The 72,089-nt window shown below is 42.8% G+C and overlaps 1 protein-coding gene across 1 annotated transcript; it reads right to left on the bottom strand.

The window, feature by feature from the left end:
- Positions 1 to 39,537: 39,537 nt before the first annotated feature.
- Inhba (inhibin subunit beta A) lies at positions 39,538 to 50,755 on the bottom strand. The gene is given in 3 exon segments (XM_042695137.1): positions 39,538 to 40,430; positions 50,367 to 50,388; positions 50,390 to 50,755. Coding segments are annotated over 3 exon segments (1,281 nt in total).
- Between the last annotated feature and the right edge of the window lie 21,334 nt (positions 50,756 to 72,089).

The following is a 72,089-nucleotide window of genomic DNA, read 5'->3' as shown; positions in this document are numbered from 1 at the left end:
ACTACCCAAAATGTCAGAAGTGGGGCAGTAAAAAGCTAAGAGAGACAGAGACAGTGACAGTGACAGGAAAAGAGGTTATTCCATGGGCAGGCCCAGGAAGCCGGCCCTGCAGTACATCCTCAGCCATCCTCAGCTCAGCTGCTTGCAGGGAACAGATCTCGCTTGGTCTCAGCTTAAACGGAGCGAATTGGGGGGTCATCAGAGGTAAGAAAGGCATGCAGAAGGAGTGCACACAGTCACAAATCGCAAGCGTGGCTGACTCAGGCCTGGGGAGCACAAGCAAGCCCCCCCTCGGCCGGAGGAGCTCAGTCCTACACTTGGGCTATCATCTACTTTTAGGGAAGTTCTGAACTTTGACACCGGATGAGACGAAGGGCATTTCTGCCTCTTACCATGGTATCAGCGGTGAATCCTCCTCTGAGAACTCACAGGCCGCACTGAAGCAGGTCGAATGTCACCCCTTCCTCTAAACACTCTACCTTGTCACCAGGAATCCCAGAGACTAGTTATTCCTCGCCACCTTTTCCAGGAAATAGAAGCCTCAAAAAGTGCAGTGACTTAGCAGGGGACACCAAGATGCAGAAAAGTGGGACAGGGCGGGGTGGGCGGGGCCTCGGGAGGGGCGGGGTCTCGGGAGGGGCGGGGCTTTGGGTGGGGCCTTTGGTTGGCAGGGCTCTGGGTGGGGCCTTTGGTGGGCGGGGCTCTGGGTGGAGCCTTTGGTGGGCAGGGCTCTGGGTGGGGCCTTTGGTGGGCAGGGCTCTGGGTGGGGCCTTTGGTGGGCGGGGCTCTGGGTGGGGCCTGTGGCCTCTATTATCCAGGCATGAATTACATTATCACCTTAGCAAAAATCTTCCAGCTGGACTTCACTTTTTTCCACATAGTGCTTTCTTGTCCATGGATACTGCCAATAAAACCATCATTCGGTCCTCCAGGACTCCTGGGGTACTCTTCCTTGAAAGAGAGAGCACCTGAGCCCTTCTGTACCCACAAAACATATACCCTCACCCCCACCCCCACCCGCTTCCTGACATTTGGTTCACCATGGTTTGTTTCTCAGAATGGGTGAGTTTGTGTTGACATAGTGCCATCATCTACAACAGACTGGTTCCATCAGAATCACTCTTGGTGATGGCTATATAAAAGTTTGGGGCAAATGTTTGATGGTCAGTATGTATGATTGTAATAAAAACTATAAAGTGACAACCTGGGCGCATCCTCTCCCATTTTTCCATATCCCAAGAAACCACTCATGAAATTTACCTGAGGATGATGTGTATTTCTCCATACTAAGTATCTACTCTAAGGCAAAAGAAGGCAATACCAGAGTTTGAACTCAGAGCCTTGCATTCATTTGCTTGCCTGGCTGGCACTCTACCACCTGAGCCATACCTCCAGCCATGCTTTTTTGCTGGTTTATTTGGAGATGAAGCCTTAAGGACTTTCTGCCAAGGCTGGCCATCCTCTGGCCCTCAGCCTCCTGAGTAGCTAGTATTGAATATATGAGCTCGTATTATAGATAGTACCAAGGAAGTGTGGCCTTATCAATCTGTTTGCCTTAGAGTTGTAGCTGCTGTTTTACACAACTCCCTGATGAAGTCCACACGAGGATCCTCTCAGACACTTACTCTCTTTTACTTCTGATTATTTAATCCCACTGCCATCCTTTTCTCTTCATGAATTTATCACTAGTTTTAAGATCTAGGAACAATCAATGCCTGTCCTGCTTTACTACTAGTTTGTGTCTTTTTAAATTTTTAGTGTTACTGGGGTTTGAACTCAGGACCTTGTGGTAGTTGGGCATGTACTCTACAACTTTCTCAGCTCTTTTCGTTCTGGGTATTTTTGACATAGTGCCTCACTTTGAATGCAGTTGGCCTGGACCACAGACCTCCTATTTATGTTTCTCACTACAGCTGGAATGATAGGTATGTTATTACCATGTCCAAAATTTTCTATTGATACAGGGGTCTGGTGATTTTTTTTTTATTTCCTGGCTTGGTCTAGTCCAGAAATATGAACCACCTATCAGTGATTCTTATCTCCAATAAAATACTCAGAAAAAGCCAGAAGTGGCACAGTGGCTCAAGTGGTAGAGTGCTAGCCTTGAGCACAAAGAAGTTCAGGGACAGTGTTCAGACCCTGAGATCAAGTCCCAGGACTGTCAATATATATATATATATATATGTGTATATATATATATATATATATATATATATATATATATCCCACCTGATCTCAGCTTCCCATGTAGGAGGGATGACATACTTGAGCTACCAGTCCCAGCTTCCTGTTCTATGTTTTTAATTCATCTTTAGAGTTAGTTTTGGCCTTGGTATCCAATATCTTAACCAAGTTCTCTTCTGGTCAACCATAGTAGAAATTTAAACTTTAGTTTGACTACAAAAGGAATGCACTGTGTGATGTAATAAATAGAGAAGACTCAGGGCATTAGAACAACTAGAAATCCAGATGCTATCTTGAAATATGGTGCAAGTAAGCAATTGGCTTAACAAGAGAAATTCAAGGACACATATTTTTTCCCCTCTGATACAGATATCATAAAACTAAATGCATAAAATTTTGGAACTATGACATTTTAAACTGTAGATAAGCACTATTTAAATTACTGTATTTCTATTAAATAAAAATTTCAAGCATAAGGAAAAACAATTCACATTTTTTTCTCTTATATAATAAAAAAGCAGATAAAGTGGAAAGAAAACTCCTCAGGCAGTTCAAAAGGAATCTGACTTCAAGCTCAAATACAGAGCCATTTTATCCCACCAACATCCCGACAATTGCCACATTCAGCATTTCAGAAGAGACCTATCTTTTGTCAGTGATTGAAGAAGTCATTTTTACTTCATGTCCTGGCCGGGGTTCAGTGACTCACACCTGCTACTCAAGAAGCTGAGATCTGAGAATCCATCTTCAACTAACCAGCAAAAAAAAAAAAAAAAAACAACCCAGAAGTGGAGGCATGGCTCAAATGATATACATCAGCCTTGAACAAATAAGGGAGAACATAAGGTCCAAAGTTCAAGCCCCAATACTAGCAAGGACAAAACCAAAACCTCAATAGCCTTTTCTTCATAACAGTAAAAGCAATGTGACTAAATATTTAATTAAAATACAGAAGCAGCTGCTATCACTGTTTGACTGTCACTATCTTAGTAAAACACTCAATGAAAACCTCCAACATAGCTTGTCTGCTAGATATTTTCTACAAAGATTAAAAGTGCATAACACCTGAATGTTTCCTGTATATTATTGTACTGCTTACATACCTTACCATTTAAATGTATATGACCCATCTTTAATCTCCACTGGCTAAGATATCACATATGTAGAAAAATGAGGGAGAAGTATATAAGAAATGAGGCCCATTGATCAATGATTTCATGGTTTTTGGCAGCTAAGATGACATGTAATAAAGTGACTTGAACGCTGTAAAATTTGATGAGCTTTATTCTCATTTGTTTCCACAGGAAAATGCTTTTCCAGGGAGCCCAAGTTACAGAAAACCAACCTCCAAGCATTGCCTCACACAATTCAACTAATAAACTGAGGTTTGATTGATGGATCTTCCAGAATGACTCCCATCTCCCACCTTTTTAATATAACAGCATTATTGAGACATAATTCACTTCTTATAGTATTCACCCATTCAAAGTCTACAATTCAATGATGTTTAGTATATTCCTGATGTTGTACAACTATTACCACTGTCAATTTTAGAACATTTTCAATACTCCCAAAGAAACTCTATACAGATTAGCAGTCTTCATCTCTCCCCACCCCCACCACCCCACCTCATGGCTGAGCAACCACTAATTTAATTTCTGTCTTGTAGACTTGCCTATTCAAGACACTAAATACACAAAGAATTGTGAAGTCTGTGGCCTTTTGTGTCTAGCTATTTTTCCCTTAGCATAGTGTTTTCAAATGGCATCTATGTTATTGCACATACTAAGACTTCATTTCTCTTTCTAGCCAAGCATTATTCCATTGTATAAAGATGGTGTGCTTTATTATTCATGCATAGGTTGTTTCTACTTTATTGGTTATTATCAAATAATGCTACTATAAACACTCAGGTGGAAGATATTTTTTTTGTCAGTTGTGGGGCCTGAACTCTGGGCCTGGGCTCTGTCCCTCATCTCCTCAGTTCAAGACTAGTGCTCTACCACTTGAGCCACAGCGCCACTTCTGGTTTTTTCTGCTTATGTGGTGCTGAGGAATCAAACCCAGGGCCTCATTCATGCAAGACAAGCACTCTACCACTGAGCCACCTTCCTAGCCCCACAGGTGGAAGATTTTGTACAGATGTTTTCATTTCTCATAGGATAACTATGGCTCAGCTTTTCTGGTTTATGTGCTTGTTCTTAAAAGGGCAATTTGAGTTTCCCCTCTCCTCTCCTACTTCGGTTCTCTTGTTCTGCCTCCTCATAGAGCAGAGTATTTCAAAGCAATTTTCAGATTTGTCCCATAGTTACTTGGATGTGGGTGTTCTATCTAATATTAAGAAAAACAGCTACCTACCCAGCCTGCAGCACAGTACCTAGTATCTGATAAGCACTCAGTAAGTATTGAACGAATGCATGAATGAACACCATTAGGCTCATATTTTATGTAAGCCTGAGGAGTTGATATAATTACACATTTTACATAATAATACAAAGTAATATATAATGTATTATAACATATAATATAGTATATATTATACCCTAATCTCTTATCTGAATTTTTTTCCTTTAGCCCTAATTTTCCTAGTAATAACATTTTATAATTAAATTTCAATAATTCGAGGGTCCATTATCCAGGAGTCATCAAATATACTGAAAACCAGCATGCATGCTGGGTGTGAGATAAAGGCAAAGCCCCAGCCCATGCATACCCTAAGTCCACTGATCTCCCCCTAGGAGCCCTGCCCCCTCTGCATCACTGAGCCCCATGGTGGAGAGCCAGGCAATTAGAGAGCATTTCTTTACATATCATAGCTGCACAAAGCAGATGTTCATTAAATACCAATCAGTCTGAATATTATTTATCTGTGAGCTCTTTCTCTCATTGAAATAAATAGAATGCATTTCCTATTTTTTTCTAGGAGCTAGTATAGTGTTTCTGGATGGACAATTTAAATAAGGATATTCTCCTATAAAACCTCTCTCATTCGCTTTCTCTTTCTCTCTTTCTTTCTCTCCCTTCCTCCCTCCCTCCCTTCCTCCTTCTCTCTTGAGTTAGAACTCTGAACTTTGCACTTGCTAGGCTGGGGGTCTACCACTTAAGCCACATTTCCAGGCCTGAGTTTTGCTAGTTAATTTAGAGATGGAATCTGGTGAACTTTACTGTCTGCACTAACTCAAATTGTGATCCTCCAGATCTCAGCCTCCTGAGTAGCTAAGAATACAGATATGAGCCACTCAATGCCTGGCTTTAAAATACACAGATCTCTTAATTTGACAAACTTGTAGGACTTGATCAGGGATAATAAACCAATATGTTTATGTTTGTGTGTGTTAACTTAAGTTTTCAATTAAAAAAATCACAGCTGAGGGCCTGGGAAAGTGGCTCGGTGGTAGAGTGCTTGCCTTGCATGCAAGAAGCCCTAGGTTCAATTCCTCAGCACCACATAAGCAGAAAAAGCTGGAAGCGGCACCATGGCTCAAGTGGTAGAGCGCTAGCCTTGAACTGAAGAGCTGAGGGACAGCGCCCAGCCCAGAGTTCAGGCCCCACAACTGACAAAATAAAAACAAAAAAAACTCACAGCTGAAAGCCAAGCTCCAATGGTTCATACTCAGTTACTGAGGAGGCTGACATCTGAGGATGACAGTCCAAAGCCAGTCCATGCAGAGAAATCAGTGAGACAGGAAGGGGCGCTGTGGCTCAAGTGGTAGAGCACTCGCCTTGAGCTGAAGAGCTGAGGGACAGCGCCCAGGCCCAGAGTTCAGGCCCCACGATGGCCAAAAAAAGAAAAAGAAATCAGTGAGACTCTTATCTCCACTTAGACACTAAAAAGCTGGAAAGGGAGCTATGGCTCAAGTGATAGAGTGCTATCTTGAGCAAAAAATGCTCAAGGACAGTGTCCAGGCCCTGAGTTCAAGCATCTAGACTGGCATGTGTGTGAGCACATGTCACACACACACACACACACACACACACACAATCATATCTGATTTTATTGAGAAAAATGTAGCCATGACATTCTTTTCTTGACATGGCTGTAGAAATTACATGGTATCGCTAGCAAATGAAATTATGTGGAAAATACGGACACATTGAACTAGAAATACATGTGGTTAAGTAGACAAACTGGCTCTTAAAGCAATTCCACTCTGGATTATATTGGCAAACTTTTATCAATTTTCAGAGATATTTATCTGGCTGCTTCAAAAACCCATCTTTTTTTATTCTGTTGTCTTATTTTGCTATATATATACATATACATATATATATATACATATTGTTCTAGAATATTGAAATCTAAGTGTCTTGTCAAGATAGAAAGAAGGAATTCATGTATTTTGATAATGTTTCAAGTCTCCATTATCCTGAAGGGAAGAGGGGGAATCTAAGTATGTTTTGTAAGTTCTCAGTTGAGATTTTTCTGGCCAAATTGATAGCCACAAGTTGTGACAGCGAATAGAAATCCAACTGTATTGTGGCTCCAACTCCACCTGCCACCTTAGTTTCATGCTTTAGCAAGGTGTGAAGTTATATTGTGTGATTTATATTGCTGGAATGACAACCCCAGAGCTCCCACCTTCCAGTCTATTGGTAGAAAGCAGAGAGATGTACCGTCCAGTTCTTACCTGGAAAGCAGAAAACGGGCTGGAAATAAGGAAATGTGCTTGGACGTTGTTTAAGGGGATCAAAAAAAAAAAACCAAAGAAAGAAACCCTGAATATTTGCATTCTTGGGACTAGTCTAAGTTCTCAGACATACCTGGATTCTATGGCAACTGTCCAAATGTCTTTAAAATAGATCTGGAAAGAGGAAATATACTCTTTGACAGTAGAAAATGGCATTCGGGAACTCACTGATTTGAGATTAAGTTGCCATTAGAATGGACCCTTTGCCCCTAAGATATCAGAACAATGCAGCCAACAAATTTGTCTGAGAGGAGGAAGCAGAGGAAATGTATTGGGTCATTTGAAATAAAATCCCCTGCAGCTGACCCATGAGAGGTTCTGATAGCTTCCAGATGGGGTCTCGTCCAGTTCCCATTGGCCAGATGTTTGGGCCTGCCCGGCAGGATTGTTTTGTATGTAGAGTAGGGAACCATGGAAATAGCATCAAGACAGACTAAGGGTTTACCCCCTGAAATAAGAAAATTCCACTCAGAGGTGTGGCCTATAGCTTAAAGCTTATTCAATGCACTGACAGAATTCTGACTCCAGCTCTGTTTCCTTAGAACTCTGCACCTTTGAACAAATCAATGCAACTCTCTGAGAGTTAGTTACAGCACTTCATCTGGGAGACGAGGATGGTAACTATACAGCTTTTACTGTGGGAAACAGATGTCTTGATTCTTCTCAAAGCTCATCCAATAGTATTTAATAAGTAGTTCCTCTTTGTAAGTCTTCATACCACCACATTTTGCAAATACTAACAGGGCACCTGTTATATTGCTGGAACTGTGTTGGGAATTCCAAAGTCAACAATGGGTAAACCAAAGGTCTGGCCTTACAGAATTTCCATTTTGGGAGGCAGATGAATAACGATTAGTTTCCCAAATTGCTGGTAGGGATAAAGGATATACTCACAGTATTTAAGTGAAGAAGTAAGTGACTTTACTTTCCTCATGATTGCAAATCCCTGGCATCAGATTTGCTGACACCACTTTAAAAGTATGAAATATCTCCATGAAATCACCATTCTTACCCCCACTTCACAGCTAAGAAAACAGATGCAAACAAATTTCCCCCATGCTCACATAGATAGCATATGGCAAAGTTTGATTTTATTACCAGTCATGTCCCTACCCAACCCAGCTGCTTCTAGGCTCCAAGAATATTTGGACGGAGCAAGGGAACAAGAAGTGTTTCAGTCCATTTTGTGTTGCAGTAACAGAATACTACACACTGGGTAATTTATAACAAGCAGAAATGTTTTCAGCTCATTTTGGGAGGCTGAGAAGTGCACTATCCATCAATCTTGGGGCAACATCTGGAAAACTCCCTGCTGTACCTGATGGGATGGGAGACATCCTATAGTGAGAGCAGGCAGGCAAACTCAGCTCTCTCTTTTTCTTATTAGAAAGCCATTAAACTTGAGGGCCTACCCTCCTGACCTCAGGAAACCCCAGATCACCTCCCAGAGATACCAACTCTGAATACCATCAACATATGAATTGGGGGATTAAGTTGCCAATACATCAATTTAGAAAGGAGAAGGGCACATTCAAAACATAATGAGCCATGGGAACATTTTGTTCTAGAATAGATAAGAGTTCTCCAGGGAGAGGACAGGAAAACATCAGGCATTAAGAATGATATGTTTGAAAGTATGAAATAGCACATAGGGAGACACAGTTCCATTCGATTTAGAATGGGTGTGCAGGTGGAGGTCCATGAAAAGCCAGGAGATTGGAAGAAATTGGACTTGGTATATCAGTGGGGCCAGGTCTTACAAAGATGTTGTCCATGTCTGTTATCCCCTATGGCATGACTTTTATCTGTCATTGTCTTAGTATGAGCCATGCATGAGGTGAGTGCTCTGTGAATCTTCTGTGAAGGCCTCATGGGTGTTCAGGAGAAATCAGCTGTTGGAAGAGCTGTACCACCACCAATGACTCAGAGGCAAAGCAGAGACCCCCCCCCCCCCAGCCCCTGCACCGAATAAAAGTGTGTGAATGCTACAAGTCCACCAGCAGGTACAGAACATCCACTATATAGTATGTATGTATGGCTTGAAGGATCACAGTGGATGGACAGCGCAGACAAATCCTTCCCTTTGGGGAGCTTGTGTTTCCATCAACAACATCAGAGACTAAAATGGGGCAGTAAGAAGAATATTCAGGATCATGATCGAGAGCCACAGTAGGTTAAAAAATAATAATAAAATGCAGGACAAAAAAGGAGGGTACACAAGGCTCCGTAGGAGCAGCAATCACAATTTTGAAAGGGGTGACTGAGGGAGCACTTCCTATAAAAGGAGCAAAGTTATTTACCATAGCTAAGACATGGAACCAACCCAGATGCCCCTCAGTAGATGAATGGATCAAGAAAATGTGATATATATATATATATATATATATATATATGCTTCCATCAGAAATAATAGCATTGCTCCATTCATAAGGAAATGGAAAGACCTTAAGCGAAGTAAGCCAGACCCAAAGAAAAGTAGGTCTCATGATCTCCCTCATTTGTAAGAACTAGAATATGTCTATGATACTCTAAAGAGGGGATGTCAATAAGCCAACTGCTTAGTGCATAGGATGATATATAATGAAGTATATTAACATGAACTCCAATATATGGAAACAAGAGGTTCTTATTAGGCCCTGTACATAGGTTTTTTTTAAGTTCTTTTTAAAATTTCTCTTAGTTTTCTGTACCTCATGTCTTGTATATAAGATTATTCAGTATGTGGAAGAGAAAGGGAATCACAGAAACAGCTGGAAAAAGGATGAACCAAATCAACATTGATACTCACTTGACACTATGTTGGATATGAACATCACAACTTGGGGGAGAGGGGAATAGGGAGGGGTAAGTGGGAGATAGTGAGGGAGGGGGTAACAATGATTAAAAACGAGTGTACTCATTACCTACTTATGTAACTGTAACCCTCCTGCTCATCACCTTTTCAATGAAAATAAAAATTAAAAAATTAAAAGTAGAAGAAATACATATCCAAACACTTAAAAAAATTAGAAGGTGAGAAGATAACACAAGTGGGAAAGGACAATTCCAGAAAGGGCTACCAGTACAGCGCTGAGAACCCAAAGACTAGGAGGACCAGAAAGAACTGCCCACATCAGGGTTCAGGAGTCAGGGAGAGTGAATGAAGGGGGTAGTCTAGAAGGGCAGGATGAGAGAGAGTGTGGGAGAGGAGACAGAAACAGAGAGAGGAAGCCATCGGCAGGGAAGCCATTGTTAGATCTTGAGTAGATGAGTGATGTGATGTGATTCAAGTCTTAGTAGGCATCACTCTAGATACAAGTCAAAGTATAAACCAAGAAAACTGATAGCTCACCATCACTACTTCCGTGGCTGAATCAATAGCTGCCAAGCTTTCTAACTACAATCCATGGAGGGAAAAATACATTCCATGTGATGGCCAAGATATGTATGAGTGCATGTGCACACACATGCACACATTTACATACATATCCACATACATAACCAAAGCAAAACTTTGTAATTACCATAGTTACATGCACTACATAGGATGAACGCTGATATTTTTTGTAGTTGTAGTTGCTTTCTATTTGATGTGTGTGTATACACGCATGCGTGCATGTGTGCACACACATGTGTGCACATGCACCAGGCTTTCCAGCCTTTTGGCGGTTAATTGGTGATACGAGCCTTACTAATTTGTCTGCCTGGGCTGGCTTTGAACCATGATCCTCAAATATCAGCCTCCTGGATAGCTAGAATTACAGGTATGAGCCACAGGCACCTAGCTGAGATTTATTAACTTAAATATCTTTGAAGTAGTGTTAAGATTAACACTAGTTAATCTGAAACTGTTTGTGGCCATATTTAGCTTAGATATGTTACAGGCATTGAGTGCCATGCTGCAGATGAGGGATTAAATGAGACAAAGGAATGTGGAAGCATAAATGGGAAACCATGAGATAGTCATTAACATTAGCTATGGCCAGGCCCTGGTGGTTCACTTTTATAATCCTAGCCACAGCTGTGGTGCTTGAATTCAGGGCCTGGGTATTGTCCCTGAGCCTCTTTGTACTCAAGGTTAGTCCTCTATCACTTGAGCCACAGAGCCACTTCCAGTTTTTGAGTGATTATTTGGCCGTAAGACTTTTTTGCCTGGGCTGGCTTCAAACCACGAACCTCAGATCTCAGACTCTTGAGTATGTACCTAGGATTACAGGCATGAACCACTGGCACCCAGCTCTGAGAGTCAATTATCAACAATTAATCAACAAAAAGCTGCATGCAGAGACACGGCTTAGGTGGTAGAGCACCAGCTTGGAACAGGAAAACTAAGCAAGAGTGCAAGATTCCGAGTTCAAACTCCAGTATTGATGCCAAAAGAAAAAAGAAAAGAGGGCTGGGAATGTGGCTTAGTGGTAGAGTGTTTGCCTGGCATGCATGAATCCCTGGGTTTGATGCCTCAGTGCCACATAAACAGAAAAAGCCAGAGGTGGCGCTGTGGCTCAAGTGGTAGAGTGATACCCTTGAGTATAGAGATGCTCAGAGACAGAGCCCAGGCCCTAAGTTCAAGGACTGGCAAAAAGTGAAAGAAAAAGAAAGAAAGAGAGAGAGAGAGAGAGAGAGAGAGAGAGAGAGAGAGAGAGAGAGAGAGAAAGAAAGAAAGAAAGAAAGAAAGAAAGAAAGAAAGAAAGAAAGAAAGAAAGAAAGAAAGAAAGAAAGAAAGAAAGAAAGAAGGAGAGAAAGAGAGAGGGAGGGAGGGAGGGAGGGAGGGAGGAAGGAAGGAACGAAGGAACGAAGGAACGAAGGAAGGAAGGAAAATAAGAGGAAGGAAGGAAGGAAGGAAAATAAGAGGAAGGAAGGAAGGAAGGAAGGAAGGAAGGAAGGAAGGAAGGAAGGAAGGAAGGAAGGAAGGAAGGAAGGAAGGGAGGGAGGGAGGGAGGGAGGGAGGAAGGAAAAAATGGAAAGAATGGATAAAAGGGGGAGAGAAAAGGAAAGAAGAAGAAATCATAAACTAAGTGAAAGGTTGGATTAAATAATAAAAGTTGAGCTTTCTCCTCTCCCCAACTATGTCAGCCATGTATATATATTAAGACTCAACCTATGTACTGCTTGATGGTTTTCTTACTTCCTTTGTCTTTCATCCTAGAAGGGTAATTTGCAGGTACAAGGTGTCATTTCTGCAGTGTCTGAGGCTCCTACAATCCAGCTGCTCCCTGCACCCAGCCTTATGCTCTTAGAGCCAACCAGGCTGAAGGCAAGGGCTCTGTGAGCAGGGCTGGCCATACAATCAGTCACTTTGTCATTTATTCTAGGAGCACATTATTTATGTAAGGTTGAGTGACCCTTTTTCAGGCTCTCAGCCACCCTTTGAACCTCTGCCCATGTATATTATCAACCTTCGGCTGATATGCTGAAATATTTGGGTGCAGAGTTTATAGCAGGGACTGGAGTGGGGGGGGGGGTGTCAAAACACGACAAGAAAGGATTTTTTCTTGTTTGACTTCTGGCAGGGAGCAGAGTGAAAGTGATGGAAGGCTTGGGGCAAAGCCCAATCCTGTCAGTTTTTCCAGCCAATTTGGCACACTCCTTAGGTTTAGAGAGTTCAGATGAGCTTTGTGTCCATAAACCTTTGAATACTTGTCGAGGAACTAATCTCACTGTCTCAGATTTTTTCTGAGATTCAACACATCTAATTGCTCTGGGGCCAAACTTCTAGCTACAAGCAGATCCCTCTCTCTCTCTCTCTAAAACAACAAAACCCTCTCGGCTTTGAACTCTAATTTGCATGTGCCAAACATAAACTCCCAGCAGGAGAGAGAATCTGTACTCACTCCTAATGGAATCTACACTCATCTTACCTAGTCTTTACAACAAACACACCCCCCAAAACCATTTAAGGATTTCTCTGGCTGCTTTGTTCCTGTGTTTTGTGTTTTCATAGCTATTCAAGCTCTAACAAACAAACCAAAGATGTCCCAGACTACAAAGCCCTTTCAAACACAAGCATTTCTACTTCCCCCCACCCCCTGGAAGATTTATATATTGAACAAGTACTTGAAAAGAGCACAATTATTTGTTGATTTTATTTTATAAATGAACTAGGTATTTGGGTCGGTATATTATAACATACAATCGATGCAGATTTTTAAGCTTTTTAGTAATTAAAAAAAGTCACAATCCAATTTCTTCTAGTATCTGTATTATAATTGGTCCTCTATAAATGCTCAAGGAATAGAAAACTATGCTATCTGGTAATTGTGTGCTGCTGGGTATAAAACAAGATGACCTAGGAATGAATAGGAGCTTTCCACTGAATTTGTTATTTTTATGTTAGACAGATCCCTGATATTTATCCTAAGGTTTTGTAGAGGTCTGTGCAAGCCTCCACATAGACCTAAATTATCTCCAATGCACACATTTCCTTGAGAACATTCTTATTGAAACCATATTTCCAACTTGAAGTCCGCTGGTGTTACTATGCCTCTGACGCTGGCTCAAACCCAGGAATATGTCACACATACTACTGCCATATTTCCTGAGCAAATTCAGGTTTCCAGTTGTAACTGAATTTTCTCTGAACTGTAGATACACTTAGAAAAGAACTGGTGTCATAGTCAGGACATGATCACAAAGTCCTGACTATGAAGTGGGTCTTGTGTGTCCAATATGGCCGGAGAGTTCTCTGGGTCTGTCCATCCTGCAGCTGTGTCAGCTGGGCAGTTGGCATTCATTTCATAACACATTCCAAATGCATAAGGAGGTTACTAGAAGTAGTCTCTGATGGAGAAAATCATCAACTATTTGCCGAGAGGAGAATAGTAGAAACTTTGTTGGGGTATCCTTCACCCTGATCTTCTAAACTCAAATACTGGTAGCATAAGAAACTAATTAAAGCACACAGTAGGAATATAATCAACTTCCAACCTCTGTCAGAAATCAAAGAATGAGAGGGCTGGGAAGTTGGCTCCGTGGTAGAGCACTTGCCTTGCATGCCTGAGGCCCTGGGTTCAATTCCTCAACACCACATAAGCAAAACGAAAAAAGCCGGAAGTGGCACTGTGGCTCAAGTGGTAGAGCGCTAGCCTTGAGCTGAAGAGCTGAGGGACAGCACCCAGGCCCAGAGTTCAGGCCCCACAACCGGACCCCCAAAAAAAAAAAAAAAGAAATCAAAGAATGAGAAACACAAGTCTGGTGTTCTTCTTTTTTAACCAATGCATCGTTGACTCAATAGAAAGAGTGCTCCATTATTCCCTACCTCTCCTGTATTTCTGCTTATTTCATGCTGTTTCTGCTTTGTCTGTAGGATTGTTTCATGTGTTTATGAATTTTGGTAAAACTTGGGGCTCTATTAACAGGAGCTCACATATTTTAATTTAAATATGAACTAAAATTAACTTTAGAAAACAAAGTTATGACACATACCCAAGGGACTTTCCCCCAGCCATTTAAGTAAAATGGAATTATATCATGTGCTAGAAAATGAATGGAACTAGAGAACATTGTGTTAAACAAAATAAACCATCCACGAAGACAAGTATGGCATACTCCACAGAAGCTACTGGAAAACAAAACAAAGCAACTAAAATTGTGAATGTAAAAGAAGGATTGTTGGCAGAGGGTGGGAAAAGAGAGATGGGGGAAATAAGCAAGAGCTCTGGAGGGGGTGAATTTGATCAAAGTACTTGGAAATCTTTTACTATTTACAATTTAATATGCACCAAGAAAATACCAAAAAAGTGTGCCAAACTGTAAAAGGAGTCTTAAAATATAAATAACTTCCATAGTTATAATAGATTTTGGTATGCTCCACATGTGTAATGTACTAGATTTTTGGAAGGAATGTAAATGCTTTGTTGTATACCTCTAGACTCTTAAGAGCTGTTCATGAAATTCATGTAACAAGGGTGCCAAGAGAAGGGCAAAATCAATGCCCTTCCTTGTACAGAATTGTATTTTTCAATCTATTCCTCACTTTTTGAAGATAAACTCAGAACAATCAATAGGGAAAAGTGACAAACAAAACCCGGACCTCATCCATAATTTAAGAAACCTAGTTTTATTTCCATAGGTCTTTGTTATCAATGAACTCAATGAAGACAAGAGTATCTACTCTATGGAGTGGGAAGGTAACACAGAGTGTTTGCAAATTAAAAACCTTCAGGCCCCATAGGAATTAAACACCAATGGTGCCATTTCGAAAACTGGGGCAGGCAGTTGGGCGGAGATGCTGGCAGCTGGTACACCTGCCCACTGGAAAGGTCAGCCATGCCTGCTTTCTGGCACTGAGGACTGTGGCTTTTTCTCTCTCCCTATGCCCACACCATGGAATCAGTGCCAGTCCCTAGGAGCATACCAAGCAGTTAATGAACAACTTCATTATTCTTTCAGGAGAACACTAGCCACAAATCTAAGGAGCTTGGGGAAGGATTTTCACTGGGTCAGTTTTAGTAGTTTTTTTTTTCTCCCAGGATTAATTGTAGATTAAAAAAATAAAGATGGTCTTCCATTCAACCATGCACATGTACATCAACCACAGTAGATTCTCAGTGCTCTGCATTCTTGTCTTCCAAAGAACACAGCCTGACAAGAGAGAGCCCTGCAAGCAAGGGCAACCTGTCCAAGGGCTTATCTTCTACATCAGAATCTTTGAGGTAACTAATTTCCCTCCTTTTCAGATTTGACATCCAGTTCTAATTATGCTGGGGGAAGAAATCACTGTGGCAGCTCTGATTCTACACCCTTGTCCATCTATGAGGAAGACAAGGAAGGAAATTGACACTAGGATTCTTTACAAGAGGCAAGCATGTATTTTCTCCATCTGCAGAGACTGAAACAATAACACAAGACAGACCCATAGTAACCCAGGATCCAGCTCCCAGGGAGAACCCACTAGTGATCTGATCCTTCCCACACTACTTTCAGCCACACTAAGCATGAAGAGCTCAGGTGCACAACGAGTACAGGTGCACTAACTCAACAGACTCACACTCCCTGCTCACTAGACACTGTAGACAAAACCTCTATGCTATGATTCCAATCTTCAATTTGATTGGTTAAAAATATGAGGCTGAAAATAATAGGAAAAAGAATAGAAACGCGCTAACACTCAAATGATCTATCTATGGCTTACTTTTGTTTGGGCTAAGGTGTGTCAACCATCCCTCACCTCATTTCCTCTGGTGAGAATTTCAGTCTGGAAAAGGTTTAAGATTTGGTGGTTAAATATTAATCAACAGATTTTTCATGGCAGATTTTGCATCAATCTGTAGGAAAAGACAAAGTAGGTGAGAAAGAAGAAAGAAGAAGGAAGAAGGAAGGAGAAGGAGAAGAAGAAGAAGATGACGACGACGAAGGAAAAGGAGAAGGAGAAGAGAGAGGGAGGAGGAAGAGGAAGAGGAAGAGGAAGGAGAGAGTAGAGACAGGAAAGATGCAGAGAGAGAGACGGGGAGGGATAATGAGAAAGAAGAAGATAGCAAAGAATTATGCATATTCATATGCATAATGAAACAAAGGACAGTCTCTCCATCAACATTCTCTTTCCACAATAGGTGCCTTCCCCATTATGGTGTTATGGAAGAGTCAGGGTGGAGAGATTGTGGACAGCCAGGATCCTGTATTTCATCAAGTACCAGCATTCTGGCAGCTGATCCAATGGGCCCCGCAGATGCACTCACTAATTAGGAATGGAGAGGTGCATGAAAAGCACTCTTCTCACAAGAAGTATAGCTCTTCATAAAAAAAGGGTTCAGGAGAAAAGGTGAGCCCAAAGGCATTCATGTGAAAACAACAACACGTCTGAGTCTCAGTGAAACCATCAAACCAGCCTTACATAATACCCCAAAAGCCATCCCAGACCAGGGCAACCCAGCAAAGGTTTATAGAGGAGAGAGGAGGTGGAAGAGGCCATCATGTCAGATAAGGAAGTTCTCTGAAGATGGGATTGTGTCTTTCTTCCAAGGGCCAGGCTGTACTAACCTTCAGAGAAGACGCATTACAATTGGGTAATTTTTATGGAAATATGATATACCAAACCTTTTAAACAAAAGTGTCCAAAAAATTTTAATAGGAGATAAGAAAAACAGGGGGGGGGGGCATGAAAAGGGATTAAAAGAAAAAAGAACTAAAGATAGGGAGTCACTTACTGGGACTCAGGCAGCATGTTCAGCATCTTTGTGGTAGACGAAGAATTTTTCCAACCCAAACAACGTGTCATCAAGTATAAATGCATGCCTTGGGGAATCCTAGTCAGAGAAGGGTGTACATATACAGAACTGGGGCTCCACTAGATCTCCAAAAACAGCTTCCACTGGATATGCAAATGATACCCACAAAATTTCTATACTTCTGGGGTGCCAAGCAGTGTGAAAATACACTTTTAAGTTCTCATTCTCCATGGCAGGGAGCAGGTTTCTCTCTGTGGCAGGACTTTCATAGCATTCCCTCAAATCAAGTGAAAAAAAAAGAAAAGAAGGGGCTGGGAAGGTGGCTTAGTGGTAGAGCACTTGCTTTGCATGCCTGAGGCCCTGGGTTCGATTCCTCAGCACCACATAAGCAAAAAGAAAAAAAGCTGGAAGTGGCGCCGTGGCTCAAGTGGTAGAGTGCTAGCCTTGAGCTGAAGAGCTGAGGGACAGCACCCAGGCCCAGAGTTCAGGCCCCACTACTGGACTCCCCCCCCCAAAAAAAAGAAAGAAAAGAAAAGAAAATATGTAGAAGGCTTAATTCATCCATCCACCTGTCTCTCTGATCCCCATCATCCCCTACCAAGTACAAGAAAACAGATGAGCCTAGGTAACCAGCACAATGGGAAGTCTGTCGCTTGTTGTACAGAAGCATGAACAACCAGTGAAAACTGTGAGCTATGTCAGCTTTGCTGAGAAAAGTACAAGCCCCAGTGAACCTGAAGCCCTGGAATTCCACAGTTCCCTCAGTCTTTGGTGTGCTTCACCAGGACATGCTCTAAACATCCTTTCTCTACCTCTGGCTCCTGGAGGATCTCTGTTGCCACTACCAACTCCCCACTTTGTTGTTCCTTTGGGAGCTTTCCGCAACACCACAGGACCCTCTTTTGTCATCTAGATTCCAAACACGAGGAAGACTTGCATTTCTCTTTTACATTTTCATGGTAAATTTCAGTCATTGCCATGAGGAGTCAATTACTAAACCTAGTGTAAATAAACATATTTTCCACTGTAACTCGGACCCAGAGTGGCAAAGCCTTATAGAAATGGCCATGATCAATGGATGATACCAGCCAAAACTATTTCATGGGAATAGAAACAGGAGTTCTACAAATCCTCTTGTTTCTTCAGCTTCACAAATTTAGTAAAACATTTCTAATACCTTACATTCAAGGATGTTGGGGATGCACTCAAAGACTATGTGTTCTGCCATTTCCAATTCATAATAGATTTATAACTGGTTTCTGTACCATAATTAGTGCATTATACTTCTAAATCAAAACCATTCATCAATTTTCATGTCCTTGTACCAGAACGTCTACATGTAATAGAATTGCTTAGAAACCCCTAGATCTTTGCTAATCACATTAGTAAAGTCTTCCTTGGTACCCTATCTTATTATGACAACAACATGTGTTTTGCGTTTCAGCCACTCACAAGTTATTTCTTACAGAAGAAGAGGGACACCGCACATGTGTAAACGATGAGCATATGTTAGCACACAGACATACACATGAGCATACTTTAAGTCAAAGTCTCCTGCTGGGACGGCAACCAAGGCAGCCAATGAAAATCACAACCAAGGCAGCCAATGAAAATCTGAAAATCAACCAAGGCAGCCAATGAAAATCACAGTCATGCACTGGAGGACTGACTTCCCTAATTCACATAACTAATAGAGCTTGCTCAAAATGGAAGGCTCATATTCTATATTTATCTGCCATCATATTCATGAATAGATTCACTCGCTGTTCCTGAATCCAAACTGTGGTTCTTCTATCCCTTGCAGATCACAGTCCGAATCAATTGTAGTTGGCAGTCATTATGCCTTTTCAGTCTATTGCTGTCATGTGCCCAGTGTGATCTTTCTTTGAAGTATTGAGCATATCCTACCAGAAGATATTTGCCTTCTACAAAGTTTCATTATTTCTTTCAACACTTGTTACATCTGACAACCTGCTGCACAGCATGGACATTTCAAGTGTTTTCTACTCTTAAAAAATTAGAAAATTTGAAACGGCAACTATCCAAGTCAAACTGGTTCTTAATTGTTTCTGAAGTGAATTAGTTTTGTATGTTTGCATGCATGTGTGCAGGCATGCGTGCGTGCATTCATGCATGTGTTGGAATTGTGCTAGAACTCAGGGTCCTGTGCCCTTAGTTGTTTCTTTTCTTTCTTTTTCCTTTTTGCTTGAGGCTGGTGCTCTACACCTTCTGGCTTTTTTTCTGAGTATTTGGTGATAAGATTCATGGCCTTTCTGCTCAGGCAGGCTTTGAACCATGATGTTCAAATCTCAGTCTTCTAAGGAGCTAGGATTACAGGTATGAGCCTCAAGTGTCCAAGCTAAGTAAAGTCTTTTATTTAGCACATTGTATGGCACTGGTTAATAACTTTACAATGAGAAAGGAAAATTGTGCTTGATGAAGGGTGGCCTGAGTGCAGTAGCTTAATGAAGAACAGACTTGCACCACACCCTCTCACCCTGGAGCTGGGAGGTGTGCTTCCTTTTGAAATTCACCCACACTACATCACTTTGGATACCAACTTTCACAAAGACCACCAAACAGAGGGAATTCCTTACAGTGGACAGGTATTTTGAGTCAAAATGCATTTTTCCAAAAGATATGTTCACATCTTAATCCTTGAAATTGGTGAATATGACCTCATTTGGGAAAAATGACTTTGCACATCTAATTGAGTTAAGAATCTTCAGATGAGTTCATCTAGTATCCTTGTCCAAAGGCAAATATGCTTAAAAGAAAGAGAGAGGACCATGTGAAGCAACTGAATAGGCCATATAAAGATGGAAGCAAATGTTGATGTGATATGTCAAAAAACAAGGAACAGCTAGAAGCCAGTGGTTTACATCTATAATCCTAGCTAAGAGGCTGAGATCTGAGGATAGAGCTTCAAAGCCAGCCTGGGCAGGAAAGTCCATGAGATTCTTATCTCCAATTAACTACCAAAAAAGCCAGAAGCGGAGTTAAGGCTCAAGTGGTAGAGTGCTAGCCTTGAGCACAAAAAGTAAGGGACAACACCTAAGCCCTGAGTTCGAGCCCCAGCACAGATGAAGAAAGAAAGGAAGAGGAAAGATAGCAAGAAAGGAGGGAAGGAAGGAAGGAAGGAAGGAAGGAAGGAAGGAAGAAAAGAGAAAGAAAAGAGAGAAAGAAAGAGAGAGGGAGGGAGGAGAAAAAAGAAGAAGAAAGAGAGAGGAAGAAAGAGAGAGAAAGATAAAAAGAAAGGAGTGAAAAAATAGACGGACAGACAGACAGACAGATAGATAAATAGATAGATAGATAGATAGATAGATAGATAGATAGATAGATAGATAGATAGATAGATAGATAGATAGATGGATGGATGGATGGATGGATGGATGGATGGGTGGGTGGGTGGGTGGGTGGGTGGGTGGGTGGGTGGGTGGGTGGGTGGATGGATAGATAGATAGATAGATAGATAGATAGATAGATAGATAGATAGATAGATAGATAGATAGATAGATAGATAGATAGATGCATGGATGGAATACCCAGAGCCAGAGATTTTCCCATCAGCACTCTGGAGTTGAACACAACCTGATGACAGTTTGCTTTTGGATGTCTGGTCTCTAGAACTCAGAGATACTCCTCTCTGTTTTATAAGGCTCTGGATTTGTGGTGAATTTTAAGAGAGTTATAGGAGACAAATGTATCATGCCTCATTGCTCTTTCTGAAACAGAAGATAAAATACAGGATTGTAATATGTCACTATATGTCACTATTCAATTTCCCAGTTGAAAAAGCCAAGTTGAGTTATAGATGGAAGACTACAAAATAAAAGAATGCTTTGTTGCATCAATGGTCTGGCAGACTGTTCCATCTCAAACCCAAAGGAAATGACATGTAGATGAGTGATGAATAAAGCAAAAAGAAGATAACTGACTTAAAAAGAAGTTCAACTTGGGTGAGGAGGTATAACTCAATGGTAAAGAGCTTGACTAGCATGTGTCAGGTCCAACTCCTGGCACTGCAAAAAAAATATGTTTAACACAGTATGTCAGACACATTTGAGTCATCAGGACCAAATACTTGTAGATTAATTGAGCTGTAACTGAAAATATTTCCTGGGGCAAAGGCTTACAAAATCTCCAGATAGAAGACTGGACAGTTAGCAGGTCTTCAGAAACATGTAAGAAGTCAGGGTCTCACGATATGCTGAGAACTCATCCTGAAGAAGGGTTTCCCAAGATGGACAAAAGTGCCTATAAGGAGCCCGTGTGCATCTGCTCTCAGACTGCATTCTGGGTGGTCTGCCAATACAGCCAGGAAACTCGCGAAGTCATCGTGTATTTGATTGCCTGTATTGTTCCGGTGAATGTTTTGGAATACTGATTTTCTTTTTTTGTTAGTACAACTGCTTGTTGTATTTTTGGTTAGGTACTGCTAATTCTCATTAGTGATGACAAAGGTCAGGTTCATGCCTGACAACCTAGTCTGTGAGAACTCATGCCTAAGGTACAAGAACTCCAGTTCCATCCTCATTCCCTCTGGAAGCACAGGCTTAAGCCAAGCAACTTCCCAGACCCAAGAATGAGCTATGGATCACAGCCTGCTATTACTTCCAACCAAGGGAACATCTTGTTTGGAATACATATTCTTGTCTTCTCTTAAGATGAACATGGAAATTCACTTCTTTATACCTAAAGCCTGATTCATTCTAAGTATTATTATTATTAATTTGCATTACTTTGACTTGAATTTAACAATATGCCCTGCCCCAGGTTCCCTAGTGAAATACTGTTAAAAAAAAAAAATTGAGGTCCAACTTTCCAGAGTACTGGAATTGGGAAAATGTCTGAAAGAGAAAAAGAGTCAACCAATAAATTTGAAGATGATTCAGTACCTGAGTTTGGTCCCAAAACACAGAGGAAAATCTCCTCCCAGACTTTTCTCATCTAGAATTAGCTAGGTACCTCCTCCAAACAGGGGATTTCTTTTGAATTCTGATCTTGAAAAGCAAACTTTGACATAGAAAGAGGACAAACCTAATCAGGCCCTCATAGCCTTCCCCATCCCAGCCTGATTTCTCTGAGCAAAAGGAGAAAACATGTGAGAAGAAAAACATACAGTTGAAAGGGAATCTCACTCTTTGGCAGTTCCTCTATCTTGTCAGATAAGTAGGCCAGAAGTTCTAAGGCTCTTTCTCTCAGAGCCCACATTAGAAGCAATAATAAAGTTTACTCTCAATCATTCATCTTCAGTATATATGCAAGATCTGAACAGCACTTAGAACCACCCTACTTGCTATCGCTCCTAAACAAAGGAAGGGCCTACAAGTCTGTCGCTTTATTTTCCCCTTTCCACCCAGGATATACACTAATTATAGGTAAAGAGAGTAATTTTTTTTTTAACGGTTGAGGTCTGATTATCTGAGAAAGCTCAGACCAACCATAGTACCCAGAGTTCCCCTGTTTTGGGCCCCATGTTGAAACTGATTCACTGTGATTTATATACTTTTTTTTGTTTTGTTTTGGTCTCGATATTAGGGCTTGAACTCAGGGCCTTGTTCTGTCACTTGGTGTTTTTGCTCAAGACTGGAGCTAACACCTAAGACACATCTCCACTACCAGCTTTTGTCTGATTAATTGGAGATAAACAGATTATGTATCTGCCTACGATCAAATCATGATCCCAGGAACCCAGCCTACCAAGTAGCTGGGATTAGAGATACCAACCGCCAGCACCCAGAAAGAGATTTCGATTCTGGACAAAATTTATTTTGTGGCATCAAGCCCAGGAAGCTTTGCTTTGCTCTATATAGGAAACTTTATATCCTTATTCATTTTCACACCTTAAATTCTATCACTACTCATCTGTAAAAGAGTCCAGTCAATAAATAAAAAAAAAAATCCAGGTGAATACTGAGTAGTATTTAATATTCCGTTATATAACTAATTGATACTACTACTATAAAAGGTGTCATGATTATCTTAAATGTCCATGAAGCTTCTGCAATTAATCTTTTAAAAACACTGAGAAGCTAACATCATTCTAATCTCACCCTCATTTTATAGTGGCAATGACTAAAAGCCAGAAGTTCCAGGTACTAGGTTTAAGTTCAAGATAAATGTCTTTTAAAGAACTCCAAATTTTATGCTTCTTTAAAAATTGTAGTGGCTTAGTATGTGTCACCTAAATGACAGGGTTTGGTTCATGCTTCAGACTAAGAGACTACTTCCCTCTTTGTTGTATCCTAGAGTTGGGTACCCAGTGGGTCTTGGGAAAGCTACCCCTTCCCCTTGGGTATCATAACAGACTCTAGCTACTTGCTGAAATTCGTTTATACCATCCATTAGTTATTTCTCACTATGTTTCAAAGAAGGGAAATGAGACAGTCTATAACTAGCAAGGACATCAGAAAGGCCAGAATTTAGAGTAAGTACTGTACTTCACCTAAAACCCTACTGTTAACTCAAGAGTTGATCGTTACTCCTGGAGCTTAACAGTCAGAGACTGATGTAAAAGGAAGATTCTGTGAGACACTTGGCTTGACTTATCCAGCTTGAAACTTAGAAGTTTGAAGCCAGGCACCCATTGCTCAGACCTGTTATCCTAGCTCGTCAGGAGGCTGAATCTGAGTCCCTCAGTTTGAAGCTAGCTGGGACAGACAAATCTGAGAGACTCCCATTTCCAATTAACCAGCAAAAAGCCAGAAGTGGAAGTGTGACTCAAGTGGCAGAGTGCCAGCCTTGATTGGAAGAAGAAAGCAAGAGCAAAGGCCCCAAGTTCAAGCCTCAGTATTGCCCCCTCTATAAAAGAAGTTTGAACTTGGGTTGGGTGGAATGAACTTGCCTCTTCTCAATCAAGCACCTCTCTCCTTATTTTAACAAATAAATCACATGACTTGGCAAGCCCATCTCTAGTCATATTAGATATGATAGAACGTTACAGGGTAAAATAAAAGAGAGTATGAATTAGAGAAAATATTTTCTGTCATAAGAAATATAGAACAAGTAAAATGATATAAATGCAGAAGAGTTGTGACCATTTAAAACTCTTGAGCTGCCCTTAAAGCCTGTGTGCATACATTCTTATTTTAAAATACATGTGAACATTTACTCAAACCTAAATTTAGACACTCTTTTATTTGCTCTGCCTGTCTTCATCCTGATTTAAGCTTCATATTTCATTGTGTGGAAGGCGTATGTGGCAGGCTAATGGCCTAAATACCTAAGTCTCATATTATAAATATTTATTGCCAACTGCTGTGTTCCTATCTTTGAAGTTATGTGTAGATTACTGTGAGTCCCTACTTCCCTCCCCTGCCTGTGGAGAGTAATGTACCCAGCACTCTTGTTTACATCAGCATAGCTTGGACACTAAATGATTTTTTTAATCTACATCTCACAACACTCAACTCTGCATTGTCATAATTTTCTCTCTTTTCTCTTCATCTCCTGCAGTAAAGATCAGAAGTAACAAACCCAGCAACGCAATCTACTCTTCTACTGGCTGAAAGCAGTGCTCAATCTCTGCTGCCATTGACTGTAAGCAGCATAGGATCTGTGCTGCCATTGGCTGGAAGCAGTGTGGGATCTGCATGGCCACTGGCTGAGAGTAACATGTGATCTGTGCTTCCATTGGCTGAAAGCACTGATCTGGGCAACAAGGAGTCACTGGAAGTCAGCCAAGGCCACAAGTTCAGGGAGGCCCAGAGTGTCATAAAATAAAGATGTCCAGGTTTTCATGGAAAACCATTCATATGCTAATAACTAAGAAGACCTCAAACCAAGTAAAAAAGGACTATCGATAGAGGACAGAGACAGGTGTTAAAGTAACATAACAAAACATTTTAAGCAACTGTAACAAAATTCAATAACCATTCATTGTAAAAAATAAAATCAGAGTGTGGGGTTGGGAAGGTGGCTCAGTGATAGAGTTCTTGCCTTGCATGCATGAGGCCCTGGGTTCGATTCCTCAGCACCACATAAGCAGAAAAAAAGCCAGAAGTGGTGCTGTGGCTCAAGTGGTAGGGCGTTAGCCATGAGCTGAAGAGTTGAGGGACAGTGCCCAGGCCCAGAGTTCAGGCCCCACGACAAAAACAAAAAGTCAGAGTGCAATAAGAATAGAGAATCTTCTTTGACTTATCACATAGTATCTTAAAATCCTCTATTTAATTCTATTTTTATTTCTTAAATTGCATTATGTTTAAGTAGGTGTACAAAAGATTTCAATTTAACATGTCAGTTTATGAGTACAAGCATCTTGATCACTGTCATTTTTCCATTGTTCTCCCCTATTTCTCCCAACCCTACCCATCCCCTCAATTTTCCTATTTCCATTTTCACACATCTACACTAAATATTATAACTGCATTCACCCATCCTTTCTCTCTCTGCCTCTTCCTTTGACCTTATTCCAGATCTAACACCAGATTCTCACTTCCTAGCTTTCATTTTGTTAGACTGTAAATTGGTTGTTCAAAGGAGTTTCACCCTTGCAATCCTCCCCTACATATACCACACTTCAGTTACAATATTTGTGTGTGTATATATGCATATACATATGACCCTGTATATGTTTACATATCTAACACTATGCTTCATGGTAAAAGATGTGTTATTTCTTCACTAATACCAAGAACATGACAGACATGTCCACTTTTATTCAACTTCAAGAAGTGCTGCAAGTTCTAGCTTATGCAATAAAATAAGAAAAAGAAATACAAGGCATGTAAGTCTGATTGAAGGTCTAACTCCGAGAAAGGCATTATTATCTGAAATTTGTGAACAAGGAATGATCCTGAAAGAACTTAAAACACAACGCTTCTCATGTTGGGGCAGCTGGCTCTACTCAGCGTGAATGATGAGCCAGGGAGAAAGGGAGGAAAAGGAAGGGAGAGAGGGCAGATAGAAATAAGAGAGATGGAGAATGAAGCCAAGGATTCTTTTGTGACTTAATCTTCGCATCACTGCTATAACATCCTTTGGTCACATCAGCCAACCTCAAGCACTGTGATGTGTGAGAGGATTAACCTAGCAATTTCCCTAAACCTTGCTCCCTCAATCTCCACTGGGGTGGAGATTGGACACCAAACCACAAATCAAGATTAGTAGATTTTTTTTTCTGTAGAACACCATTTAAAAAATCAGAAGCAATAAGTATATAATGAAAATAATAATCCACTCTATAGAACCCCAACCTCCATATGAACATTCCTGCTTTCCAAAGACAAATACTCTCCATCATGTTTACCTTTTCCTGAGCAGTTGTTATGAAGTGTTAGCTAGTATGATTTTGAATTTATTATCTTTAAGCATTGTCTAAAGCCCATTGGATGTGTCTTAGCATTCTTACACCTATGTTCCAAAAATGCATCCACCATGCACAAATACACACACACACACACGCACACACACACACACACACACACACACACACGTGTGCATATCCCTGGATGATGAGTGAGGGCTTCCTTTAGCTTTCCAGGTTCCACACAAAAATGACAGAATCATAGGCCCTTTAAAATCCAGACATGAAAATAATTTCAAACTGTCTCCCGAACAGGAGAGTCCCACAAGACAGAAGTTTCAGCAAGGATTAATTTTACTCTAACAGGACAACGTGGGGAGAAGTAGAGATAAAACGGGAGGGCACTCAAATAAAATAAAATAAAATTTAAAAAAAATAAATAAATAAAACGGGAGGGCATGTGTGTTCCTTCCTGCTCACAGGAAATGGGGAATAAAGACTCAAGTCATGCTGTCTATCTGTAACCTTTATACTTTGGGGGCAGATAGAATATACCTAATGCTTAGACAATAGTGAAAGCCAGGTAAGATTGGTGGGAATGTGATCTAGGCCTGCCCAAAGCACAGGGGCACAAAGTGACTATAGGACTTCCCTTACCCAGACAAGCTTCTTAATTCTTTATCTCTTTAAAATCACAAAGACTTTACAGTTTCCTAACATCTCAAGTGAGAATGCAGATGCAGGTGATCCCTTTACATAGCCTATTCTTTATTAGTAGTATAATTTTTTATTATCTCTAAAGCATTGTACAGAGGGGTTTTAATCTGACATATCAGTTTATGAGCACAATGCATCTTGATCTATGTCACCTCCTCCATCATTCTTCCCCACCTCTCCTGTTCCCACACATCCCTTCCATTTTCATAGTCCCATTTTCACAGATGAATATTGAATAATGTCACTATATTCCCCAATCTTTCTCTCTTCATTAGGTCTCCCACTCTTCTGATGTACTATCAACAGGCCAGCATCATGGAAAGGAGAGCCAAGTCACTTGGTTGTCAGTTTTTACTTCCTGGTTTTAATGTTTGAGTGTGGCCCTTTTAATACTGAAGTTTAATTTCCTTGTCTCCTCATCTATATGCAAGAGGCATTTAAAACCTGCTTTTGCTGGGACTAGGAATTAACTAAAAGCAGGAGAATAGCTCGGAAGCCCGCTTCCATTTTGTATGTGTCTCTGATGGAAGCCAGTCTCTCTGTAGTCTCTTTGCCATCACCTAGAAATCCAGGAAGGATCAGAATGATGGATAACATCTTTTCCCGGCCAGAGACCAGAACACACCCATAAAAATCAATAGGTTTCCTCAGAGCAAATGATGACTTGTTTATCCTAACCAGTGGGGACAGTGATAACTTCTGACAAATTCTCCGGAACTTCTCCAGAAACAGGGCTGAGATTAAGGTCAACCAGCCACTCGCCAAGACTAGAATCTTTTTACTCTTCATAATTTTTTACCTCCCTATTTCTCTTCTATTTAAGCATAGAGCTCATTTTTTTAGCCTGAAAAATGGATAAAGATGTATTGAGGTGCTGATCTGTCTATGACTACTATGTAATAAATCTCATTTCTCTGCCCTTTGAGATATTTCTTTATTTGGTGTATAGGGGCAAGTGGCTGTATTTGATCTGAAGAACTCCTGGAATTTGGGCCTGGGGGGGTCATATCTATCTTGACTTACACAGGCACAAATTTCTAGTGCTTCATCATTCTAATATAACATAAAATCCTTTTTTGCCAGTTGTAGAGTTAGCTGGTTAACGGAGAAGTTGGCTAAAAAGGGTAATTATACCAAATGATATGTCGCCATAACATTTGGTTTTAACATAAAATATGTCATTGTACATTCATTCATCAAGCTTTTGATATAGAGCCAGGCTTTTCTCTTTGAGAGTGGATGGCTGATTAGGGGTTGCCTGCATGTTCCTCAGGCAAATGACATTTTCTAGTACACTTTCCACAACGTCTACTTGAGAATTCTTTAAGGCAAAACAAGAACTTCCAGATCCCTGCAAAATTCTATTAATGTTGAAACTTTCTATATTTGGTGTGTTTTATTTTTCTTTGCTCTTTTACAATTGTCTCTCCCATGACTAATTTAGCCACAAATGTTTTCAGTGATTTTTTCCTTTAACTTTTATAGTCAACTCACTTGTTTGTTGGTTTGTTTTCTGTTTATGCTTTTCTCATATTTCAAGCTTTTTATGTGATACAGTAACAAACACAACTGTCATAACAAGATTTTGGAACAAAGACAACAGAGAATTAGTGTGTGTAAAGGCAAAAATGTACAGCTATTATGTAGCTTCCTATATACACAACATTGTAAACTTGCTAACTATGTTGTATTCAGTCTTCGAGGTCATAATATCATGTGCTTCATGCTGGACAAAAGTAACATGTACTAATGGCAGAGTTGCTTAAGTGAATCAGTGAAGAAATTTCCTATGGTTTTTCCTCATATAGCAAAGTAGAACTGGGAGAAGATTGCTGCCTACCACCAGAACTCAGAGAAGATCGCTGTCTACCAGAAGAACTTAAATTATTAACATCACTATGACTGAAGAGACAAAGTATTCAGAACACGGGCCATAAAACTCAAGAAGAAGCTGGAACTATTTAGTTTTAAAGCAAACAACAGTGTCCATCCAAATTGGAGCCACTGCGATTATCACTGAATAATAGTCTTTGCATCACTATTTTTACAAAGGCTATATTATTTTTGGATCAACTATTTAAAAATATAAAGAAAAAGGGGGGCAGGGCTGGAATGTAGCTCAGCAGCACAGGGTTTGGCTTGCAAGTGCAAAGTCTTGGGTGTGTAATCTCCAGTACCAAAAAGAAAAGGCTAATCATCATCATCATCATCATCATCATCATCAACAGTTAAAAATGTAAAATAAAAAAGTAAAAACACTAAAAATGAGTTTTGGTAAGATTCACATAAAATTGGTTATATGTAATGTTGGACTTGCCACCATTCACCTCAGGCCAACTTTTTAAATTATTGGGTACAAGATAATTGAAGAAATGGAATCCTTCCCCAGAAGTTCATTTGATATGGCTCAGCCATTCATTGCCTTTGTGATTGGTCTGTGACAACTCTGGTCATGAATTTACTAGGAAAAACTTGCCAGTGACATCTATGTACTTTCTTCTTTGCTTTTAAAAGAAAAGCCATAGGAAGCAATCTATGGATGGGCACACATGAAGATGAGCAATGGCCAGAGCTTTGTTTATGGTCCTTGTTGAGACCATGAGACAGATAATCATGTCTGCCCATAAGCCTCCTGGAAATGTAAAAGTACTGATATGTGGAGTGATCAGAAAATTATGAAAAACTAGAGCTGGTGCCTGAAATTTGGCCTCCGTTTATATGAGCAACAAATAGCCTTTTTGTTTAGAGCTGTTTGGTCTTGTTTCTATTTCTTATGACCAAACATATACTAGTTTTACTCTTGTGGAGTTTTTATTCTTCATCTTTTATTTATTTAGTCTTTAGAAGATTCTTCTTCAGTTAGGGACAGAAAATATTCTCTTCATGTGATAAATTTCCATCAATTAAAAATTAGATGTTAACTTAATCTATGCATTGTATTAATAGAATGAGTTATTCCAAGAAGTGGACTAAGCTGAAATGGATAGGTACAGCAGGATTATTACAGAAAGCTGTTTGGAGTGGGTGCTGGGGGTTCACTCCTGTAATCCTAACTACTCAGGAGGCTGAGAACTGAGGATCCCAATTTGAAGCCAGCCTGGGCAGAAAAGTCTGTGAGACTTGATCTGTGAGACAACTGACCACAAACTGGAAATATAGATGTGGCTCAAGTGGTAGAGCACCAGCCTTGAAAAAAGATAATCTTCCAACAACCACATCTACTCTTAGGAGAGAGTAGATGTCAGAACTCAAGTCCTAGCCCACCTGAGTCTGACATATGACAATTCTTGGAGAAATGATAGAGAGATAGAAGAGATGGAAAGGTGGGTATTGAATGTAAATCATTTGTCCTTAACAGCCAAATGGCTAACCTTAAATTTATGCAATCTAAACTGGAAGTGGTTCTCTTCACTATTGTTATACATTGTATTGTATTTACTTTTTGTTTTTAATTCACCAGCTAATGCTTAGAAGCCAAACAGTACAGGGCTTGCTCAACTCTGATATTACGACCATGTTCCACTATTTTCTTTTACTGACAGTTAACTCAGCTTCACTTGTTCTATTAGCTTATTCCCTCTCAGGGTGTCAAAGCAGTCCTCTGTCTTTGCAGATGGAAGCATTTTCTGCTGTATGCCTAGGAGGTTTCAGGTAGGTGACTAATAGATCTCTAGTGACTTCACATTAGAGTGATAGATACAACAATTGTACAGGATAATAATGCAAAGGAAATCTGAGATTACTTCTACTTGAAATCTCAATGGAAAAACATATTTTACTGTTTATAAATGCACTGTCAGAAATTGAGCTTGGGAGCTGTATGCTGGTGGCTCACACCTGTAATCCTATCTACTCAAGAGGCTGAGATCTGAGGATTGCATTTCAAAGCCGGCCCTGGCAGAAAAGTCCAGGAGATTCATATCTCTAATCAACCACCAGAAAACTGGCAGTGGAGCTGTGGCTCAAAGTGGTAGAGTGCTAGCCTTGAGCAAAAGAGCTCAAAGACAAATCCCAGGTCCTGAGTTCAAGACCCATGACCAACAAAAAGAAGGGAAGAAAAAAAGAATAGAAAGAAAGAAGGAAAGAGAGAGAAGAGAGAAAGAAAAAGAGAGGGGGAGGGAAGGGAAGGAGGGGAAGAAAGGGATGGGAAAGGAAGGGGAAAGGAAGGGAAGAAAGGGAAGGAAGGAAGGAAGGAAGGAAGGAAGGAAGGAAGGAAGGAAGGAAGGAAGGAAGGAAGGAAGAAAGAAAGAAAGGAAGAAAGAGAGGGAGAGAGAGAAATAGAGCCTTGGCTTGGCATGAGAGTTCAAGCCTGTAATCCTAGCTACTTGGAAGGCAGAAATAGGGGATCATGGCTCCAAGACTGGTCTAGGTAAAAAATAACCAAAGGCTGAATGTAGTGGCATTTTCTTTTATGCCTCCTTATGAGAGGAAGCACAAGGTAGGCTGCAGTCCTACCTGCCTGTCATTCCAGTGACATAGGGAGGCACAGGTAGGAAGATCACACCCCAAGCCAATCCTAGCATAAAGTGAGATCTGACTCAAAAATAAGCTAGCTAGAGGCATGGCTCAAGTAGTAGAGTGCCTTCCCTGCAAGCATGAGGCCCTGAATTCAATACCCAATACAAAAAAAGAAAAAGAAGAAAGAAAAAGAAAATAAAAATGTGTGTGTGTGTGTGTGTATCAAATGTTGTTGCATGGTCAGTATTATTGTTTAATGACTACATTCAAACATATCTACTTCTCTAGTCCAAAGCTCATGATGATGTAAATACTAAACCATTAGATCTAAAGAAAGACTTGAACAAATTGATAGCCAGAAAGATTGTGTTCATGATTCAGAAATCCCTAAAGTAATTTTGGCATGAGTTCTCCCTAACAACAGCCCAGGGACAGGGACAAATAGGCACATTGTCTCTACCCTATAAAAGTGTATATGTAGGGCTGGGAAGGTGGCTCAGTGGTAGAGCACTTGCCTTGCGTGCATGAAGCCCTAGGTTCGATTCCTCAGCACCACATAAGCACAAAGAAAAAAGCCGGAAGTGGCTCTGTGGCTCAAGTGGTAGAGCGCTAGCCTTGAGCTGAAGAGCTGAGGGACAGCGTCCAGGCCCAGAGTTCAGGCCCCACGACTGGACAAAAAAAAAAAAAAAAGAAGAAGAAGAAGTGTATATGTGAACTCAAAATATGGAGTTCTACACATATCTGGTTCTAGGTTAACCTTACCAACTGAAAACTCAATCTGGATCTAGCATCTTTCCTGTGCACTCCAGAACTCAACTCTGGAAACCAACTCTAAAATCAACATTGTTTTTTAGGTTAACATTTGCCATCATAACAGTTCTTTTGTTTACAATTATGATAGTCTGTTATTTCATCTACTGGGTGATTGATCATGTTTAGGATCTGATTCCTAAGATGGAAAATTAGTTATCTTTAAGAAAATGACCTACTTAGCAATATTATTTCTCAAAGTTTCTGAGGGGTAAATAAATTGCCCATGAAACACAAACATTTGAGATCAATAGCAGAAAGCCTCACTGGGTCCATTTAGAAGGGTTTGATGACTGACTTCAAAGTGCTTGCAAACTCAAGCACAATGACACTTTGAAGCACAAAGCTTTGTCCTCCTCCTGCCTTAGGCCTGTCTGTTTCTGGCATAGATTAGCAATGTTTGTCTTTTTCCCTCCTTCCTTTTTTTCTTTCTTTCTTTCACAATAGAGTTTCGCCTTAATGACTGCCTCAATCCCCTGTGAGTACCAAGCTTTACAAACCAAACAGCTTCGGCTCCGCTTCTCCACTGCACTGAGACAACTTCATTAATAAAAGGTGGGTTCTATTCTGTGGGAGCTTTGCTTGGCACAATTTGGTTGTGTTAGAACTCTCTGTCCCCCACATCACAGCGAGACAGGCAGATGGTCACCCATGGCAGGAGGAATTACAGTGGAGAATTAGGTCCAGCCCTCAGTGGATTGTTTTTTCTTGTTCTTTCCTGACACTGCTCAGTGATAAACACTTGATTTGACTTCCTCCTGAGAGGAAGAAATCAGAAAGGAAATAACAATCATAAAAAGTATGCTGTGGCATATTACTCTGCCAAGCCACCTGTAGATCTTAGCTCTCTAGTTGTATGGTGTTTGTTGGGTGAATTTGCAGTCATGGTAGAAATCTTAGGATCACAGACTTTTCTGGAAATAGGACATCATTAAGTAGTGTCCTGCTTGCACAAGCAATTGCGCACTTCCAAAGCATCTTGAAGCGTTGCTTCCTTTGCTTGTGGATAAACAATTAGTCTTTTCTTATTTTTTCTTACTGTAAATATTAATTGTGTGACAATCAAGGGAAGCCTGGGAAGGTCAAATGGAGATTTTCTTTTTAAACCAATCATGAGCCAGAAAAGACTCACAATTGGATCCATGAATGAACACCATAATTCTTTTCACAGCATGAAGAATTATTTGATGCAGAAAGGAACTATTACACTGTTCTTAATCCCATATGACAGTTCCCTTTTCAGACAATTGTCTTCTGAGAGGATCAAACATTTATATGACATGGGTTGAGTGTGAGATTAACATTTATATGTTAGCATGTATATGTGTATGTATTAACAGTTTATTTGCTTGTAGTTCTTTTTGTCTAACTTTTGACAACATCTATGTAAATCTCATAACAATGTTATTTATTTATAATTCAGTGGAAATTTTGTCTCATCCCTAATATATATATTCATCTTGAAACTGGCAGGAAATGAAGACATACAGTAGAAAACCATATTTGAACACATAAAGTACTTTAACCTGAAGGTTTCCTCAAGCAAAATGGAAAAAGAGGAAACTACAAAAAGTTAATAGAGAACAAAACTCTTGACAGTTATGCCCTACTTTTAAAATGTGGACTTCTTTTACTAGAAAAAAAAATAAATAAGTGGGATGAATTGACGTAAAGTTAGGATTTCACCTATATACAAGTGAACAATCTGGCAAGTAGAAGATAGATGAGTTAATAATTATGTGTTCAATTCTCAACCCACTCACCCCCTCCATTTATTAGTGTATGAGAAAATGAACAGAGAACTGGCATAATGGCAAAGCAAGACGAAGATTAACATAAACTTGGGCTGGGATTCCACTTCCAATTCGTGTTACCTAACTGCACCTGGAACAGCAAAAGCTGGGAAAACACCTGTTATTCAGTGTGTTTAAAATAACAACAATGAGGTGATACTCAGAGCTATACTTAGTCCACACAGGCATTTTTGGATGTTATCTTCTTATACCCTCGGAGAGGGACAGAGACATTAAACAAAAGCTATAGAAGAAAAGTGTGACCAATCGATTGATTCCTGCAGTTACTTTAAGTCATCAACTGGTTCTGTTGGTCCTAGTGCTGGGATGAAGTAAATTCTTTCACAGAAATATAGTTCTTTAGTATAGGTTGGTTCATATATTTCTAGTTTTGTAGCCAGAAAGGAAAGAAAGAAGAAGCAAGAGGAGAGAAAAGGAGGGAGGAATGAAGGAATATAGCTGCCACTCTAGCTGGAGAAATTATTTTTAAAAATAGCAAAATGAATCAAAGGTAACAGTTCTGGCCTCTGCATGGTCTCTTCAAGGAAATATAGATTCTTCTGTTTGAGGTCCCTTGTACCAGATTTTCTCCTCTATACCATTTTGCTTGTTTCTAATCATCTCCTGGATAATTACAGTAGAAATGAGAATATCACCCAGCAAAGGATGCAGCAAAGTTGATTGTGTGCAAAGTTGATTGTAAAATCAATGAGGAAGACATAAAGCAAAAATAAAAATAATAAAAAATAGATCCCAAACAGGTCTTTTTTTTATTTAACATAAGGCCAAAGAAGCTATCAGGCGATGCTGAATACTGTCCACTAACTGTACAAAATATTGACTGCATGCCTTGCCAACACCAAAATATCCGCTGGAATGCCATAGAAATAAATAACTTCTGCTATAAACACATGAAAACATATCAAACTGTTATCTCTTTAAACATATTGTAAATAAAAAATTACCAGTACTTCTACACAATAAATATTAAGAAACCATTGACATAGTTGAAATGCACTCATATAAATTAACAACTTTAATTACATTAGCCAAACAGACATTGGTTAAGGAACTGCATATAGTATGCAAAAATAAAAACCACAAAATAAAAATAAAAACAAACAAACAAACAACATCAACCACAGAACATAAAAGGTTTCTAAAACAAAAACAGGCTTCAGATTCTCTTGGCTTTCATAACTATATTTTTTCTTTTAAAGAAAAATATCAACCCATTGTCAATGCACTGTTTTTCAAAAGCATTTTAAATAAAGGGTAAAACCCATAGAAAATTAATACAGAAGAAATGATTCACTTTATGCATAAAAATAAATAATAATACAGCGGAGACATGTGGTTTGCTCCTGCTCGAGAAGATTTGAATAGTTTCTAAGCATTCATTTTCTCTGACCCATACAATAGCTTCTTAGTGATACAGGGTTTAATTTAAACACGTACAATGTCCACCCCCAAACTTCTGCCCACATCCACAAGTTTCATTTATTATGTAGGTTTTCAGGGTGACTAAGCTGTTCTCTATATTGAAGAGGGAAGTTGCCAAGAGACCCACAGGAAGTCATATTTTCAAGTGAACATGATAATTTGAATCTCTGTTTAATGCAACTGAGGAATATTCATTGGTTGGATTTTGTTTTGCTTTGTTGTGTGTGTGTGTGTGTTTTAGAGTCCCCTCTTGACGTTCAATCCCACAAGGGTGAAACAAATTTACTTGCATTTCCTTTGAGGAGAATGCGAGGATTGTCCTTAACAATGGAGTGTGGAATCAATCTTAAATGAGCATGGACTTGACTGGGTCTTCTAGGACAAGAAAATCCCAACTTAGTGGAGTTGACCTTACTTTTTTGGAAGAAGAAGAAAGAAAGAGGAGGAGGAGGGGGGAGAGAGGGGAGGGGGGGAGGGGAGAGGAGAAGGAGAAGGAAGGAGAGAGAGAGAGGGAGGGAGGAGGAGAGGAAAGAAGGAGGAGGAGGAAGAGGAGTCAATTTAGAATACAAAATGTTTCTTAGTCTCTAAGAGACATTGAGGACAAGTGCTTTTTGAAGCTTCTAGAATTCATGTGGGCAGATATTTAAAAGCCTGCAGATCAGCCCCAGAGAAACAGTGAACAGCAGATCAGATTGAACCACCCTCTTATCAGGTTAAACACACTAAGAAGAATCCCAGATGGGAGAATTTAAGAGCTTTTTCTATTGTGCCTTTTGCAGCTATGCACAAACAATGACCGTTGCAAAAGCCTGCCATCTTCTGAGGTTGTTCAAGATGGAAGGTAACACCCCCACTATTATTGAAGACAGTGACAATTTATAAATTTATTGAGGGGCCATATAAACTTAATGTAATAAGTTTAAGTTTGTGCCTGTGCAGCCACGAGATCATTTAATATCCAATTGAAATACTGTCATATGGAATTGATTTCACTGTTTTCAATTATGACAGTCACTAATCAAACCCATCTACCCATCTACCCCACACCCCCAATACATTTAAGACTTAACAGGCTTCAAAAGATGGCAGATTTCTTTGAGATGAATGAGATCTACACTTAGCTGTTTTGGTGAATGCCCGTGGCCCTGAGGATCACTGCTGCGGCAGAGAGTTCTGTCCTCACACTAGTTCCAAAGATTCCAGTATTCTGAATTCAGTCCCAAAGAACCAGCAAGGAATCCTCAGATTTCCCATAAAAACTGGCAAAGTTGGAGATCAATCCCTCTCAGCTAAGATGGATGGGCCATAATTACAACCCAGGTGTGTGCATGTCATGGAGTTCATGTTATATTTCTTGTGTAAGACAGGGCAGGCCCCTAGAATATAATAAGTAGATTTGCCCAGTAGTGTGTCAGTCTGCACACAGCCTAATGTTACATACTACACTGACTTAGTATAATTTTTAAGAAAAACTAAACAATCTTTTGTAATATTTAATTTCATACAGTTCATTTTCCCACAATGACATTAAAAAAAAATCTATGCATTGACATATGGCTAAAATCATCAATATTTTAGAAAACACTGGTGAATGTGATATTTCTAAATTTCTCAATTAGAATTTTTTAAAGCTTTTCCTTTTTAAGATTTTTCCACTTCCAACAAGTCAATAAAAATAAGGCTCTGTATTTTAAATAGCACATAAATGAATAACTTAGCTGCTCTATGCAAGCAAAATACTGGAATAAATTAGAAACTTAGCTTTAAGCATTGATTTTTATACTTATAGGAGAAGGGAGTTTCTTTCCTTTTCAGATATGCATAATACATACAAACTCAGACATCAAGAGTTTTGGCTGTAAATTAAACTATTAGAGATTTGTACAACTACCCACTCCTGCCTTGGTTCCCTTCATTGACTCTCAAAGTCTTCCACACTTGCCTTCTGATTTTTTTTTAAGCAGTAACAACATTTCTTAGCCCAGCAGGTATATAAGTGACATCTCTTACAATCCGTGGCCTTAGCCACTAAAAAGGAAAAAGAAAAAGTTATCATCTGTTATTCTTGCATAAATATTATCTTCTTTTTTTCCGGAAAAAAGTTTCTGATTTAAGATTGATTCCAATTAATTAATAAATATAAATTGAAAAAAATCAGCCCATAATTTTAATTAACATCCTGTTTTCCCCACAGGGGATAACCGTTCCCCATGGGGGGGTGCAGGAAGGGTAGCAAGAAAGAGGAGGAGAACATTTGATCCCTGTATATTTACAGAGGGCCTTGCTGAGTAGTCTCTGGAAATTTTCAGGCTTTTTTTCCCATCTGAATTTTTGAAATGTGCCCACCTAATTGCGAGTAAAAGCAAAACAAGAAAAAAAAAAAGGAAAAAGAAAATAAAATAACACTATCATCTATCCTTCTTAAAAATACTGTGTTTTGCACACAAACATTCATTGCTTTAAGAACATTTAAAAAAAAAAAAAAAGACAGCCTGAAGTGCTTAAAATGTGTATGGACATGGTACAATACATGTATATATACACCCAGGAATGCAAATGCAATGTATATATACACATACAAGCATGTAGTCTCAGGACCTTGATGGAACTGGATATCCCACAGTGTACAACTACTGTACATCCAGTATGAAATGTCCTCTTCCGTGGATGTAAGGACAGTCAACACCCCAAACTTCTCAAAAGTCTCTGAAGCCTGAACACCTTCGACCTCCTCAACCTCCGGCCTCCACCCCTGACTCCTTCATGGAGAATGTATCCAACCACAGACAGACTCTTTAAAGGCTCACACAAATGTCTTTGGTGTATGTGTCTATTTTTTAAAGGTACAAAATAATAATAATAATTATAATTATAATAATAAAAATAGCTATTTTGTGTGCTGTAGCAGTTCTTTTAAGCTCACATGAAGTGCAGCTCTTAACACCCCCCCCTCACCCCCCCCAAAGAAAATACTTGTTAAATAAGGATTAGACAGGTCAAACACCATTGTAGTGCAAATAGGTAAACGATTAAAAAAAAACGACATTTACAAAATATAGAAATGTTTGGATCCAACAGATGGACAAACATATTCCTTTCAAGTATCTCTCCTTGAAGAAAATAAAAATTAATCAGGTTACTTCCAATACAAAAAAAGTCTCTCTTTTTTGTTCTCTCTCAGGTAAACAGTTTCAAACCTATTAGGTTGCATAGTTCTAAGATCATAAGCACCTTAACGAAATGTACTTGGTATTCTTTTGTTTGTTTTTGTCTTTGATCTTTTTACTCTTCTCATTCTTGGTCTCAATTTTCATTTTCTATGTTGGTTTTGTTGTTGTTGTTGTTGTTTCTTTTTGTCTTGTAAAATGGTGCAGAAAAAAAAGAAAGTGTTGCTGCATTGTGTTGTTTGATCAGAATGTGTGTGTGTGTGTGTGTGTGTGTGTGTGTGTGTATGCTGATTTACACACAGATCGCGTCCCACAGACACACCTATGACCTGGGTAATTGGGTGGGACTGGCCCTTTCAAACTCATGGCTTTCTAGACGTGATTTGGGTTACGCCAGGCTGCACTACTGCAGACTAGACAAGATTTAGAGGCTCACAAGGGAAATGCAGGGGTGAGGAGGGGGGAGGAGAGGACAATACCCCATTTAAGCAACTGATGTCATCAGTTTGATTTTGGAAGAAATGAAAGGTACACAAATTCTCCATTTCCCTCCCAATCCCTGTCTCCTTCATTCATCTCTGAGCCCTGGGCTACGGAATTTCCCCCCCCCCCCCCCCCATATCTTCCTTCATCTGTTTCATCAGATTTTGTTTTTTTTGTTTTTTTAGTTTATGCTCTTTTGTGGGTTTTTATTGTAGCTGTTGGGGTCTTTTTTTGTGGTTGGTGGTGGTGGGTTTTGTTGTTGATTTTTATTATCATTCTATTTTTTTTTTCCTGGTTGTTTAACTCAGAAACCTTAAACATGTCTTCATGTTTGCCACTGTCTTCTCTGGACACCTCTGGCTCCCTCTTCCCCCTCCCCAGGCCAGGCCGGGCTGCTTGTGGAAGCTAGGAGCAACCGCACTCCTCCACGATCATGTTCTGGATGTCCTTTTTGATGATGTTCTGCCCGTCGTCGTAGTAGAGCATGGACATGGGTCTCAGCTTGGTGGGCACGCAGCACGATTTGAGGTTGGCGAAGGGGCTGTGGCCCCGCATGCGGTAATGGTTGATGACCGTGGAGTGGAAGGACAGCGAGGAGCCCGAGGTGCCCGCGATGTGGCTGGGGCACTCGCCCTCGCAGTAGTTGGCGTGGTAGCCCGAGGGCGCGATAATCCAGTCGTTCCAGCCGATGTCCTTGAAGCTGACGAAGAACTGCTTCTTGCAGCAGATGTTGACCTTCCCATCGCACTCCAGACCCCGACGGCGCCGGCGGTGCGGGTGGTCTTCCGACTGGCGGGCCTGCAGCATGAGGAAGGGCCTGTGCGATTGCTCCTTCTCCTCCTCGGGGCCGCCCTCGCCTCCTCCTCCGTCCTTCCTCTTCCCCTCTCCGTCCTCCTCCTTCTTCTTCTTTTTGCCCAGGAGCACCAGGCTGGCGCCGCTCTCCTGGCACTGCTCGCAGGCAATCCGCACGTCTAGGGAGCTCTTACCCTGGTCCAGCAAACGCTGGATGCTGCTGGACACCGGGAAAATGTGCCAGGTGCTCTTGCGAGCGTCCACCACCTTCTCCGACAGCAGGAGTTCACTGCGCTCCCCCTTGAAGCCCACCTCCTCGGCCTCATCGCCCGCGTCCACGCTGCCCAGCGGGCGTTTCTGCTGCTGAAACAGGCGGATGGTGACTTTGGTCCTGGTCCTGTTGGCCTTGGGGACTTTCAGGAAGAGCCAGATCTCAGCCCGTTCCACCACCGACAGGTCGCTGCCTTCCTTGGAGATCTCAAAGTGCAGCGTCTTGCGGGCTGTGCCTAGAGAGATAACACAGCAGAAGAGAACGCAGGGCCGTCTGTTAATGGCAGAGGACTGTGTTTGTTTGGTTTATTTGTTTGTGTTCCCATCACCTCACTAATTCCAGGCAAGCAAGAACCTCTGGTACCAACACCTTAAGTGAGCCTCAGCAAATCACATCCCTGAGAGGCCGAAGCTCACTGGATGTGGCCATCCCTGTCCGGCCAGTTGTGACATTGTTAGATGCTCAAAAAGGAATCATTTCTGACCCATGAAAGCTCTCTCCAATTCAGACTTCAGTGGCTGTACAGAAAGTGTCTTTGGGACACAGCTATGCTCTATTTTTTTTTTATATGCCTGCATTTGAACCACAGAATCGAGCGGTTCCAAAAGAGAACTATGAAGCATAAAGTATTTCTTTCTTCTCTGACCTGTACAAACAACATTTGCAGGCCTTTGTTTGTGGGGAGAGGGGGAAAGAGAGGTTGGCAGGGGTTCATGTCTGTTGACTGATTTCTTCTTTGCCTCTGTTTTATTTTCTATAAAATAACAAGAATGGCTCACCTTCCTCTATGTGAAAAAACTTCCTGTAAACTCCTGCAGGTTTTGGAAATATCCTATCCTGTACTTCCTTGTGGGCTGCTCTGCTCTACCCCATCACAGTCTGGCCTCTCTCCTGTCACACTTGCCCTCCGTAACTTCCCACAAGGTGGTCTTCCTCCAGTCATCCACTGAGCAGCTAAAGGATACTTTCCCCCCAATAGGAGTGGGATCAGGAGACACGCCCCTTGCTGCCTCTCTGTGCCCAGAGCTGCCCCAACTGGGGGCTCTGCCAGAACTGTGCTTGCATTCAACTCCACTCTGGCTCTTGGGTAGCCCTGCCTCTCACCTGCAGGGGAGACAGAGGAACACCTACCATTCCCCGCTACCTAGAAGATCCTGCCACACACCTTTCATAGCGCTGACCTCAAATACGGACCACGCTTCCTCTCAAAGCCATCCCTTCTATTTCCTCTCTGACGATCCCCAGATTCGGATACTGGAAGTCTGAAGTCTTTGGCTGTTTCCCTGACATAATTCAGTGATTAACACGGAGTAGGTAATTGCTTTGATTACTGTTTGCAAAATGGAGGCAGCCTTTGCATGGAGTTATATTTAATTAAGAGAGCCACCCCCTACCTCATAATCCCCTCATTTTTGGCTTTTCTATCTTTAGAGCATACCAGGTGAGCTCAAAACTATCTCAAATAGCAACAGCTTCTCACCTAACATAGGTGGGGAAGTTTCTGCTTTGGTACAGGCACCACCCCGGTTCTATCTAAGCCTAACTTTAGAAAGCTGCCTCTTTCTCTTTTCATAGTGAGCACTTATATATTTAATGTGCAGCATCCTTTACTATCAGAAGCAGGTAGCTATGGGCCAGGCAAGGTGAGTAGTAGGCCTTAACTCGGGGCCTCATGCTTTTGCTTAGCTTTCTTGCGCAAAGCTTGGTGCTCTACCACTTGAGCCACTCCTTCACTTCTGGACTTTTGCTAGTTAGTTAGAAATAAGAGTCTCACACATTTTTCTGCCCCCAGTGGCTTGGAACCAGGATCCTCAGATCTCAGCCTCCTGGATAGCTAGGATAACAGGCACCCAGCCCAGACTAGAATTCTTAATTCATCAAATATTTTCCATCTGTCTGGCTAGTACTTGAAGATACAAAGAAACAAGTCCTTTTTCACCTTACTCTAGACCTTGTACTTACAGGTGCAAGTCACAGATCCTGGGTACTATGACTAGTACTTACAGGGTGTCTGCTAGTCACAGACTCCAGGTTCTGTGCCTACTCACAGATCCTGGGCACTGTGCCTAGTACTTACAGGGGGTCTGCTAGTCATAGATCCTGGGTATAGTGTCTCAAACTTAACAGGGAGTCTGCTAATCACAGATCCTAGGTACAAATCTGAGAACAATCTTTAAGATGTCCATCTTGGACACCCCGCTCCCCGGGAGAATGTCCTTGCTTGGATGTCTATAGCTGACGGAAATCCAGCCGCACGTATCTGGAGGCCCTGGGATGTTTACGGTACTATAAATTTTAGGCACAGTTTCAAGTTCTCTGCAGCAGAAGGCAGGCTTTCCTGTGCATGGCGCACTGTCGATTCTGTTCTTAATTTAACACACTCCGCACACTATGATGGTGATAGTAGTGGATCCACAAAGACCAGGACCAAGAGGGTGGCATGTGGGCCCACGGGGTCCCTGGCATTGCCCTATAGGCCTGCCACCATGACAGCCATGGTGTCTGGGAGCGTTTCCTACTCTGGCCTCACCTCGGGACTCAGGCCAGAGTTGAACTGTATAATCGAGAGGAGTTTATGATTTCATAGAAATCAGAGAGGGGGTAGGGAGTGAGGAAAGCATCCTCCTGTTAAGAAACAGGATGACTTTGAACAAAGTGAGTCCCACAATGCCTTTTGATAAGAAACGGAGGACTTTTTGTTTTGTTGTTTGTTTATGTCTGTTTGCTTATTTTTAACAAAGGGAAAGATTCTGGCAGAATGTCATCATTCTATCTAAGATGGCAGCCAGCGGCAGATTTTAAAGGTGCTGGGATCCAGAAGGTGGAGGCCAAAGGGAAAGGTGAAAGATCAGTTTCCAACCTAGGCCACAGGCCTGAAGGAGTCTGTAGTGGGGTCACATCCCAAAGGGGCACCTTTGCCCTTGCCCTGGCCCTTGCTCGTGCCCTTGCCCTGCCCTATCCTGGCTATCGAGAGCAAGCTATCCCCATATTTCCTTCTGTATCTAAGCATAACAACTTGGAAGCACTAAAACCACCACACAAGGTGTCACTCTGCAGACTGAGCCAGAGTGGCTGCTGATTTTGAAAAGCCAGAGGGTGCAGGGTTGGGTTTTGCTTTTCTAAGAAAGAGCACCTGAACGTGCTCACATGGGGAAGGAATACAGGCACTGCACCTCCCAGTGTCTAACAGGGGGTTGAGGAAGGGGAACACACTAAGGAACTCCCCAGGAATACACCCAGAGTTCAGGGTGGGAATGAGGGAGGATTCATGGGAGAACTATGCCTAGAACAAGTAACACTCTGCATGCAAACAGCTACTGGAGGACCAGCAAGGTGGAAGTCCTGGGCCGCAGTCCCACAGCCTGCACAACTGCCAGCCCCTCATTTCCCAGGATTCTAATGCGAGCTCTAACCCCACCCCTTCTCCACCAGCAGCTGTACTCGGAGGCAAATGATTTAGTGTTCCTGACAGAGGATTGTACAAAAACAGCACTCATTAGAGGGGACTCAAGCTGTCAGGTGCTGTTACATTAGGATCAGAGAGTCATCCGAAAACGACTCTCAGGCTGGTCTGGCTGGTCATTAATGGGCTGGCATGACCGGTGTGTTGTGGGCCAGTCCCGAGTCTGATGTACGCATCTCTGTAATGATCTGGACCAAAAGCCAGTTCATTGTGCCTGCCTGCTTTCTCTCTCCCCCATATTTCTGACATTTGGATTTTCCCCTTGCTAATTGACATTCCTGTCGCCTCCTTCTCTCTCGCTGTCCATTTCTGGAACTGCTGTTTGTACATTGCATGATATTTTATCAGGGGGTGGGGGGGGGATAAAACTGAGATCCACTTTCACGAAAGTGCTGTTGCCTTACTGCTCAGAAGGACAGGGGTAAGAGAAAGATTCAAGTCTTCCTAATGTCTACCTCATGTGCAGGTACATTTTATTTACAAGTTCTATTGTATTCTTATTTAAGCAGTGCATATCTATCTGTATTTTCTTTCATCGTAGACGTGGGTGGGGAGAACGAGGTGGGTGAAAGCTACCATGGAAATAGTGATTATCAGGGCTGTCGGTTTCAGAAATATATTACAATCTTCAACTTTCCTGGAGATTAAAAAAAAAATCTAATAATAACTAGTCCATTGATTCTCTGCCCTGGGAATGGCACACCGCAATATTATTGTCAGGGTACCCCCATGCTGGGGCTCTCCAGGTATCTCCATTTGCAAAATGGAAGAGGTTCAGGATCAATTTCTAATCTGTCTCAGATTTGATTTCAATATCAAGTGCTCTGAAATCCTGACATGGAATTCTTCCCAGAATTCTGCAAGAGCAAGAAGGATCACAGTGGGCACTGGTGTGGACTAGGGTTTTGAGCTACGCAGACAGCACTGCTTTCTTCCCAAACCTTCCATTACCTAGTTAGTCTCTGATGATATTCTTTTTACCCCTTGGCTATTTTTTTTTCCTTCTTAAGGTTCCTCTGCCCCCTTGCTCAAGGCTTTCCATGAGCAAGACGTGTATCACAGCCTGCTCTGCCTGAGTAATTGACTCAGACAATCCCACGCGCACCCACCTGGGTGATAATAGTGCATGCATCACCTAAACCCCTGTGAGTCCAGTGGACTCACACCAGAGAGAGAGAGAAATGGTACCAAGAAATACAAAATTTAAAGAGAGAGAGAGAGAGAGAGAGGAATAGATTTGGGACTTTGAGGGGGGATATATTTGCAATGTTCTCTAGTGGGAGCCTTGGACGGAGGGAAGGTTGTCCAAGCTGGAAAGAAAGGTCATTTTCTTTTGCTTTCAGACTTTTTTCAGAACTCAATCTTGTAAGATATGCCAAGGGTTAAGCAGCCAAGCCCCCAGAAGCTCTCATCCCCTACATTAAGATGCAAATGCTACTCAACACCCCAAAGATCAGTATTTCAGATTTTCTGGTATAGACAGATCTCCCCCCCCCCACCTCTCCCCTCTCTCCCTCCCTTCCTCCCCTCTCTCTCTTTCTCTTTCTCTCTCTCTCCCCCTAGTGAAATTAGCAATGCTCTTGTACAGTGTTTTGATTTGATTGGGTTGAGTTTTTCTTGCCAGGGTCCTGGTAAAAGCAAGCTGTCCTTTGCTATCTATATACGTCATAACTATGGCTCTTTGTCAATGTGGAAAGTTAGGCTGTACGCTTAAGCTTACTACAGAAGCAGAGGGGGGCAGGAAGCCTTGCTGTAAAAATGCATCTGTGACTTTAATTCTCCATCCGCCATCATGATGATACAGTCAATGGTGGCAGCAAACACTGCCATGCACTGTGTGAGTGTGTGGTGTGTGAGAGAGAGAGACAGAGACAGAGAGACAGAGACAGACAGAGAGAGACAGAGAGAGCAGCTTCCAGAAGCTTCTGCAAAATGTAGCAAGGCAGGTCTTTAATAATACCAACCTACAGTAAAGGATCTTGCTCACAGTAGAACTACAGCTTGCATTATAAAAATTATTTTAGTTATTTTTCTTTTTAAAATATTTAGCCTTAAAACCTCTCTTTAGGATCCATTATTGGATCCATTATTGAATTTTTGTAAAGGTCCAGCTACATGCTTTACCCACACCTCTTTTGATTAAAAAGGTTAATTATTGGGGGGGGGAAGGGTCTCAACTTCAACAAACAAACAAAAATATAGAATCATTTCTCAAGCAAGACCCACCCCACAGGATTTCACAGATTTCTTGAAAGTTCCTGAGAACTTTTACACTTTTGATTTGAGACCTAGCTAGGAATCAGTCTAGTATGAAAATTTCTGAACTATAGCTATGAGAGCAGGCTCCAGTAATTTTTTTTTAAGCAGAAGAGGAGCCAAGATAAATATGTATTTTTTTATGCGAAGTGCCTGGGAAGATAGAACTCCAGTTCTTCAAACATGAAAATGGCATTTCTACCCTGATATATCCACCAACTCCATGACAGTATACATGCTTCTTTCATAATGATGATGATAATAATAATAACAAAAACCTAGCAGTCTCTTTCTCCATCTTCCCTCCTGCACTATTTCTCTCCACATCCTATCTTTAGAAACAACCCACCCTCCATAGCCGAACTCCACGCTCCTACCAAGCATTAAACACATAGCCTTTAAAAAAAAAAAGAAAGAAAGAAATTCTCCTTGTTCAAAGTCATTTGTCATTGTGTCACTGGGGAAATGTGTTGATAAGGCAGGCAAACTACACAACAGAATCAAGGGAGATGGAAGATGGGGTGGTTTTGGTTGTTTTTATTATGTTTTTAAACCCAGGCAATCGTAATATGGAGACACTCAAATCTGTATTTCTGATGATTCACAGTCACATTTCGCTGCTTTGTTTGATTTTGAAATTTCACCCCTCTCCCTTCCATAGAACTCTGGAATGTTTGCGTAGATCCTCATCCACGCTCCCTGCTTCCTCGCCTTCCTTCTTATGTATTGCAAGTGCTCCTGGGTCTCACATCCCATAAAAATCCTAACTTTTGAGAAGGATGGGGGGGCGAGCAGGAAGTAAGTGATCACCACTAAGGGTAGGGAGCTGCAGAGTGGGGCTGGGAATAGGCACCATCGCCTTTCCCAGATTTTGTGCCACACAGCAAAACTCTTTGGAATGCGCCCTCTTGTGGCCAATTTTTACCCATCATTCAGAGAATGTATGTGCAAAGCCCCTTAAAGGTTGAGTGAGGGGCGATTTGCGGGCAAGTTCAGGAGACAGCTGGGGAATGGAGCTGTGAACGTCAACGACACCTTGAGAGGGTCTTTCTTTGGGGGTAGGGGGAAACATTTATCCAGGCAAGCCTTCCTAGACTCTCCTCGGGCAGTGCGCATTTCTAACTCAAATCTTCTGTACAAATTATCCTCCAAGAGGGGAGATTTATGAGTCGCTTTCAGCAACAACTAAGCTAGGAGAGCATTATCTATTTTTTGCATATTTGCCTTTCTTTCTTGATCCTTTCTAGAATAAGAACCATCACTTGCTAAGTTAGTTATGAGAAAAAGAATGAGATATGGCAGCTGGGGCCGACTGGGCAATATACTGTTATTGTGCGCCGATTGACCAGCTACTAAAAGAACGTAAAAGTCAAAACAAGATCAAATAAAATACATCAGCCAAGAAGGCCTAGGACTTTAATTTCACTGATAATTAAAGTCATCGTGGATTCGGCTTCATTCACCCTACTACCTTTCCTTTGAGGACAGGACTCAGTATAAATGTTGAGGATTTGGACTGGCCATTTATGATGATCAAACTAACCTTGGGGGAGAAATGTGAGGTGATATCTATAGAATAGAAAAGCACTTTTTATTTGTGGGAATACATTTCAGAGAGTCTTAGAATGATGAGCCCTCGCTGCTTAGCCAGTAATAACTCAGTGTCTCAACTTCTCAAAGTTGGGGGTTTTCTACATAAGCACAATAGGACACACATTCAGGTCAAAGGTTTCAAGACCTTTTCACTTTTGTATTTCTCTCACTGTGACCCTGTGATGGCAATGGATTTGTTAAATTTATTCAGCAGTCAAATAAAGAGAAGGCCAAATTAAGCATCAGCTAAGGGAGGAATCTTCAGGTGGGAAGGCCCGGTCTAGTGTATGCTCGTGGTTAACATTTATTCTATGTTGTGCAAATAGTTACAAAGAAGAGAAAAACGCATGCCCTTTTTCTGTCTCCAAAGACCTTGACTTTTCACGTAGTTGGAATGTTACTAAAGTTGAATTATTACAAAAGCCACAGATAGATCTTTGCTATTCACTTTGGTATGGTCACTATAGTTATTTAGATGGTAAGTGCATTTCCTGGCTAGGTGAAGCCAATAGCAAAGTGCTTGCCTGGTGTTCTTCTAGGAGACTGTCGTGAAAGGGATGAAATGATACCGATTCAACTTGAAATTGACCTGTGCAACTTCTCAGAGGAGAGAAATTAAGTAATTACAATAAATCCCTCCAAAAACTCCAAAGTGAAGGTGCTCCACTAGGAGTAGACTTCCAGCACAGACGCTCGGCTGCAGACAACTTGCAAGGCCAATCAATCCCCTTTTTAAAAAAAAAGTAACTCATTTTTTCTCATGGGGGCCACAAAACTAACAAGACCCCCTGTAAGTGCCAAGAAGCCTGGCACTGAGGAGAAGGTCATAGGTAAGACAGAATGTACACGGTCTAATTCTCACTGCCAAGTCTCTAAGTACCAAGAGAATGCTTTCCTATACCAACCCAGGACATTGGAAGGAAGGACATCTTGCCAGTGTCCACGGCACGCTTAAAAGTGGTCAGAGGCACAGATCTATTTAGCACAGGATCACTTAAAACCGTTGACCAGGACTGCATAGGAAGCCAGCCTAGGTGAGAGTTGCTGTACAAAACCAACCACCTTTCTCGCGTCCAGGGAGGAACAGAATCTCTGGTCCAATGTTCTAAGTTCTTCCCGAGCTCTCTGCCGCGAAAGACTGAGGAAAACTAGGTGAGCAACTTGAAAACTCCAGCTTCCCATTTTCCCTCCATAAGCTCCAAGAGATCAGGTCACAAGGGGTAGGGCAGGGGGTCGCCTCCAGTTACAGCATCCTTTCTTTCCAGGATTAAGGATAGAAAGTCTTTCCCTAAACCAGAAACACTTGTAGGGAGAGAGCTAATTTGGAGAGCCAACTGTCTGTCTGCTCCTCCCTCATTAAATAAAAGGATATCCAGGTCTTATGAACATGATTTTCATGAAAACAATTTCTGAGTCAACAGGTTTTCAAGATTGGAAATTCTGAATGTTGCCTTGTTTATAGCACTGTGGCAAACTTTGAAACAAAATGCTGCGTAGTCCTAGCACATACTTTCCCAGCCATATGCTTTGCTCACCCCCCCCCAAAAAAAAAACCATGATATTCTTTACAAATGGGCCTGGCAAAAGATCTGGTTCTTTAGCCTGGCATTACCACAGCTGGCATAATAATGGAGGTATCATCTATTATTATCATATTATTAACATATCTGCCTGCCTAGAGGGCTTGGGCTAGTTTGCAGGCAGGGAGATGTCTGAGCCCCCAGCCCCTAAGAAATAGAAGCATAGAAACAGAGTGGCTACCCATCCACGACCCATACTTCTGGCAGGTCCTTTTCTCCTCTGCAACAGGTTACTGTGGTCCTGAGCCAATGGTTTGAATGTACTTCTAACAGCTCTTCCTCTTCAGGACTGAGGGAGAGCAGGGCAGAGTTATCTAAGAGTGTTTTGTCAAGGTTGCATTCCTTGGCAGAGTCTTTAGTAACTTTACAAAACATCAAAAGTTAGGATTTGTGGAGGGAGAGGCTCTTGGGGCTTTTGATTGTTGTTGTTATTATTATTATTATTCAGAAAGGCAAAGTCAGCTTCTCCAAAGTGCCTCCCCTTTGGATCTTTACCACCCTCCCAGAATCTCCCTGCTGCCTAGTTTGTACTGTGAACACACAGATAACTAGAAAGGTAAAATGACTGTCCCCAGTAACGCCCTGATCTCCCAATGCCCTGCCTTGGTCTCTGGCCAGGAACCGAGGTGAGATCGTTACTGGGGAAGGGTTAAGAAAGGGAGTTCCTCTGTGCCCTTCAGCTCGTTCAGTGGCAGGCGCTAGCTCTCTCCTTCCCCTCTCTCTCTCTCTCTCTCTCTCTCTCTCTCCTCTCTCTCTCTCTCTCTCTCTCTCTCTCTCTCTCTCTCTCTCCCCCCCTCTCCCTCTCCCCCTCTCCCTCTCTCTCCCCAACCTTCCAGTAGAAACTTCGGATGGGGTTCCTCCTCCAAGGGGAGCTACTTCACCCCCCTGGCCGCCCCCACCCCTCCCTCTCCTCAGTGCCTGGAAATGCCCAACTTTCACCCAACCGCTCAGATCCGGTTCCCAGGGCCGGGGACACCCCCCCACACCCCCACCCGCCGCCCCGAAACCCTCTGCCTACCAGCTCCAGACTGACCCCAGAGCCGGCCTGCCCTGCCCGCTTCGGCTGTGACAGGCTGAGCCGCAGCCGCGGGGGGTGCGGATCCGGGCGCTGGGGACCAGGGTCTCTCCGCCTGCCCACCGGGACCCCCGCCATCGCCCGCCCTCCCGGAGCCTCCTAACCCCCGGCAGACACTCCGCGGCCGGGCTGCCGGGCTGCGGGGGGGAGGCGAGGGTCCCGGCCCCCTCCCCGCCCTCGCGGCCGGCCGGTGCCCGCACCCACCTGACTCGGCGAAGGTGATGACCCTCGGAGGTCTGCTCCATGAGTTCGTTCATCTCCGCCCGGCGCCCGATGTCGTCCTCGATCTCCACGTACCCGTTCTCGCCCACTTTGCCCACATGCAGTTTGCGGATGGCGTTCAGGAGCGCCGCCTTGGGCACCGGCTGGCTCACATCGGGTCTCTTCTTCAAGTGGAGCATATTGAGAATGTGCCTCTTGACGGCTTCCACCATCTCGGGCTGGGCGCTGGGTAGATCCTTGGGGAGGGAGGCCAGCGCGCAGGACGGGCAGTCGGGGTTTGCACCATGGCCCCCGGAGCCCGGGGTCGGAGAACTCCTCACTATAATCCAGCAACTTGCCAACAGAAATCCTCGCAGCCAGAGCAAGGGCATCCTGCCGGCCGAAGTTGTCGTGGGGCCGTCCAAGGCCCTGCGTCCCACTCACCTCCGCGCGAGGGTGGGGATTGTTATCTGGGGTTGGGTTTTTTCCCCCCTCTCTGTCTCTCTCTCTCTCTCTTCTCTCTCTCTCTCTCTCTCTCTCCCTCTGTCCTCTCCTCCTCCTCTCTCTCCTTCTCCTCTTCGGCAAATTCTCTGGAAGAAGAAGCAAAAAGTTTTCTGTGAAGTTGTCTTTGCAGGTTCCCTCTCTGAGCGCAGCCACTGCTGTCCGGTTGTGCCTGTCAGAGAGCAGAGTTCTGACTGTCTCCGAGTAAAAGAGAAGGAGGGAGGGAGGGAGGGAAGGAGGGAGGGAGAGAAGGAGGGAGGGAGGGAGGGAGGGAAGGAGGGAGGGAGGGAGAGACAGGGTGGGGGGGAACAGAGACAGGGAGAGAATGGGAGGGAGAGAGACAAGGAGAGGGAGAGAGAAGAGAGAGGGAAAGGGGGAAGGGAGAGGGGAGGAGAGGGGAGAGAGAGAGGAGAGAGAGAGAGAGAGAGAGAAAGAGAGAGAGAGAGAGAGAGGATTGGCCCCAAGTGAGTGAGTGAGCACAGAGGGAGGGAGTTTGTCGGTGAGTAAAGCGTTGATGGGAGGGAGGGAGAGAGGGAGGGAGGGAGGAAGGGAGGGAGGGGGAGGGACAGGCGGTTTTCTGACAGTCTGCCTTCCTTCTGCTCCTAGCTGCCTCTCAAACACCTCTCATCAAATACCACCAGTCTCCTGAGTTCCAAGTTCCCCTCTACAATAAATCCTCCACGTTTGCCTCACTTCTGCAGCTTGGGAGATTGCTTTTGCTTTTGCTTTCTCTCCCAGCCCTCTGGCTTTACCTTCTTCCTTGTTTGTTGGGGGGGGGGGGGGCAGTAGTGGTACACAAACACACCAAACGCTGCCCTGTCTCCCTGCGTGCCTGCCCCCATAGCTTAGTTCACCGGGCCAGGCTAGCCTCTGCCCTTGGCTGGGGGCGAGGGGGGCCCTGGAGGGAGGAGGAGACAGACAGGTGGGTGGAGAGGGGTGCACACAGGTAGCTGGAGTTGGGGTCCCACACTTCCTCCCGGCAGAGTTGGGGCTGGGGGGGTCAGCTGATTTCTCTGCTTGCTGGAATGTGGAAACTTTCCTTTACCCCCCATTCATTCTTATTGAAATGCTCAAGGTAGTCTATGCAGGGCTGGCATCTGAGCTGGAGCAGGCAACTCAGAAGAACTTTTGCTGGGGGTCCTACAATATATTTTACTTTTCTCAACTTAGTGGTAGCTCAGCAAGATATTAAAATATCTGAGACCAGTAGCCATCTAATTCTACAAGTTCCAGTTACAAAGGGAGATGATTTTCCTTCTCCTGTTCACTGCCCATTCTGTAACACACACACACACACACACACACACACACACACACACACACACACATACACGATAATCTACCATTGCTTGCCCCCAGATAAATGATCACAGATAAAATACAAAATTCATCTCCCACATTCTTTCATGAAAAGAGTGTACTCTTACGACTTGAGTAACTGGCCTTATGGGAAAAGACTCTAAACTACATTGTCAAATTATTTGTCTCTGTCATGTGATCGTTTGCTAGCTTGCACCCAGCCTTTGCTTTCCAGAGCCCCATGTTCAACACAGCTTGCTTAACTGATTCCTTTCTCCCTCAGAGATTTAAAAAAAAAAAAAAAAAGAATGGATTTTAGTATTTATCAAACAAGAAAAATGTGCAATTTTTAAACAATGCTTTTCTAAAGCTTTTTGAGAAAAGAATTCCTCAACCCCCCTCTGTTTCTTTCTCCTATTTTATTACTTTCATCATCTTGCAGAAGTATCTTTAATGGTGGGGAGGGGGTTCCATCTGTGAGGGCTTCCTTGTCTCTGTTTCTTTCTCATACACAAACCCTCTTAGTTGGAGCTACAGGCCGTTTCTAGGCAGTAGGCTCCTAGCATTTTATTCCAACTATGCAGTTTAGACAGGAAAGAGTTAATATGTATCATTACTACAAGCCCCTATGAGATGTGAGTACAAGGGAGGAGAAAGAGAGACAGACAGACAAAGAATTGTGGCACTGAGTTAGAATTACAATTTGGTCAGGTAGCAATGCTTTTTTTCAATTCCTATCTCCTGTCTCCTTTGAAAAAAAAAATCAAAAGTAAAAAAAGTAACTATATGGCACACTTTGTTACAAGTGCTGGCTCCTAGAACATCACGTTATTCAGCTCTTCCTGATAACACTGTCCACTTGATCATCACAGGGAAAAGATAGGGCAAGTATTTACATCCTAATGGTTTAGTAAAGTATCTCCATGCTAACAACATCAAGCCACCTCTTGAGGAGGTTCAGACACAGAATCCCAAAGCATTCTGTTGACTAATTTAAGTTTTTACAAGGCAGTCTGAAATAGAAGGAAAAGTTTCCCGACTCTAAACAACTCAAGAGCCCTCATAGTAGCATCTGGATAAAAGCAACTTATCAATATTTGGATTGTCTCCGCATGTGAGTATGTGTGTGTTCCCTAGATTTGCTATTTGGCAAATGGAACTCTTAAAAATAGCTTTCTTTCTGGCATATGTATTTGTATATATGTGCTGAGAGAGTTGTATAAACACATAATCTATTCGCATGCTCTAGGACCATTAAAAATCAAAATCCACAGTATTAACCTGCTGGAATAAGAGGAAAAAAATATTTTAACAAATCACAAATGCCCCCCTGGAAGTCTGCATAAGTTGGAAAAGTGCTTCTCCTAGCCATAAGCAAGAATGAAAAAGCATTACCTCTCCTGAGCCCTCCGGTTCACCGGGCCAGCTCTGGTGTCATGTGGTGAGAGCTGTGGGAGTTCTTCATGGCCTTGGCACTGGCAAGTTTTATACTGTACTACTTATTTGTACCCTCACACATTGGTACCTTTCAAAAGAGAAGGGCTGGGCTTTGCTTGGGATTGGCTGAATTCCGTGTGACATCATTGGATGACTCGTTCCGTGGGGTGAGACATTTCATAACTTATTATCTAATGGAAATCCCTTTTGGCTTTTGAGACACTGAATGGCCCACTGACACCTCTGGCTGTGATGAGTCTATCTTTTACTAAAAGAAGTAAATAAATACATGTAATTAATTACTTTTTAAAAATTGCAGTGCAACAGTTAGAGCTCTAAGAGTGTCCAACTTGTACTTTCTAACCAGTCATGAAGGGGTACTTGAGTTGTTTTATGTCCTTGCAGAAAACGTGTGACTTCATGAACTTGCCTTCTATTGACAAAGTTATTTGATGGTGTCCTTTTTTTCTTACAGTGGAAAGACAATTCCTAATGTGCTTTCGAGGGGTTCTAATTTTGTTATTATTTTTAATAAGCTATTTCACTGAGAAAGAAATCAGCAAATATGTATCCCTCGTACCACAATGACGTGCCCACCATCGTGGCCCTCTTATATTCCAACTGGAAATTGAATGGCTCCTTTATAAATCATTTATTACCAAGAACCTGGGAAATAGTCACTGTCTGCCAGGGAACACTCTACATGATATGCCCAGCAATTTAGAATCCCATCCTAAGTTACTAAAAAACACTATCATTGTTGTTGTTATCATCTTTTATGAAACCTTAACTTCAAGTCATAGGATTTCTAAATTGTTAGAGATACCACATGATTAGTGAAAAAAGAAAAATAATAAGTGAACATTTTTGGGGGGGGGGGGTAATCTTAGGTTGGGAGGGGTAGGGACACCGGCCAGTCTTAGGAGGATCACCAGGTGGTAAGGAATCCTTAGACAAGCAGATAGAAGAAGGGTGGTTTGAAAGAAGATAGATAGATAGATAGATAGATAGATAGATAGATAGATAGATAGATAGATAGATAGATAGATAGATAGATAATCTGAAGCCAGCTGAGCCAGCTTCTCAGGACAAGTTGGGTGAAATGTGCAAATGTTAGAAGCTAATGGAAGCCATACCACAGATATGTTGTTTTGTAGGCAGGATTTAACATGCATAAAATAAACTTTTCACTGTGCCCACAAGCAAACTAGAGAGGCTCTGGGCTCCTCATGTGTGTGGTTGGAGCAGATTCCATTTTGGACAGCAGAACCTGGGGCTGTCAGGGTCTCTCTGGACTAGATAGAGAGGAAGTGGGGGGGGGGCTGGTTGTTGGGAGGCCCGGAGGGGAGGCTGGGGCCAGATCTGGTCACCGGGATGGCCTGGCCAGGAATGGCCGCTGATCTGGAAGCCCATCCCTCTGTTCAGAACTGCAGGACCTCAGACCCCAGACTAGAAAGGCACTTTCACACTTTAGGGTGGCCATCTACACCCATGGCTCCCTGCCTGAGGCATGAACTTTGGGGACCCCCCAAAGTAACGCGGTGGTGGGGGGGGGGGGGTGACACAGTCTCTTCTCTGCACACGGATACTTGGGGCTCAGTGGTCCCATCCACAAAATGGGACCCAGGAGACTGAACTTGGGTGCTGGGTGCTGGGCAGGGTCAGGGCCCTGGCGCCAGGGGCCCCACACTGGAGCCTCTGACCCTGTGCTGACCCTCACCCCCATCCTGGATGGATGGAGCCTAGGGCTGACCCCCCACCCCCCCACCCCCCCAGAGGGCTGCAGCCTCCTGGCTCAGGCTGGGGGGGGGGGGGGATGTGTGGAGGGCGAGGGAGAGATGATGGGGGAGTTAGAGGAAGTAGGTGAATAAAATAGCTTCTGTGGAATATTCTGGAATGGGAGTTTGCTCTCCCCTCCCCCGCTGCTGTATTTCGGGGCGGGGGGGGGGGGGGGGGTTGGTGGTGGAGGGGGGATCCCAGTGTGAGCTGATCCAATTCCAGCTCCTGACAAGACCCTCCCCTCCCCCCCACACACACACACCCCGCTTCTGCTTCCTGGGACTCGGTTTCCCTGGCACTTCGGCCCCCTCCCCGGGCGCCCCTCCCCCCGGGCCCTGCGGGTCCCCTCTGCGCTCCGGCTACCGTACCTTGAGCAGCACCTGCTGGCAGCTCCCGCGGATCACGCCGGACGCGCGGCTCCAGCCCAGCTCGCGGGTGCCCGGCTGGGGAGTCGGGGCCAAACCCGTTCGCCTCTATTTTTACCCTGACCACCAGCCAGGGCAAGTTCTGTCAAGAGCAGCTCTCCATTCTTTTCCTTTCTTTCTTTTCTTTCTTTTTTGGTTTCCCCCTTTTGGCAGCTAAAGAATTCAGGGAGGGAGGCAGGGGAAATATAAAGATGAATATGGAGAGAGAGAATGACTGTGGCCTGGGTGAAGCTGGGGGAATCTCTCTCTACAACCCAGCTCCTGGAAGCACAGCACGGGTCTGGGACCTGCAGTGAGGAGGGCGGGCGGGCTCCCTGGCGAACAGAGAGACCAGTGGCGGAGCGCTCGCGCAGCGTACCAGCAAAACTGCGCCTTGGCGAGCGAGCGCGCGGTGTCTCCACCGCACTGGCAGAGAGGCCGCGGCGGCCACCACGTTATTCACCTAGCGGAGGCGGGCTGAGTTATGGGCTACTTCACAAAGCACCCCACTACAAGCTTGGAGATTTTTGTTTCTTTTTTCCTCTCTCTCTCTCTCTCTCTCTCTCTCTCTCTCTCTCTCTCTCTCTCTCTCTCTCTCTCTCTCTCTCTCTCTCTCTCTCTCTTTTGCAGGGTTCTGTGGTCGCCTGGAGGAGCCGCCACTAGCAGCTTGCTGCTAGCAGGAAGATAGCCCGGGAGAGGGAAAACTGGTACCTTATTTTACTGTAATTGCATAAAAAAAAAAAAAGAAGAAGAAGAAGAACGATGTGCCAGAGATTTATATTTAGAAGTTGTATGTTTCTACTTTTATGTAAATGGAGCAATTAGGGCCTGTCTTGCTTCTTGTGCCTCGCTGGGGGGGGGGGGGGGTGGAGCTGGGTGTTTTTTTGATCACAATTAGTGAGCTGGTCAAAAAAACAAAGTTCGTTTGAGGATAAGAGCACAATTGTGCACTAGGGGAGGGGCGCTGGGGTGCGGAGAGGGGCGTTGGGAGCCCGGCCTGTGGCTCTGCTGGGGGGTGAGGGGGCACCTGCCCCCTGGGACACCCTTAAGCTTCATCCAGGGTCTTCCCAGGCCCCAAGCTGGGCCCTAGGCAAAGTTGGCATAAATCGAGAAGGAAGAATGTGCACTTCTCTAGCAAGCCCTAAGTCTTTGGGTAGACATCCAGGCTATTCATTGGTCTCTTGCAACAAGGGGACAGGCCTAGGACAAGGCCGGGAGACATTTTCACCAGGGCTGCTACTGGTGGGTCCTTGTGATTCAGGGAAAATCTCAAGCCAGGAAGGACAGTTGCCTGGGCTCAGGGAGGGCAGGGGTGAGGGAGATCCACAGGAGTGGGGATGGGCTGGCCCAGGCTGCCCTCAGACATTCTTTCCTATGAAAAAAAAAAATCCTGTTTGCAAAGAAGTATGATCTTTTTTTGGGGGGGAGGGAGGCTCATCTCATCTGGGAAACTGAGTCTAAACCATGAGTCTAAAGAGAATTTTAAAAATTAAAAACCAAACCAAAAAGATCTCAAGAGTAGGTGAGCGTTATTCTAGGCTCAGGCAGGAACACCAGGCCAGCTCCGTGGGGCTGGGTGACTCGCCCCAGTGGCAGATCTGATCCAGAAGCCGTGGGCAGGAAGATGTCTCTGCAGTAGACTCCAGCCCGTGACTAAGACGCTCATCAGACCAGAGAAGGGGAATATGGCAGCAGCTGGCCTGCCTACTTCCTGGACAGCTCGAGCCGACTGCACATAACTCCAGCTAACCATTAGGTAGAAAGATGGGCTGCACAGGTTTAATTAAAGTGAGGAGCTGTTTGGCTATTAAGTGGAATCAGCGAAGAGAGGCAAATCTTCCAATTCCACAGAAATTCATGGACAGCAGTAAGGTGAGATTGAAATAGTGCATCCCCCACTCCATCTTTCTTAAACCTTCTAGTTTCCTCAGAATCGAGTTCACCAGAATCACCCACCAGGCCTCATGGTCCATAAAAGGACCAGTTTTTCAGATGATTAGAAGTGGCTGGACAGGAAATCCACAAGCTACCAACTAAACCCATGAGGGAACACAAAACAGAAGGAAATCTAGTAAAGACATGGTTGTCCTTCATTCCCGAGCAGACACGATCAGTGGTACCCTGTCCCTAATCCCCAAGGGACATATGACCATGGTTAAGGCATTTGGGGGCGGGAGGGGGTGCTACAGCTGAGATGTGGGTGCTGCTGGCATCTGGCAAAGACCAGAGAGATTATTAAATACCCTTGAGTGCACAGGACAGACTGCCCACTGGAGAAACTGTCCAATAATTGAGAATTTTTGATGTAGAGTTATCATTTAGAGTTTCACCGAATTCCTTTCCCCATCATCCTCCAAGAGGACTTGGAAATCCAAGCTGTAATATTGAAAAACGATTCCAATTATGCAATTATGCTCCATTTCTGGCTTTTTTGGTGGTGAAGTGGAAATGAGAATTTCATGGACTTTCCAGCATAGGCTGGCTTTCAACCAGGATCCTCAGATCTCAGCTTCCTAAGTAGCTATGATGACAGGCATGAGCATAGCCAAACCTGGCTAAAGATTCCAGGTGTGTGTGTGTGTGTGTGTGTGTGTGTGTGTGTGTGTGTGTGTGTGTGTGTGTGTGTGTGTGTGTGTGTGTGTGTATACGCATGTGTACATATGTGTGTTTTCAGGCAATATATTTTGAGTTGGCCCTTTGGTCTTAACCAAAGGAAGAATCTGGGTGTTCAGGAACAAAATGAGATTGGGTTGGCCTAGACCCAAGTTTTTAGGAAGCACCAGACTCAGGAACAAGAGGAACTGCACAAAGAATCAGTTTCTCCATTTTAGCAATTCAGCATCCAATAAATCCATGCAACAGAGAATTTCCCTTGAGTAAATTTATAGAAAGATATAAAGATATGTCTTTCCCCTAACAACAACAAACAACAACAACAAAAACATAAGCTGTAGCTTGATTTTATTTGTTAAGTACATTAGGGAAATAACACCCAATCAATATCCAAAGAGGTAAAGAGGAATTCGTTAAATCCTGATGTGATGTGAGAGTCGCCAAGCCACCTCTGCCAGGTGCTGCTTTTCTGGAAAGATTGGGGAAACTATTATGAAGGAAAACAGTAATAATCATAGTTAATAATAATAAGCAAATGCTGGTGAAAGTCACAGGAAGGAATTGCCTGGAAAGAGCTGTTTTCCTAGGGAATGATGTGGGGATCAGCTTCTTGCTCCTGGCGTAGCCCTGGATGAGCTGGGGATGTAGAAATGAGAAGGAAGGTCACAAGTCATTTTAGGTTGAACAGAGCTTCAAGGCGAATGTCTTAAGACACACTGATGCCCTGTTATCTCCTCCAATATATGAATCACAGTCTCCCCCTTTCTTCCCCCCTCCCCCGCTCTGGCCCCCCAGGTAAATGATCATTTCTAAATGCCAGGCCTCAATCAACTTCTGATTCAGAAGTGCCTGGATTTCTTCCCAAGAACTAAGCACTTAATATATCCAAAGAAAAAGAAGAAGAAGGAGGAGGAGGAGGAGGAGGAGGAGGAGGAAGAGGAGGAGGAGGAAGAGGAGGAGGAGGAGGGGAGGAGGAGGAGGAGGAGGAGAAGAAGAAGGAGAAGGAGGAGGAGAAGGAAGAGGAGCAGGAGGAGGAGGAGGAGCAGGAGGAGCAGGAGGAGGAAGAGGAGGAGGAGGAGGAGGAGGAGGAGGAGGAGGAGGAGGAGAAGGAGAAGGAAAAGGAGAAGGAGAAGGAGAAGGAGAAGGAGAAGAAATCACTGGCAACTTCTATAGAAAAAAAACCCACTTGAACTCACACTGAAGAAATGCCCCTCTCTGAGTCCTCCCTGACCTCCTGACACTGCCACAGTGTTTGTCCTGCACTCAACACAGAAACACGTGCTGCAGTAACCCAGCACCCTTGTCCCTTACCCCATGATTAAAATATATTCCCATAGAAGCGTATCATAGACTGTCAAAATTATTCTCCTCACCTGGATCCTCTCAAGAGAGTAATAAGTTCCATGGTGCTGAGTTGAGACACAGAAGGTTAGCATAAGGATTCCATTGAACTGATAAGAAAGCAGAGGCCTTGATTCTAATCCAGTTTGGCTTATCCACAAAGATAAACCCAAGGCCAGTTCCCAAATCAGAGCTCTGTAGGGCAAAAGCCAGTAGGAAAGCCTGGAGCCTTCCTGTGTGTAATTCTTTTTTTAATCGGCGAGTTACTGCTCCCCTCACGTCCTGGTTAAGTCCAAAGGTTCTGCCCTCTATGGGAACAACTCCCTGGCACATCCAGACCAGAACGACTTGAAGCCACTGTCCTTGGGCACCGTGACTCCATGGACCTAATCCACAGCTCACTCTGGCAACAGCTCAGAGCTGATCATAAATATTACCAGCCTCCCCCACCCTATCTCCTCCACACTCGACTTTAAGAAGGCCAAGTTTGCGAAGGTAAAACTAGAAGCAAGACTTTTTTGTTTTTTTGTGGGTTGTGGGGCTTGAACTTAGGGACTGGGCCCTGTCTCTGAGCTCTTTTGCTCAAGGCTAGTGCTCTATCACTTTGAGCCACAGCATCACTTCTGGTTTTGGAGTGATCAATTGGAGATAAGAGTCTCATGGGGACTTTTCTGCATGGGCTGGCTTTGAATCACAATCCTCAGATCTCAGCCTCCTGAGTAGCTAGGATTACAGGCATGAGCCACCAAGTGCCTAGCTGGAAGCAGGATGTCTGTCTGGTCTCAGTTGGGAAGATTGGAAGGAAGGAAATAAAGAAGGGAGTTGCAGAAGTCTTATCTCATTTGTGATGGATTAATGAAACAGGGGCATAAAGTCGTTTTGGCCAACTCCAATGTCATGTAGCTACCGTACGCAAATAATTCAAATAGTGCTTCCTATAGAAAAAGGGCCCCGCCCCCTCCCCAGAAGTTCTTCAACTTTCAAGGAGCTTTTGTTTTATTAAATGCTGTTAGCTTTGTGTTAGTCACAGGGAGGAAAAAAATGCCCACATACACACGCACGACTAAATGTAGTCAAGTTTGCTCAGCTGCTCTGACGCCACCACTGCCTACTTGGAGTGAGCGTACTGTAATAACCCCATTTATTAATCATAGGCTGGAGGAAAGCAAAGGACCGGCTAACTCATGCTCCAATTCACTCAGCTGCATTCTAACATTTCTTAAGTGTCATATGAAAGTGACTGCCACTTCACACTTTCCCCCTCAGAACAATCATCCCTGACCTTCAGACAAGAAGAAGAAGAAGAAGAAGAAGAAGAAGAAGAAGAAGAAGAAGAAGAAGAAGAAGAAGAAGAAGAAGAAGAAGAAGAAGAAGAAGAAGAAGAAGAGGAAGAAGAAGAGGAAGAGGAAGAGGAAGAAGAAGAAGAGGAAGAAGAAGACCACCCAATGCAAACATTCTCTTCTCTACAGGTGGAGGTATAGAAGGGCCACATGTCACTAAGGGACCTTGTTCCAGGAAGCAATGTCCTCCTCAGAACTGCTTCGTCCAGGGGTGAGAGGGAGGCGCACTCTAAAACACTAGCATATTGAATGAGTTGGAGAAGACAGCCAGCCTAAGGAAAACCTTGATAGCACAGACCACAGTAGACACTTGGGCCTGTACAGAAGACCCAAGCGCTAAACATCTGGGCTCTGAAACTTAAACTACTGTTTGGTGAAATAATAAATGGTTATAAGGCCTGGCGCCGGTTGCTCACATCTGTAATCCTAGCTACTCAGGAGGCTGAGATCTGAGGATCATAGTTTGAAGCCAGTGCAGGCTTCAGACTCTTATCTCCAATGAATCACTCAAAAACCTGAAGTAGATCTGTGGCTCAAGTGGTAGAGCGCTAACTTTGGGCACAAAGAGGCTCAGAGACAGCACCTAGGCCTTGACTTCAAGTCCTACAACAACAACAACATCAACAAAAAGTTTGTAAGAACCAGTGGAGATGTTGTAGATATAGACTACCAGGATTCAAATTCAAGAGTTACCAGCTTCAAAGTAGAGAGGATATTGGGCAAAAATGGCTATTGCATGCAGTTGCTTACTTCTCCTGATTTCAGTCCAGGCCAATAATAATCTACCTCCTTCTCAGACAGGATTGCTATGAGACATGAATGGCTCGATGTGTTTCAGTTATACAGAAATATTGCATATAGTAAATTTTGATCACTTTTTTTTCTTCTTCATGAAAAGCTTTTCTGGCTGAATGGAAACATCTGTGTACAAACTTCTGCTATAGAACATTGGGGAAAATGGGCAAATATTCTATGAACAGCCATCAAGTCAGATTGATAGAAGGAAAACACACTTGTATGCTTTGCTTTGTCACTGGCTTAAAAGTTACAAGTCAATTCACCTCATGCTGGTCCAACTTCCCAGCCACTATTGTTTGTTCCATAAAGAACTACGCTGGGTGTTGGTGGCTCATGCCTGTAATTCTGGCTACTCAGAAGGCTGAGATCTGAAGACCCCCGTGTGAAGCTAAGTCTAAGCAGAAAAATCTGAGGGATTCTTATCTCCAATTCACCACCAAAAAGTCAGAAGTGGAGTTGTGGCTCAACTGGTAGAGCACCAGCCTTGATTGAAAAAGCCAAGTGAGAGTGGACACGGCTTTGAGTTCAAGCCCCAATACCATCACACAAATAAGAACTTGTGAAACTAAGACAGAAATGTCATCAAAACTAAAAGAAAACATTAGCTCAAAGATGTTCCTTCTCTCTCTCTCTCTCTCTCTCTCTCTCTCTCTCTCTCTCTCTCTCGATTTTATTTCTTTTGACCAGTAAAACTATCAGGATGGCACTGGTGTGGCCTGGTATTCTTGCTTACTCACTTAGGAAAAACAGAACTGTTCTCTATAGATTGAGCTACACTTCATCCTCTGAAACCAGTATCCTAGTGATGTTTGCTGATGCCATTTTCATAGGTATCTCCCCTGGTCTTCTATTTACAGTACCATCCTGAGAGTATTTAAAGGATTGGGGGGAGGGAAGGGGATCAAGCTTACTTAGGTGACCATAAGAGAAGGCTTGGGCTCTTGGGTATTTAGGTAATGTTGAAACCCATGGAGCCAAGGGCAGGAGGTAGTAATTATGTGGGAGAGGTTGGCATCTCTGCCCAACCTTTGCTGGGTATTGAATTATAAGCACTTGGGTAGGTGATGGCTGGGGCTCCCAGAGAGATCTGCTGGTCTGGGCAGGGGAAGGAACTGCCAGATCATGTTTCGTGGTCAATAAAGTCATATTGCAGAGCAATTTTAGGCTCTCCAGAAGGCGAGTGTCCCCTGTGCTGCAGAGAACATCAGGGTGGCAGAATGTCCTCCACTGGGCAGGGTGAGGGATCAAAGGAGGCCCGGGCCCCCTGTGTGGACCCACCGGGGAGCCTTTGCGTGTCTGCTGCGGGCAAAGCCAGCCCAGGCCCGGAGTTCAGGCCCCGTGTCCCCCACCCGGTGCAGAGGCCTCTGAGTTCCAGCCGCTGCCCACGTGGAACCAGGTCAAAGGGTTCGTGACCCACAAATGATTAACACACTGTTTGCTCATACCGGGATGAGAGGAAACCCTCACAGGGGCCACTGAAAACGAGGTAGTCCCTTCTCTATGAAGAGACTCAGAACACGGTGTGTGTCTCCCAGAGAAGGTGACACCCCCTGACTTGTGGAACATTCCAGACTTACAGAGTGATGGAGGTGCTCTGTCAATGGGAAGGGGCTGCAGCGCCCTCTTCTGGCGAATCTGTATAGAAAGAAACGAAGTAAGACAAGAGGGGATGGAATCCTTCTCTGGGACCCACTCCCCTTCACCAGCTTCAAACCACTGCTTTGAAGTTACATCCATCCTGACTGTAAAAGTAACACACATTCTTTACACAAAATACTGAGTCTACATGCAAGCAGAAAATTGCAAATCCCACTTGATCCCCATCCCCACAGTAAGCAATACAATTCTGTAAGTTGTCGTTGAGATACAATTCTGTAAATTATTGTTACAATAGATACAATTATGTTACAATAGATACAAGCTTGTAACTTATTGTATTATACTTATCATTTATACCTGGAACATTCTCAATAGTCAAATTGTTTCTCGAAAACATGAATGACTGAGAACAATCTATCAAGTACATGTCATTATTTTTAAACCAGTCTATAAATGTTGTATATTTACAAAATTTTCTGGTAGCTAATACTTTGCAGATATCTTTTTCAGATTCAAGTGCATCCCTTATTACTTCCTTGAGATAAATTCCTAGAGAGTGTGTCATTAGATCTAAAAAATGAACATACTTAAGAGCTTCAGATGTTTTTATCTACTTTTTAAACCTATTTGCATATTAATAATGTAAAGACATCACATCCTGGATATTATCATAGTTTATTCTCTTCCTTTCAGGCCAAATTTAGTGTCCAATTCATTTGATTTTAGATGTTTAAAAAATTATTAGTGAAGTTAAACACTTTGCCATCCATTGTTCAGCTTTATTTATTAGTCGCTTTTCTCCAAGTACTCAGATTCAATTTAAACTCAGGAATACTTTGTGTTTGCTAGGCAAGCCTTCTACAACTCAAGCCACAGCATTATGGGAAATGCCCTGTAATTTTGTCTATAGTGTTTCAGATATAAAAGGATAGATAGATAGATAGATAGATAGATAGATAGATAGATAGATAGATAGATAGATAGATAGATAGATAGATAGATAGATACTCCCTGTTATATTAAACAAAAAAAGACATATAAGCAAATCAGCTGGTCCAATTTAATGCAGCTATTTGGTGAGGAATCTAGACTAGAAATTCAACTCTTCCTAGGTCCAGAAATCCATGCATCCAGTCACCATAATATGTTGGTGGGTGGGGCCTGCATATATTGAGCATATGTGACATGCCCATCCGTTGCTGATAATCTCAATTTGTTGTCAATCCATTTTACATTAACTCCTTAACTATGATCTATCTTATCCCCAGAAAAGCATGAAAATCATTCTACCAAATATTACCACCAGTCCCCTACAGAGAGAATGTTAGTTTGTGTGCTGCCCTTCCTTGGCCCTCTATCTCAAACACTTGTCCTACCCAGAGTTACCTTCATGCTCTTGTGCCAGGGTTTTTCCTATCTCTCTCCAACCCCTCCACGAGGCCCTAGTTTCCCTTAGCTTTTTGTCCTCCTCAAACTAGATCCTGATTTTCTTTGAGCCCTCGCCATCACTCTAGAGTATTTCTCTTCTTTCAGTCTTATCTGTGGTTGTATAAGGAGGTTACAATCACGTACCTCACATTCTGAGGACAGCGCGTCATGATCGATGCCACCCCTTCCATTGCTCTTCCCCATTTCCCCCTCCCATCCTTACCCTCAAGTTATATTGTTGCATTTTTTTATGTAATGTACAATGAATATAATGGCTATATATTCTCCCTTCCTCCCACCCTCCTTCCCTCCTTTCATGTGCCCTCTCCTTAAATAATGTATCTTATTCAAGAAGAAATTATGCTCAGAAAGGTGACAGGAAAAGCCCAAGACCCAATAGCTAGTAGCAGAGCTACTGTTTGAACGAAGCTAGTTTTCAGAGCAAATATTGTTATTGACTATACCATTATTTGCCACTCTGGTCTTAACGGATAATGTGGATGAGCTTTAGACTCTTGGACCCTGTGTGTTTGTCCTCTCTACTCAGGTGTTCTTCAGCCAACTTAACAGTTCATATTGGCTTTCTCTTCCTTCCCCACAAACCAGCTCCTGCTTTTAAAAATCAATCTCAAAGGGGAGCAACTCAGAAAACCATGAGCTATTCCTTGACTAGTTTCCTTTCCCCACAACTAAGCACAGGCAAGAACTGTACTGTAGCCATGGACCTTATAAATAGTTCTCTGATCTATGCTTCTCTGCTCCATTGATAAAATGGGGAGGGAGGAATTAAAGATCGTGTGAAATACTTATGAACCCTTTGTACAACTGAAGATAATAATAATTACCAAAAAAAAAAAGACATTGTGGCTTAGAACTTCAGCCTAAATTCTATCAGAATGAAAACCACAGCAAATCGGTTACTAATTTTACTAATGTAAAAACAGTAACTACCACTATAATAATAGAAGTACCTTGGGCCACCAAAAACTATGACTATTAATCAGGTTTTAGATCTTTTGGGTGAGTGACTCGATTCTTTCCTTCTTTTTTTCTTTTCTATTTTTTTTAACTTTGTTCAGTGTCCTGAGATTTCTTCAACTTTGCCTTCCAGTTTGTTTATTTTTGTTGTTGTTTTGACTCATATTTTCAATTTATTATCCCTGTATTCCCTTCTAGCCTTTGATTTATTTCTTCTAAATGGCACTCTTTTAAGTGCCATTAGAAAACATACTTTCTGTTCTTATTTTTTTTTAACCCTGAGTCATTTTTGTTTCCTACATCATCAACTTTTCTATGAGTTCCTCTCTCCCTACCTTTGGTTTTTCTAGTTCCTGGCAGTCCTAGGTTGTCCTGCCATATTTCACATGGAAAATGCCAGGTAGCACAGCCGGATGGTTAATTGCCAGACAGAAAAATGGGTGGATGCTTCTCCTTTCTTCTCCTTTTCTGCTTTGTTTTTTTTTTTCTTTCAGGTACAAGCAGGAGGGCCTCTGATTTGCTTAGCTAGAGCTCTACCATTTGAGCCATGCCTCCATCCTGGCTTTTTGCTGATAATTTTGGAAATGGAGTCTCAAGGACTTCTGAGTCTGATCTGGCTTCAGATTGTAATCACTTGGATCTCAACCTTTTGAGTATCTACGGTTTCAAGTGTAAATTATCAGCACCTGGCTCTGTCCTCATCTATGGGTGTGTGTGTGTGTGTGTGTGTGTGTGTGTGTGTGTGTGTGTGTGTGTGTGTGTGTGTGTGTGCGCACGCGCGCATGTGCACACCATCGCACATACATGCACATGCGTGTGCATGCATGCATGTGCACACATACACATCTATCCTGGGGCTTGAACTCAGGGCCTGGGCACTGTCCCTGAGATTTTTCACACAAGCACCCTACCACTGGAGCCACAGTACCACTTCTGGGTTTTTGGTGAGTAATTGGCAATAAGAATCTCATGGGTCTCCTTGCCTCCTGGACTAACTTCAAACTGTGATCCTCAGATCTCAGCCTCCTGAGTAGGTAGGATTTTAGGCGTGAGCCACTGGTGTCCTGCTGGCCATTTTTCTTTATTCAGCTATGTGCTTCTCAACAGTGGTCTTCCTTTTCCCTGATTCATTTTTTTCTCCAGCTGCAATGACAGCTAATTATGTTTGATATTTGCACTTGGAGACAGACGATAGACTTTTAATCCTGTACTCTGACTTCTGTAACAGGCAAAATACCCCAGAAGGGAGTTCCTGAATAACTACAAGAATCTGGCATGCTTCATTCCAAAGCTCCTTCAATATTCTGCACCAATGTTTGACATGAAAACTCACAATTCCCAAGACAAATGCGGGAGCATTACCGACAAGACGACATCACTGAGGTAGAGTTTCGATTTTCTCTTTGCTTTCTGAACATCACAGTACAAGATGGATGGAAAAGATGAAGGGGGTAGAAAAAAGAAGAGAGAAGAAAGGAGAAATGTTATTACCTTCTATGGAAATCAACGATGTTGTGACATGGGGTAGAGATGCTCAGAGGTTTTAGCCAAGTCAAAAATGGGAGAGGGAAAAAGATATAGAAGAGAAAGGAAGAGAGAGAAAGAGAGAGAGACAGAGAGACAGACTTCTAGCTTGATTGCTGTCAGTTTAGCATAAAATAATGTGCTTTAAGGAAATAAAGACAATATTGTGTTCTGAGCCAAACGTAAGTGAGCACAGCCCAAGCAAATGATTCCAGCCATCCTGAGTGACCTGGCCTTGCAGGGAAGAGTCGGGGGCTACAGAAAAATGGGGAAAGTAGCTGCTAAAGATGTGAGAGGTTAATGCTCTTGTCATGTAGGCCAGAGGTCTACTAAGCTCGGGGCTACATTCCGAGAGGGTCACCTAACAAGCATGAGGAAGTTAAATCAGATGACAGTCCTTGGCCACTGGCAGACTCTGGTGGTTGGAGATAACGTGACCTTTGCCCTGCCAGATCCCATTTCCCCTCACCCACCATAGTCTCCTCTGCTAAGGTCAGCGCCCATGCAGTGTCTGTAACTCACATGCAACCACCTCAGAGAAGGCTAGCTTCACATCCATATTGAAAATAACCCAAAAGGCAATCGGGAGGATCACTGTTCTCTGAAGCAATGAAATAATTTCAATGCATTCCTATTCTCTAGCCTCGAAGTGGTTCTAAGGAAAAACAGTTCTTTATCAAAGTTTTGGGTTGTTGTTTTTTTTTCATGGGGCTCGACCAACTAATTTCCCCTATCTAGCACACAATAAGATTCTGGATAAGAAAAAAAGGGTCTTTCTAGAACATTCTTGTTATTTTTCCTGTAACATACTTTTCCAGCCTATCCATCCTTCTTATTCATACCATTCTCTATGGACCATCATATTCCCATTTGAAATGACTCCACTGTGATGCCCAACCATAATATTCTCTACCAGATACTCAAGAGACAAGATAGTATCTGCTTGGTAATTACTTCAAACAAGAAAAAATGAAATAACACATGGGATTGTACATGTACTAATTACTAGAGATGCCATGAGTGGCCTCAACAGCTATTACTGTTTCTGCTTTCATAACCAGCCTGAGACATGATTTTCATGGCAGGAAGCATCTGAGTTTGTCCACACACCAAGGAGACGTAGCTATTTACGGCCAGCTGTCTTCTACAGTCATGAGTTCAACCACAGCCCAAAGCTGCCAAGATTCAACTCTTCCATGGAAAAGCCTTAGCTTTTGCAAGGCTACCGTGTACCCTGTCCATAATAAATTTGGTATCATAAGTACAATGAGAGAATGTGTTCCATCCTACTTTTCTCCTGAAGCTACAAATGTTTCCCCCAAGTAATTTATTCCATTGCTTGAGTGACTACATAGTCAAAATACGTTTTCCTACTGTCTCCCTTGAATGTTTCAATTTTCATTTTGAATCTCAGCCCAGTGCTCCCTGTCTCGTGCATGCAGACTCCCCTCAAGTATTCAATGGTTAAGGATTCGTTCTGAGAGGACTTTATTTCCAATTTCTGGTTTCCAGGTAGTCAAGTCTGAGAATATGTTCCTGGCTTCTGGGTACAGGGTGAATTTGGAAGGAAAGAATGAAGGAAGGAAGGAAGGAAGGAAGGAGGGAGGGAGGGAGGGAGGGAGGGAGGAGGGAGGGAAGGAGGGAAGGAGGGAAGGAGGGAAGGAGGGAAGGAAGGAAGGAGGGAGAGAGGGAGGGAGGGGGAAAAGGCAGAACAGGAGGGAAAGGAGAAAAGGGAGGAAGGGGAGGGAGAAAAGAAAAACCTCACTACTTATTCATTTATTTTTAAGCTCCTGGAACCACGCTGCTGCAGAGAACTGGTGAGCCAAGAGTTGTGTGGAGTGGCAAGTGACAAAAACTATCCCACACATGGCTGCATAAATGATGACTGTCCCTAAAAACTAAGGGATCTGCATGAGAATTAGCTGACTTTCTAAAACTGTCATTCTTTCCAGGGAACACTAAAGAAAATCCGACTGAAGCTCTGCGCGCCCACACACTCGCGCCCACACAGACAGGAGTGAGTACGAATGTCCTCGTGTGCGTGATTCCAGTCGATGGATGGGTGATTCGTGCTGGAGGGAGGCACTCAGATATCATCCGGTTCTGATCCATTGTATCCAGCAGCGCCTCTTAACAGCTGTGAGGAGGCTCAGCCCCGTGCGATTTCTGAGTCAAACACCAGTGACCTGCCTATTCCAGTAGCAGGTAAAATCTACTGAGAATAATCCACTCCTTTAGCACTGAGGACTGGCCCCAGAGGGCCTGCCATCATTAAGATCCTGCTGCATTCCCCTCAATCCTCACTAGCTTTGAAGGTGTTGCTGGGGACACAGCTCTGATAGAGGGCCAAGCCCCATACTGACGGTCTTTTTTTTGTGGAGCTGTGGAGCACTTCACTGTGATCAGTCTTCCGCCTTGTGAGATGTCCCAGAGCATTTTCTTTCCTTTCTGAGGATAGCCAGATTTTCCTGTAAAAACAATCCAGTGACTGAAAAACCAAGTAAGAGAGGTTCTCTCTAAAACAACATCTTGAGGTTCCAAAAATAAACAAATAATAAACTTGACTATAATGGAAGCTTTTGATTTTTCAAAAGCAAATTCAAGATGGACACCAATCCTTTCCTGTAAGCCGTGATTACCATAAAGTAGTGATGATCATGGTTTCTACCATACCCATGAGTGTACTGGGCTTTGGGAAGGCTTGAATAAATGAATACCTCAGAATCACAGTTAGGAGGTAAAAGAATGAGAAGTCATAAGCAAGGCTTCTGATTTCAAGTCCACAATCCTTGTTGGGGCACAGACTTCAGAGGAGCTACCAGAGGATATTCAAAACCCAGAGAAGAACCTGGTCTCAGATATTTCACCCCGACAGTGGTCTTGGTTTTTATAAATACAGGAAATTCCTATGAAGTAATACAGAGAGAGGGAGCTAGACCTGGGGGTCAGGTACAAGCTCAAATGCCAGAGTTGCAGATAATTGAACACAACTGTAATTCATGACTCCTTTCATGCCAGTAAGAAGAGGAAATGAGCTACTGTAAGGCACAGGGCCAGCAGGTAACATCTTACAGGCTCAATGAATATACGTTTCCTTTCTCTTTCAGTCCCAGAAAAGGAAAAAATACAAAACTGTTTATTTACTGTGAAAGATCCCTTCATAAGAACTCTGGTAAAACAGTCCAAGAGGCCAGGCAGGCTGAGAGAGCCTCATTACCTGAAGTGGTTCAAGTTAACTCTGAGAAGCAGAAAGGTCAAACGGTCACTGTCACCATCTCTGAAGGAAAACAGGGCAGGCCCTTTTGAAGGAGCCAGAAGGCCAAAGATAGGGGAAAGAATTTGGGCAAGGAAATGGAATAAATGGATGGAGTGCCTTATTTTATGATCTTCGCTGTTTTCGTGCCATATGAACTGTGTGTATGTCTGCCATGACTTTCCTTTCTGACTGACAATGGGAGGGAAGGCTGAGGCAAGGTGGCTCCCAGTGCATGTTGACCCCCACATAGAATGCATTTCTAGAAGAGTCCACCGTCCAACTGGCTCCACACCTCTTACACTTGCTGGGTTTCAACTATGTACCACTTTTTGATGATCTATACACTTGTAAAAGACTATTGAGATCCTTTTATGGGAAGATAGGTATAAACAAAGGAAAATAAGAAGGCAAAGTAAAAATGTAGATTTCAAATAGCTGTTTTTAACGTTTCTGCTTGTCCACCTTCAGCCTGGTTACAAATTCAGTGTCGTGAGTTCTAAGCTCTCGCCGCTTTCAGAGATTGGCATGCCATGCCATGCACTTGCATTCAAATAGGAAAACTCCGTAAATGTGCCCAAGTGAAAACCAACAGGATGGTACCTTTAGAGCTGAAGAGCATCTCTCTGTTCTACCTTTATCGTAGCAACCAGGGGCCTTCCCACTCCACCCTTGGCCACCTCCTCCCTAAAGGCTGAAAAACAAACACGTACTTTCTCAACCTGCTTTGTAGCCATCCGGCAATGAGATTCAGCTCTGGCCAATAAAATGTGGCTGATGAAATGTGTCTTTTTCTCACTGGAAAAAAAAAATGTTGATGCTGCTAAGACTTTCTGTCCTTTTGTCTTGAATAAAAAGAGATGTTCCAAAATGGGTCAGCCATCTTAGACAGCAAAGCCATAAACCATCACCTTAAGAATGACACAGCACAGCTGGGCACCAGTGGCTCACGCCTGTAATCCTAGCTGCTCAGGAGGCTGAGATCTGATGATTGCGGTTCAAAGCCAGCCCTGGCAGAAAAGTCCCTGTGAGACTCTTATCTCCAATTAACCACTCAAAAATAAACAGAAGTGGTGCTGTGGCTCAAGTGGTAGAGCTCTAGTCTTGAGCACAAAGAGACTCAAGGACAGGATCCAGGCCCTGAGTTCAAGCCCAACAACTGACAAGAAAAAAAAAACCAGAATGACACAGCACAAAGATAAAAGAGCCATTCTCAGGCTGTGCCTCCAAATGTATTGTCAGCTGACAAAAGCTAACCTCTACCAGGCAAAGTACTATGGGCCAAGTTCTCTGTGACTGGACACTGCAGGTTCACTCAATTGATGTGTGCATAGAAGGGATATGTGCGTGTGTGTGTGTGTGTGTGTGTGTGTGTGTGTGTGTATGTGTGTGTGTGTATGAATTGGCAGCTATGTGTATATGTTCATATACA

This window comes from Dipodomys spectabilis, unplaced genomic scaffold (genome assembly GCF_019054845.1).
Source record: "Dipodomys spectabilis isolate Male_0828 unplaced genomic scaffold, ASM1905484v1 ptg000178l, whole genome shotgun sequence".
Taxonomy (NCBI): Eukaryota; Metazoa; Chordata; class Mammalia; order Rodentia; family Heteromyidae; genus Dipodomys; species Dipodomys spectabilis.
Note: the sequence above shows the minus strand (reverse complement) of the source record. Positions and strands in the feature narration are given on the sequence as shown.